This window comes from Canis aureus, chromosome 10 (assembly GCF_053574225.1).
Source record: "Canis aureus isolate CA01 chromosome 10, VMU_Caureus_v.1.0, whole genome shotgun sequence".
Lineage (NCBI taxonomy): Eukaryota > Metazoa > Chordata > Mammalia > Carnivora > Canidae > Canis > Canis aureus.
In genome coordinates, this window is record NC_135620.1 from 61,809,598 (window position 1) to 61,881,686 (window position 72,089).

At 36.5% G+C, this 72,089-nt stretch overlaps 1 long non-coding RNA gene across 1 annotated transcript; it reads left to right on the plus strand.

Moving 5' to 3' along the window:
• Positions 1–21,086: 21,086 nt before the first annotated feature.
• LOC144321767 (uncharacterized) lies at positions 21,087–54,842 on the plus strand. Its single transcript, XR_013387295.1, has 4 exons — positions 21,087–21,154; positions 33,533–33,623; positions 51,128–51,193; positions 54,755–54,842. It is a non-coding gene; the product is annotated as an uncharacterized LOC144321767 (long non-coding RNA).
• The last annotated feature ends 17,247 nt before the right edge of the window (positions 54,843–72,089 follow it).

Below are 72,089 nucleotides of genomic sequence, written 5' to 3' on the forward strand. Positions count from 1 at the left end.
CTATATAATCACCAGAGAGGGTCACTGCAAGCTCCAGTGGTAGGAAGACAGATTAGTTTGAAGAAAAAAAATGTTCAACCTGCATAGTTGGTGTGGAGAAGAAAAAACATTTGTCTGTATCATCTATCAATGCTGCCATTGGTATTTATTTTTGTTTTAAAGATTTGCTTAATTTTTGAGGGAGAAAGGGGGGGTAGGAGCAGAGGGAGAAGGAGAGAGAGAATTCTAAGCAAACCCCCTGCTTAGCATGGGGCCTCATGACCCTATCATGACCTGAGCTGAAATCAAAAGTCAGATGCTGGGGGCACCTGGGTGGCCCAGTGGTTGAGTGTCTGCATTTGGCTCAGGTCATAATCCCAAGGTCCTGGGATCAGGCTCCCTGTAGTGAGCCTGGTTCTCCCTCTGCCTGTGTCTCTGCCTCTCTCTGTGTGTCTCTCATAAATAAATAAATAAAATCTTAAAAAAAAAAAATAGAGTCGGACTCTCAACTGACTAAGCCATCCAGGTGCCCCCCTAAGGCATTTATTTTAATACACTTACTAGTCTTTGTATAAAATTGCTAATGCCAAAACTTTTAACATACGTACATACATGCATACACACACATACATACATGCATATATACACAAACACATAGATAAGCAAGCAAACAATTGAATAATTCATTAAATGCAGTTGTATTTGGAAGATCTTTTTTGGTTGTCACATATAAGAGTTAAGTCCCTATTTTCACTTTTGTTTTAGCAAAAGAATGTTTGAGGCCTTCCCTAGAAAGTACACTGACACTGACATTGTCAATGTTAGTATGTCTATGTTGGAATTGTACCCAACTAAGACTTTCAAAATGAGGAAAGCTAATATAAGAATGCCTTCTAGTCACCGCATCATATCATTCTGATTTCTTAGTATCACTTTTCATTATCTGTTTTCTCATGTTTACGTATTTTGTGCCATTTAGAATAGACACTTCTATTTTTCACTATGATACTGTACTTAAAAGATTGCTGGCACTTGTAAACACATATTACATTTGTGAGAGGGAAGGGTTGATGGTGCTCAATCAGCTCTGGAGAGGAATGTGGGTGAGGAGAAAGAAGGATATCTATAGCCGTGCAATAGAGTCCTTAGCCACTTATAATTTCCTAAATATAACTTATGTGTATTTTTATAAATAACATAACCTGCTTTTCTTCCTCACTAATTATGGGTTGCAGTTGGCCATCTTTGAAGACTTCTCAGTCCAAAAAGATTGTACTGATGGAGACCGTGACTGTCCATTAAAGTTTTTTGGCTGGGTTTACATAGAAGCCTAGTGAGATGCTGTTGTTTAAGTGTGAATTCTTCTTCCTGAATTCTGTCTATACTATTTCACTTCCAAGTCTGAGTTTTCTGGACAGGTAGAACTGAGACTGAGTACCTGAGCATAGTATTTTCTTTAAGTTAATGCCATCCTGTAGAGTAAGTGAGGACAACCACCTAATCTTCCCTGGGAACAACCTCCATGTATGCTAACAATTGTTGTTGCATTTGTTAAGGCACACTTCAGAAAACCAACTGCTTTTAAGTAGGTTGAATATAAACCTTGTAAAAATAATTTAAAATTTTTTTTTCTAAAAACATAATGTAACAGTTAAGGTTCTAGAAAACAGACCAATGTATGTGTATGTACATATAAGCATGCACAAGCCTATGTATGTATGTATATGTGTATATACATAAGTATATATTTTAAGGGGTCTTTGATTATAATTTTAATAGTTTAATTATGGCTTTTGAAGAAAGTAAAAATTTTACAAAATTAAACATGCACACCAATAGTAAGACACAACCTAATACCAGAAACTAGATCGTAAAATCAAGGTAGTTTCTTGTTGGTGCAACATTGAATGTGTTGAGGAGAGGGAGGAGATGTAGCTTGAACAACCATCTCAAGCAGAAACTTGTAAAACTAAAATTATTAAAATTCTTAGGCAGAAGCAAAGGAGCAAATCTTCATGACCCAAAACTAAAACCATACCCATTAGCAATCATTCCTCATTCCTCCCTTCTTCCAGCATCTGGCAATAATGAATCCACTTTTGCCTCTATGGGTTTTTTTTTTTTTTTAATCTTTTCATCAGTTCATGAGCATTTGAATTGTCTCCACTTTTTGGCTATTATGAATACTGCTGCTATGAATGTTTGCTTACAAGTTTTTCTGTGGACATACATTTTCAGTTCTCTTGGGTATATACCACAAGAGTGAAATTGCTGAGTCATATGGTACCAAGTTTAACATTTTGAGGAAATGCTAAACTGTTCTCCAAAGTGATTGGAATGTTTTACAATGCCACAGGCAATGTGAGAGTTCCAGTTGGCCACATATCATCAATGCTTGTTATTGTATCTTTTTTAATTTATAGAAATTTTAGCCATCCTAGTGAGTGTGAGATAACATCTTATTGTGATTTTGATTTGCATTTTTTCCCAGTGAATAATTATGGTCAGAACCTTTTCATGTGCTTAGTTGACATTGTAGATCTTATCTGAAGAAACAATACCTTCATTGACTGGCAGTGGGATCCAAGTATAAGAACGTACCTATTTTGGTTTTCTTAAAAATTCACAAAACATAAGCCATTCACTGTCAGAGGGATAGGGTGGAAAGGCATGGACTTTCACCTAATTTTATATCACATAAAAATTAAGGTTTAATATACTTCTTATCATAGCGCTTCTAGAGTTCAACACAGTGTCTGGCATATAGAAGACTCTCTCAATATGTTTGTTCTAATGAATAGGATTACATATACATTTGTTAGTGTTTACACTGCTAGTGGGATATTTGTAGAGTATCCATGCCTCTTGAAAATATCATTGGGGATATGCTAGGGATGCTATATAATTTTAAAGTTGATCACAAAAATCTAATCAAAGGAAAAATCATGTCCAGCAAGAGGGAATTTTCTTTCTTTTTTTAAAAAAGTATTTATTTATTCATGAGAGACATAGAGAGAGAGAGGCAGAGACACAGGCAGAGGGAGAAGCAGGCTCCATGGAGGAAGCCCGATGCAGGACTCCATCCCCGGACCCCAGGATCACACTCTGAGCTTCAAAGGCAGATGCTCAACCACTGAGCCACCCAGGCATCCCAAGAGGGGATTTTCAAGCAAAGTATAATATAACCCATAACGAAAAGCCACATAAATAAAAATAAATTTTGCAATCAATCCATGTTTATTTTCTTCAAAACTTGTTAATGATATTTTGTGAAATCAATAAGAAAAATATGAGAATACTATATAAACCATAGGAAAATTTTTAAAGTAATCTTATAAGGGAAAGGCTTTTGTAAATATGACATAAAATTCAGAAGCATTAAATCTATTATATAAAAATTCAATGATCTATATAAAATATAAAGTTACATGGAAAAGCCCAACATAAGCATTTCAAAAATGAAACTAGTGAAAATACTTGCAAATTTTTTTAGAGACATGGTATAATTTTTCTATTATGTAAACAATTTTATATCAATAAAATGAACAACCTACAAGAGAAAGAACAAGGATATGCTAAGTAAAGGAAGATAATATACATATGCATTTTAAACATATGAAAATATTTAGTATATTGAGAAAAATACAAGTAAGAACTACACTGAGATGCAGTTTATTTAGTCTGGCAAAAATAGAAAAAGTTTTAAAACACACTAATATATTAGTGACAGTGTAGGGGAATGGAAATTCTCCAAAGATCATTGAACTCATATAAATTGTTAAACATTTGTGGAAAACAATAGTATTTATCACGATGATAAATACTGCCATTTGACCCAGCACTTTTGTTTCTAAAGAATTTACTCTACAGATATTTTCAGCCATGTAAGAAATTACATATGTACAATATTTTATATTGCATTATTGATTGTAATAATAAAAGAATAGAAGCAATATAAATATTTATTAATAGAGGATTACTTAAATAAATTATGGTACATATATCCATATAATGATAATGAATACAGCCATTAAAATGATTGAGGAAGTTCTTCATAAACTGATCTGTAAAATTCTCTAAGATATATTGTTAGGTAAAAAAAAAAAAAAAAAATCAAGGCATAGGACAATACATAATAATATTCTGGTTTCGTATATAATTGTAATTAGGAGCAGGATACATATATGTATGCACAGAATATCACTGGGAATAATATAAGATATTCATAATATTGGTTGTCTCTAAAGGAAATGACATATGCAGCTTAGAAAAGAGATTGGAATTTTAAACCATATGAATTCATTATATTTAATAATATGTAAATAAAACTTAGCTACAGACAAAGTTCACACAAGATTATGTGAAGTATAATCCCAATTTTTTTTTAAGATTTTATTTATTTATTCATGAGAGACACAGAGAGAGAGAGAGAGCACAGACACAGGCAGAGGGAGAAGCAGTCTCCATGCAGGGAGCCTGACGTGGGACTTGATCCAGGGTCTCCAGGATCACACCCCGGGATGAAGACGGCGCTAAACCACTGAGCCACCTAGGCTGCCCATATAATTCCAATTTTTAGCAAACAAATGAATAATATAAATTAGCTAACTGACACTGAGAGGGCCTAGAAGTGATGCCAATAGCAAAGAACATACTCAGTGCTCATATTTTGGTTTCTAAACACAATCATCCAGTAAAAGAAACCAGGGTTGCTTGGAAAAAATGGCTGATTTGGTTGGGTACAGGGCAAGAGAAGATAAAGATGAATGTAAATCATCTAGTAGTATCAGAAGTGCTCAAAAACATCGAAAGACTAGCCATGTTAAATGACCACAAGATCCAACCTAAAAGAGCACCCAGTGACTAAAACTGGAAAAATTTGAGTAATGAAATAGTGTAATATTGGATTATAAGGCAAAATATAAAATAAATATCCATGAATCTGTATTGTTATAAACAATTGAATAAATAAGTAAATAGAGAAGAGATGACTCTTCCTTACAAAATAATTCCAAGAGATGATAGATGATAGATAGATGATAGATAGATAGATAGATAGATAGATAGATAGATAGATAGATAGAATCCCTTCTCTAAGAGTGGAGCTTAATCCCATCCTGGCCCCAAGGGTGATCTAGATTTAAGAGTGGAGCTTAATCCCATCCTGGCCTCAAGTGTGATCTAGACTTAGTGACTCTTGTAAAAGAAAAGACTAGGGAAAAGAGGAAGTAACTTTCTATTGAAGAAACCTAGCAGACACTACCTTAACCAAGTCATCAAGATTGACATAATCAGGGATGTCAAGTACATATGTAATCTCTGGTGTCATGTGATGAGAAGAATACCTTATATCTTTGGTGTTTCTCCACAAATCCTTAACCCAAGACCAATCATGAGAAAGCTATCACACAAATATAGATTAGGGGACATTCAACTGGACAGTACTAACCCACAACACTGTAAAGGTCATTTAAACAAAGAAAGACAAATTTATAGACCAGAGGAGGCTGGGAAACATGCATGAGGTGTGGTACCTAGATTAGATCCTGGAACATAAAGTAGACATTAATGAAATATCTGGTAAAATCCAACTAGTCTGGAGTTCAGTTATTAGTAATGCACCAATTTTGGTCATTTGAACTGGAAAAGAGGGCTCAGAAGCTTCAGTCTATGTATTTCAGTAGATTTCAGTAGATTATTTTCTGGTCACAATTGTGCGTGGATAGAACAAGGAAAAAGACTCCAATAATAGCCTTCTCATTGCCTTCCTTTCTCCACTATTTTTACCAGTTCCTCCATAGTGATCTCCATAACTCATTTCTCCAGATGAAGTGATGTGAGGAATAAGGAGAGCATTGTTCAGAGTGGGCAGTTCAAGCTCTCTGATTGAGAAATGCATGGAGAAAGGAAGTGCCTTAATCAAATGTAGTAAAAATTGGCCAGTTTCTTCACCATTGGTTCCTTCCCTGGAACACCTACTAATGGATGGATAGGCATGCATGTATGTATAAATATAAATATATATGTAAATAGTGAATGAGGAAACTGGAAAATGGCCAAAGCTTACTTTTAAGAAGCGGGTCACATCCATAACTATTTCTGGAGGAACCATTTGGTAAAGGGAACAACTATATACTTTAAAAATAGATAAATAAAAACCTCAAACCAGGAAACCAATGAGAAATTTATATTTTAAGAAATTTAATTCTCTTAAAAGAGAATGAGTAAATCACTGAAAATTCTACATTAGGTTCATGTTATGTGTAGAAAGCAATCTTCAGTACTTCCAATCTGCTATTAAAGATAAACCTAATGCAATTTTCATTTGAGGCTTAGCTTTACTATACTTGAAATATAACACTTTCCTCAACTGTTAATATTCCATCTATGAAAAAGTAAATTAAAATACCTCAATCTACTGGTACCTTTTATATAACCTTTTCCTTGCATTATTTTTTATGTCTTTAAAAGCATAATTGCAGCCAGCTTAACATAACCAAACTATACATGAAACTTTCCTAATGTTTGCTTACCTCAAATAATTTGGTCTTATTAGTGACTATAACCATAACGTAGCTATAGACATTTGTATGAATGGTATTTGTACTTCCAATAAATTGGTCTCATGCACATATGCAGTCAATACATTTCCTTTTTTTTTTTATTTTTTGCATAAAACATATCATAGATTTTTTTTTCTTTTTCTTTCTCTCAGAATTTCTACTGTAACATTCAGTCCTGGTCCGTGATATGGTAACTAACACAGATTGCCTTTTTTCTCCTCTGAAAACAAACTTGCAAGTGATCTCAGGACAACAGAGATGTGAGCTAATGGATATAAGAAACTGAGGGGAAAAAAAAAAAAAAAAAAAAGAGGAAAAAAACAATCTCTGACAGCTGACAACTGTTAGCTGCCTGGCCTCCAATGGCTAGGTTGTAGTGTTGCTTCCTGAACATAAACCATTTCATGGAATATCACTGTCACATAAGGTTATTTTGTGACCTTGATGGAAACAAAAATAAGGAAAGGATATAACCACATTCTCCTCTCAAAGCCAATGTGAGTGCCTAATACTCGTTTACCAGTGACAGCCCTGCTTTGTCCCTCTCCACTTCTGAATTAAAATGATTAATGTACTTAGTAACCAAATAGCCTCCATTCTCTTTCTTTTTCCTAAAGTTGAAATATAGTTGATGTACAATCTTATATTCATTTTAGGTATACAATACAGTGATTCAATAATTCGGTATATTAAACTAGGTTCACAGTGATAAGAGCAGTTAACATCTGTCACCATACTACATTATTACAATTTATGGACTTATATTCCCCATGACTTACTTATTTTATAACTGGAGATTTGTACCACTTAATCCCCTTCATCTATTTTGCCTCAAATCCACCCTCCCCCCAGCTTTGGCAACCACCACTTTGTTCTCTGTATTTATGATTCTGTTTCTGCTTGGTTTTTGTCGTTTGTTCATTTGTTTTGCTTTTTAGATTCTACATACAAGTGAAATCATATGTAATTTGTCTTTTTCTGACATATTTCACTTAGCATAATACTTTCTAGGTCCATCCGTGTTATTGTGAATGTCAAGATCTTATTCTTTTTATAGCTTAGTATTCCATTGCACATCTTTACCTGTTCATCTATCAGTGGACACTTAGGTTGCTTTAATATCCTGGCTATTGTAAATAATGCTACAATAATATACAGGTACATACATTTTTTAAAATTAGCATTTTTATTTCCTTTGGATAAAGAGCGGAATTAGCAGTTTGTATGATATTTCTATTTTTTAACTTTTTAAGGAAACTCCATACTGTTTTTCCACAGTGGCTGCATTTCCACCAACAGTGCAAGAGGGTTCCCTTTGTTCCACATCATCATCAACACTTTTTATTTCTTGTCTGTTTGATATTAGCTATTCTGATAGATGTAAGGTGATATCTCATTGTGGTTTGATTTGCATTTCCCTAATAATTAGTGAGTCATGTGTCTGGTGGACATCTATATGTCTTCTTTAGAAGAATGTCTTTTCAGAACCTCTGCCCATTTTTAAATCAGATTATTTGGTTTTTGGTGTTAAGTTGTATAGGTTATTAATATATTTTGGATATTAACCCCTTATTGGATATAGCACTTGCAAATATCTTCTCCCATTCAGTAGGTTGATTTGTTGTTTTGTTGATGATTTCCCTCACTGTGAAAAAGCTTTTTATTTTGATGTGGTCCAACAGTTTATGTTTGCTTTTGCTTGCCTGAGGAGACTTATCTAGAAAAATGTTGCTAAGGCCGATGCCCATGAGACAGCTGCCTACATTTTCTTTAAAGAATCTGTTTCACGTCTGACATTTAGGTATTTAATCCATTTTTAGTTTATTTTTGTGTATGGTATAAGAAAGAGGCCTCTGCTTTCTGAAAATCCAATCAAAAAACAGACTCCCAAATCACCTAGTATAAACCCAAATCCCATACATTATCATTCTAATTCCATTTCACTAAGATTATTTTCCTCGTAGCATATAGTTTTCCTTGCTGCAGCAAATTAATAAACCTACATTTGTTTGACTACAGGTGTATTCGTGGTAGTCTTTGGGCACCAGACTTTAATGAAACAAACAAAAACTATGGGAAGATTACTGGTGGATAAAAGGTCTTGTTATCACCATGGTTGTTTGGCAGCTGTGGGATGGGTTGGAGGGTGACATGTATGTGTATTTTGGCTACAGTGGGAGGAAGAGCAGAAGAAAGTTATATACTGTGGATGAAGATAGGTTACAGGAAAGCTTGAAAGACTTTAATTTTGCTCTATTTTTCTTTCTCATATATGCTGCCTGATTTTCATATTGTCCTTATTCCCATATTGTCCCTTCATTTTGCCTTCGCTGGGAGCCCAAACAAAGCCCAGCAGCACCATTACTATTGTTCAGGTGCTTTAATAACACCCCTCTTTTTGCCATCTCTTTCTGACAAATGGATATCAAAAGAGGGGTGTTGTTACTGATAAGAGCTGGTTAGAAGTTGAGACTAAAGTTTATGAAAGAGAGCGTTCTGCTAATGCTCTCTGTGACCTTTCCAGCCCAGCTCTTGAGGCACTTGAATTGAAGACAGCTTTGGTTTTCAGGGAAGACATAACTACTGAGGATTTCTTCCTTGTACTAGTGCAAAAAGAATGAATGTTAACGAGAGACCAGGTTCCCAGAGTTAATGAATTTTCTCTACTCAGGAAATATGGACCCTTGGTGTCACTAAGTAATCCAATAGTTTATTCCAGAAGAGCTGTTTCGGTGAAAATTCAAATGCATGGAAAACATGTGTAGTGGATTATAATACCCTCTAATACTCTCCAGTGATTTCTCTTCATCGAATCCATTGAGTTTATTCATGAAACCTGTGGTCATATATGACCGTGGTGATTTTCCTTGGGAGGGAAAAGTACAGCCTCATTTCCATCTTTATGTAGCCACTCCTCCTGTATCAATCACTGTTCTTTTGTGGACCTCCTTTGTACTTCTGATGGTCAGTATAGATTTTGCCCCCCAGAAGGCATTGCAATAGATGAGAACAGTGTGCTCAACTAATTTGTTCCAATGTTCACTGTATTTGAAGCTGAAAATTCACTCTCTAATCATGTCCAGCCACATTGTCTTATAAAGGTTATCAAGGTCTCTGCAGTGATATAAAATGACAATATTAACCTAGTCTAATAACAAAATACAACATCAAGATGTCCCAAGGTTGAATATAAACTCCTCTCATCATTAAATTTCTGGGAAAATTTAAATTCATATATAATGCCTCTGTGATTTAGTACACAGACTCTGAACCAGATTACCTGGCCTCACATGTCAGTTCTTGCACTTGGTTTGTGATCCTGGGAAAGTTCACCAAACTCCCTCTGCCTTCGTTTTTCTTCTCTGACAAGTGGGAATATGACAAGACTTGCAGAGTTGTGAAAATTAAATGAATTGATATCTCTAAAGCTTTTAGAAATATTTCTGGCAGATAAGTGTTTTATGAAAATCATTGTTTACTACTCTACTTGTATCTTAAAAATTGCATTGAAGTCAAACAATCACCCCTATATCCCTCAGTTTCTTATTCTGCTTAGCATCAGTTAACATATTCTCCATCTTCAGATTCTTGAAGAGATCCATTCATTGGTTATCCATTCAGTGGCTGTCCATTCTGGATATTTTCATTGGAAAAACGATTGCTTCTGACTTAAACGGCGGTAGCAGCTCTGAACCTAAGTCATGCCAAGCCAGCTTCTGATGTACTTCAACTTTGTTATCAGCTTCATCGACCTATAATTTACAAACAGTAGAACTCACGAATTCTCAATGTATAATTTGATGAGTTCTGAGAACTGTTTACGGTCTTGTAACCACCACCACAACCATGAAATAGACATTTCCATCACCACAAAAAGTGCCCTTGTGCCCCCTTTTTTTGTCAGTATCTTCTGTCCAACTCCTGGCTCCTTGAAGCTGCCAGCCTTCTATCACTATAGCGTTGCCTACTCCAGAATTTTATATAAATGGAATCACACATTATATAGTTTTTCTCTCCAGCTTCTTTCACTTGGCAAATCTTTTGAGATTCATCCAGCTTTCTTGCATGTCTCAGTAGTTCATTTATTTTTAATAAGTAGTATTTCATCATGTGGCTTTACTAATCTTTTAAACTTCGTTTTTAAAAAAGGGAAAATGAGAGATTTTTTGGGCAATTGGGATAAAAGGACAAAGATACTCAAAGATCCTATCTGGCTGTTCTGAGAGCTGAGGAATTGATATTTGTCATACTTATAACCCTTTTGTAAAGATAAATATCTTGTCCATGGCATCTACATTTTTGCCTACATTAAAATATACCCCGATCTTGTGCTGTATGCCCATCTTCTACTACTTCTTCGAAAGCCTTCTGCACTGACTCCTCACTGAACCAACTACAGGTGTCTCCAAATATCCTTGTTTCTACAGATGCAGTCCTCTCTGTCAGGAACTGCTCTCCCTCCATTGTCAATCTATCAAGTTCCTTCCTGTTCATACTTTATAGCTCAGTTGAGATATCACCTTCCCTGCCTTGTCTTTCCTGATCTGTACAACTAGAATTAATTACTTCTTTCTTGGTGTCCCCAAAGCATCATGTATATAACTCCACTATATCACTCATTTAATTGTGATTTATAAACAAATTCAGATATGTCTCTATTATGGAAAAAGATAGCGTTGTTCAACTTTGTTCCCCAATGTAAGTTTAATGCTCAGCACCAATGTAGATATTCAATAAATGTTTGTTTGATGGAATAAAATGAATAAATGAATGCATTAAAAGTGCCCTCCTGTTGATACACGTCCGTCATAGGTAGTGTAAGTACATGAACTAAACTCTCTGCTTGTCTACTTCTTTGCTCCCCGTAGGGTTTTGAAACAGGGAACAGGGAAATCTGCTAATGGTCGGATAAATCTTGGTGAATTTTAAGGAAACAACTGCTATCCGCTGAAAAGTGCACTTAATTATTCACGGTGCATAGGGGTTTCTGTGACATGACTAGCAACAAGCTCCTGGCCCTTCAGACGGGAAGGATGCATTCGTAATTAAACCGTGACCCATGCTGTCTCCTGCTGCCAGATTTCCTTGAGTAGTCACTGGAGATGAAATTCTAATTATGACATTTGAAGAAATAAAATTCTCCAGGGAAAGCAGCCTCCAAAGACAGACTGTATGTCGACAGCTGTTGTGGAAATTACTTATTTTAACCTTTGCCATAAAAATTGTAAAACTGATCCAGCTCCTTCTCTGTGGCAGACATTTTGGGAGATGGATTTGTAGGTGTGTTTTGGGGATTAGCCTAAAGCCAAGACAGCATCATTTTGCAACAGAAGTTCCATTAAAGTTTCTTAAATTTTAGTGAACTTCTGTTCAGGAAGTCCTTTTAAATTCTGATGAGCTGACATTTGAATGTTTCTGTAGCAGATGGCTATCAGCTAAAAGAAATGCACAATATTTTATTCTCACTAGCTGAAACCAAATTTGAAGGATATGATAGATTTTTTTCTAATTAAAACTCTTAGAAGCTTGGGTCATAGATTTTATTCATTTAAAAAATGAAAATTCAATCTGCCTCGGACAGAAAGTCAAGTTTCCAGATGTAGGTTTTTTTGTAAAAAAAACTGGAAAAATGGAAATGGAAGCATGGTTCTCCAAGACACCTATACTATAGCCATTTAGAACAACACATTTAAAAATCATTGTACTTAATCAAATATTATTTATGAAAGTCTACATAACTAAGATTTTATTCATCCATCAATTATTTTTCTAGAAATTTCTATTCAAGTACCTCTCTCTCTCTTTCTCTCTCTCTCTCTCTCTTTTTTTTTTTTTTTAGCAGATAGCTAGTCTGTGCTCAACAGGAGATTTGGAAGAATTGTTCAGGGTTTCTGACCTGCAGGGATTTCACTACCCTAGTGGGAAGATAAAGTTAACACACACAGAGAATCACATATAGTTAGGAAAAAGCTACTAAAATGAAAAAATTCCTTATCAAATCTCAGTGTTCACAGATGATGACTCAGGACAGAGACTTAAAGTGCTTTACCGAAAGATACACATCTAATTAGTAGCAGAGTTTAAGATGTACTTCTATCGGTTTTTCTCATAGCATCAGAATGATTTATATATTCTAGTGGTTTTGCTTTTCTGATTGAACATTGAAACAGAATCTAAGTTTTTATAACCTCAAAGCCCACACTCTTTTCTAAAAATGTTTTTTCTCTGTTTTATTGGTCTTTTACTATAATAATAAAAGACCTGGCTTGGATATACTAAAGATCTTAAAATTCTCCTTTTCAAGATGACCTTCTCACCAAAATAGAGAGCCAAGATGCCTCATAAGCCTCTGCCTCACTCAACTGTGTCATCATCAACCACTAGTAAATAACTCCAGACAAGTAAAGTGCTAGCTGTTTCAGAGCTTGATGAATAGCTTTATGGGCCCCTTCTCACAGCTGTCATTGTTCTGACAGCTTGATTGAATACAACTCTTGCACTGTACCAAGGGGAGCTGCCCACAAAGTCCATCACATGTTTCTAAGTGTTTCTGGTCACATGCTTCCAGGACAACACCACAGTACAAACCCAGCAACCTGTTACTCTAAGGGGAAAGTAAACTCTGATCTCCTAGAACCTAACTCAAATCTTCTCTAAGGAGATTCATAGATCAAAATTCGTCTCTCCATATGGCATGCACATATATCCCCATAGAATTAGATCATGTTCATCTTCCAAAATCTTATCACACCAAATGGCTGTTGAACAACATCTGAATTCATTTCAGTTAAGCAATGAAACATTTAAGAAGGGGAGTAAGCATGAAACGACAGCTTCCTCTCAGTTCAGAAAGTTACCTGTCCATCTTGTCTTGTTTCTCTTTGCATCTGTATTTGTTCTCCATAGATACATGCTGGTGCCCACCCCCCCGCCTTGCCTGCAAATTCTTTCCTGTTGCAGTTTCTGGGCTAACCCCGACATATGTGGAAGTAGATCAGCATCCTCAATCTCTCATCCTCCTCTTCCTGGTCTGGTCTGTTGTGGCTAAGACCTAATGCCCACCGAGAGTCAGGTTGCTGGCTTACACCACTTCTTTTTAAGATGGCTTCACTAACCATGAGATTTGGGACTAATCTCCCTACAGGCTAATTCTGAGATCTTTGTCGCCCTCCAAGTCAAAACTCCCCCTTTTCCTTTTGTTGCTTTAATTACAAGGCTTAAGTTATACTCCAGCCCTTCTTCCTAATTTCTAGTTAACTTCTTTAAGCTGAGTAGCTTCCAGCCAAGTACTGCCTCGTGCTCTAGGACTCTATGTTCTTCCTTGGCAGACATGTGCCCTTCTGGCATACTGTCTAATCCAGCAGCCCAGGTTGCATCACGGTGAGTATGGACTCATGGACAGCAACTTCTTAAGTCTCAAGGGCTGATTCCACCATCATCCCTTGCTATAGTGTTTCATCCCACCAGCATCAAAGGTGCTAGATCTATGCCTTGAGAATTTTAGGACACTTCAGATACCCATAATCAGCTAACTGCTTCCTCTAGTCACTATTCCTGTACTGTTATGCACTTGTGTTTTGAATTGACCCCATCCATGGCTTTACTCTAAAACTGAATAATTGACCTACTTTTAAGATATGTGCGGCAAATGGCTATGTACGAAATACACGATTTTGAGGTGGAAGTAGCCCACACCACAGTTCAGCAAAACATTCCCTTTATCGAGCATCCACGCACAGTCCTAGGATGCACGCCTGATAGAAGAGACAATCATATAGCCAAAAAATATACAAAATCTGTATTTCCCAGGCCATAGCTGCTTAAAGTATAAATAAGAGCATCTTACCAAACTGTTTCTCTGGCTTCATCACTATCTGCTCTATAGGAATCTAATCCACACTCAGATACACCCCCTGTGGTTCAGGGTGTCCCTTTTAATTTTCTTATTTATTACAATAGCATGTACTGTTTTCCTCCTCCTCTGCTACAGCTCACTGTGATGCTACGCCGGTCAATAATGATTCAAAAAGAATGAGCCCTGTTATCGATGTCTGTTGGCACCCACTGATGCTGATGCCAACATAAGTTTTAGATGTTTGTTCCGAGAAGCCAATGACAGAGGTTAAAAGCATGTGTGTTGATGTTAAAGATGCCACAGCTTGCTATGTGTTTGCTCTAGTAGTTCTTTTATGGCTGCCCATTGATCCTTTATTTTTCTTTTGGAAACACTGTCTCTCTTCTGCACAGAAATGCTGTTCCTCCAGAACTAAACGTGAGTTCTGAAAGGTTACATTACTCTTAAAAGCATGCGCATCTCCCCATGTCCCCATCCCCAACTACGTGATTGGCTTGGTGCTGGGTACCTAACTCAAATTAACCTTATTCTTGGATTTTATAACATGACATTAGATTAAGCAAATGTCAGCTTTTCCCAAGAAACAGGTGATGAGTCCCTGAAGATTTCAACAACATAGTGCTTGCCATGTGGAAGACAAATTTGCAGTAGAGGGGAATGTTGTCATAGAGAAAGAGGAAGACAGAAGAACTCTAGAGAGATTTCTGGCCTCATTGAGACTTCCTTAGGAAGTATTGTACCCAATGACTAGCTTCACTTCTGTCTTTCTTACAGTTACAGGATAACCCTGAGCTTCTTGCTGAGGTATGTAGACACACTAATATCTGAACTATGGGCTTTATCCCCTGAATTTATTATTGGCAATATTATTGAAGAATTGATATCAGTCCTGTTAAATACTGGGCTCTCGTTTTCCAGCTTCTTTTTTTTTTTTCCCTAAATGTTCTCACTCAGGTATTTCATTTTACTTTCTTAATATGTTTTTTAAGTTTTTATTTTAATTCCAGTTAATTACCATAAGATGTTATATTAGTTTCAGGTATACAATATAGTGATTCAACACTTTCATTCATACATCACCTCGTGCTCATCACAACAAGTACACTCCTTAATCCCCTTTCTATTTAACCCATCCCCTCAACTCACTCCCCTCTGGTAACTATCAGTTTATTCTCTGAAATTAAGAGTCTGTTTCTTGGTTTCTCTCTCTCTCTCTCTCTCTCTCTCTCCTTTCCCTTTGCTTGATTGGTTTGTTTCTTAAATTCCATATGTGAATGAAGTCATATGGTATTTGTCTCTCACTCACTTATTTCACTTAGCATAATACTCTCTAGCTCCAGCCACATCATTGCAAATGGCAAGATTTCATTCTTTTTCATGGCTGAATAATATTCCATCACACACACACACACACACACACACACACACGCCACTTCTTTTTTATCCATTCATCAGTTGATAGACATTTGGGCTGCTTCCATATCTTGGCTACTATAAATAATGCTGCTATAAACATAGGAGTGCATATATCCCTTTAAATTAGTATCCTTGTATTCTTTGAGTTAGTACCCAGTGGTGTGATTTCTGGATCATAAGGTAGTTCTCTTTTTAACTTTTTGAGGAACCTTAACTTACACAGTAGCTGCACCAGTTTGCATTCCCACCAAGAGTGCACAAGCATTCCCTTTTCTTCATATCCTTGCCAACCTCTGTTGTTTCTTATGTTGATTTTAGCCATTCTGATAGGTATGAGGTGATATATCATTGAAGTTTTGGTTTGCATTTCCCTGATGATCAGTGATGATGAGTGTCTTTTCATGTGTCTGCTGGCCATCTGCATGTCTTCTTTGGAAAAATGTCTGTTCATGTCTTCTGCCTATGTTTTGATTGGATTATTTGTTTTTTGGTGTTGAGTTTTATAAGTTCTATATATATTTTAGATGCTAACCCTTTATCAGATATGTCATTTGCTAATATCTTCTCCTATTCTATAGGTTGCCTTTTAGTTTGTTGTTTCCTTCACTGTGTTAAAGCTTTTTATTTTGATGTATCTGAAGTTTACTTTTGTTTTGTGTCCCTTGCCTAAGAGACATATCTAGAAAGAAGTTTCTATGGCTGATGTCAAAGAAGTTACTGCCTATGTTCTCCTCTAGGAGTTTTATGCTTTCAGGTCTCACATTTAGGTCTTTAATTAATTTGAATTTATTTTTGTGTATGGTGTAAGAAAGTGACCTAGGTTTTATTTTCTTTTGCATGTTGCTGTCCAGTTTTCCCAACACTATTTCTTGGAAGACTTTTTTTCCATTGGATATTCTTTCCTTCTTTGTCAAAGATTAACAAAGATTGACTGGATAGTTGTGGATTCATTTCTGCATTTTCTATTCTGTTCTATTGATCTGTGTTTCTATTTTTGTGCCAGTACCATACTGTTTGGAACACTACTGTTTTGTAATATAACCGTAAGTCCAGAATTTTGATGCCTCCAGCTTTACTTTTTCTTTTCAAGATTGCTTTGGTTATTTGGGGTCTTTTATACGTCCATACAAATTTAGGATTGTTTATCAATTTTGTTGATTTTTTTTCAAGGAGCAGCTCCTGGTTTCATTGACCTGTTCTATTGTTTTTTAGTTTCTATATCATTATTTCTGCTCTAATCTTTATTTTTCCTTCCTTCTTTTAGGTTTGTTTATTGTTCTCTAACCTCTCCTTCAGGTGCAAGGTTAGATTTTTTAATTTTCACTCAGGTATTTTAATCCTTTCACTTTAAACCTTTAAACCTTTCACTAGGTTTCAGTTATAAATCTATATGAGCTATGACATATTCAAAATCATGTACTCTGTTTTCTATCATCCAAAACAGGTCCAATGACTCAGACAAAATTTCTGTGCCGTCATTCTCTCTTACCTCCCAGGAGGCTTTTCAACTTCTATTAAAAATTCCTAGAATCCCTGTCCTGTCAATAAAAACTAGATTACCTGGTATGTAATATAGAACTACAGGGAGAAGAGCAGAATCAGGTAGGGCATCCTAGAAGAGGTGGTAGTGAAGAAGAGTCATGAAGAATGGATTTAATTCTATGCTTACAGATAAAATCTGTGATTTCCTACTTGAAAAAAATGTTAAGAATGTATACACTCTTTCAGTGCACCCCAAAATCGCTTCCTAGAAGCACAAAAAAGTATATTTCAAACCTGGCTAGCTAGACAAAATTCAACAAAACTTGCATCGTTTCATTCACTTTGAGGTTTGTCCTAGTTTTGCAATAAATAAGTTAAGCATTGCCAGGAAAAATAATAACAAAATAAAAACTCTCAATTGTCTGATTTCTGCTAAACCTGTGGGTTTTATCAGCATTATAGATTTCCTGTAACATTCTCCTCATATACTGTTTCCCTGCGTCTTTATTTCATTTACTAGAGCAGAAAGTGGAATATAGATCTGCCTGTAGCTCCAGGAATGGATGGACAAGTGAAAATAATCTGTCATTGTGTCTTTCTGTGAATGAAACATTGACACCAAACAGGCAAAACCCTGGAAAGAAATATGAAAATTGGGTCAGAGTACAGCATGCATTGCAAAAGATACATCGAGTGCCTTTTCAGGAAACTAAGCAAGAAATGGAAGTAAGGGGAATTATATTTTTCCAGCCGAGTGCAGACAATTGTCATTAGTCATCTCTTCAAAGTCTTTGCCTTCTTACTTGATGTCACCCAATATTCTAAATCTTTTGTTTTGTTTTTTCCTAAGGGAAGTCTTAAAAATATGTTAGTGAAATAAAACGGATAGATATTGATGCATATGTCACTTCCATGGTGAAAACAAAGCAAAACTAGAAACAAAACCCTAATAGGATTCCCTTGCTCATGTAGGGACCAGTTTCTGCCTCCTCAGATTGGTGTGAACAGCGAGTGCTCTCAGGGCAGGACCCTGGCTTCCTTCTCAGTCTTTTCCTGCTTTCAACCCCAATGCACCTTTTAGATTCCCAAGATTTTGTACTCTCTGTTTCTTATCCCCATAATGCTTTTCCCCACTTTCCCTCCTAAGAAATTCTGGAACATCCTCCAAGCCCACTCTTGTGTTGCTGCTTCTCTGCCCTCCTACCATCTCTCCCCAGCAGATAGAGTGTAACACCCGTTCTGTCCATGTTCTCGCTGCAGGTTGATCACACACCTGCTGCAGAATTTATCAAATTGCCTGTGGGCATCTCTCAAACATTAGCCTTTAGGCTCTTTCAAGGCAGAAGGGAGGTCCTCAGTTTGATTAATTCGAAGCATTTCTAACCCCTACTTCAACATGTGGAATATCGTCAAATCCTCCAGTTTGTTGGAATCAACTTGTATGTATGTATGTATGTGCAAAAAGGTGGTTTAATTAAAGCAAGGGCACAGAACCCATGGGCAGAAAGAGTTGCTTGTTCTTGTTAGTTTAAACTGGCTTAAACTGCACCCTACACAAAAAGGGATAGCATCTCCTTCAATGGATTTGGGGGAGAGGGAGAGGACCGTGTCTGTCTTTTTAGCACCTCCTGTTCTGATTTTCTTCTTCCATTGAATTCTCTCTTTTCTTCTTTTCTCCTTCTGTGCATGCTGTCCAGTTGCAACACTATACCCTACTAGACACCGTCCTTAAAAATACACTTTTTCTAGAGTTGCCTGGGTGGCTCAGTCAGTTAAGTGTCTGCTGTTGGCTCAGGTCGTGATCTTGGGTTTCTGGAATTGAGCCGGAGTCAGGCTCCCTACTCAGCAGGAAGCCTGCTTCTCCCTCTGCCACTCTCCCTGCTTGTATACTTTCTCTCTCTGTGTCAAATAAACAAATAAAATCATATATATATATATATATATATATATATATATATACACACACACACACACACACACACACGCACATCTATATATATATGTGTATGTATGTATATATGTGTGTATATACACATATATATTCTAATTCTTAGGAGTCTCTGGACCATTCCTACTATCTGCACACAAATTCCTCTGGTCATCCCTTCCTGTTTGGTCCAGGCTTCTGCCTGAATGTTGGGTGTCCTTTCTTCCTTGATTTCATTATTTCTCCTCCCTAGTTTAAGCACCCTGCACTTCAGAAAAGTTTATTCATATGGCTCTTTGGCTTCCTCCTGGTTATACCCTCAAAACTATCATGCTACTATCACAATTGCCATCCAGGTATTTTACCAAACAAAAGTTTCTGTCTAGTTATTCTAAAATCAGCTTCCATGTAGGTATCTTACTCCAACAACACACGTAATGAGTATTTGGTTATTAGACCCTGTGCTAGATTCAAGGAATGCAATAGTGAATAAAACATGGTACAGCTCTAAATGATTTGATAGCCTAGGAGAGTCCTGTTCATTTTTGATAGCTGAAGTATTTACACACAGCAGGAACATAGTTAAAGGCCCTATAGGATTAGGAAAAGAAATGGAGTCTTCTTTTTAGGTGGTTAAAATTAATATGGATTTTATCTGGCATCATGTGAGATACGATCAAAGGCAGAATAGTGTGGTTAATGAACTTTACAAATCCCTTCCTAACCTCTAATTCACCAATTCCTTTATTTACCACTCTTCCTAGACACAAATTCAACCTCATGAATATACAGTAGCATTGAAATTATAGATATTTTCATTGATACAATGGAACTGTGGAAAAGATAATATTCTTGAAACACACTTTACATATCTTATTAAACAATTAACTGAAATCATTTTAAAAGTTACTTTCTCTTAAGGGATTAAGAAGCATAGATAAAACTGCCTTATAAAAAGGATGTGAAAGATGGCCATATAAAAGCTTAAGCTGATACTTATATTATTTAATAAGAGTATAAATCATTCCTTGAAAGGCTTTATGTTTTTGAAAAGAGACTTTACTGAAAATGAATTAAGTATTAAATGAACTAAATTGATTTAAGAAATTTAATGATTTCTAGGGTAGTTATATTTTTGAGAAAAGATATGGAGCTTTCCATTCTATGTATTTCATTAACAGTTTCATTATCACTGCCATCATACTAATTGGCTTTTTAGTACCTAGCACCCTTTGTAATAGTTTGAGATTCTTTTTGAAAACCGCAGGTATGCCTTTGTCCTTGCCGTATTGTTCATCCAAGGGATATGGCATCAAAGTTTCCTGACTCTTCTTTATCCAAAATGTTATCACAGGACACAAGTACTAAAAAATTAATAAGGCTAATGAAGCTTAAACCTCAGTCAGGTCCCCTTAAATAAAGGTACCCCTGGAGGGGCCCTAATATTGGGTTCATAAAGTCACATATTTTTTGTAAAGTTTGCAAAGCAGGATACTCTAACCTACTTTTACCTACAGATAAGTATTCCAATCTAAGTCCCATTTCTCTCCAGTCCAATCTTTCTGGAATAACCAGAAAATTTTTGTGTTTGACTAAAAGGAATTTGAATCAGAGATATAGTTAGTTTGGGGGTTTTAGTATATATGTAATTCAGAGCCACTGAATTACATGTAACTATATTATATGTAACTATATCATATAGATATTTGGAACTACTTCTGCTTAAAGTTAGGATATTACTAGCTTTATGGTATAAAAATGGATTCCAGTAATATTATCTCTGTCTTCTGTGCCAACTTACCTTGTTTGTGTCATGAAGAATTAGAATGATACCGCAGTACAAATATAACCTATGATAGTCAGTGTCGGAAGTACATGGGAGTGGAGAAGAAAGATGGATTTAAACGTGTGGAGCATCTGTGAAGTTGAGAGGTAATTGCTGTTTTTTTGTTTTTGTTTTTCTCTGTGTGTGTGTGTGTGTGTGTAGGTGTGTGTTCGGCAATTCTTCATAGATGATGTGTGATCTGCCTTAGGCAAACTGAGTGTGTATGATGTACTCATTTCTGTGTTTGGTTTAGGCATGCATCCAGTGGGCAACAAGGGCAGGTGGCATCAAATTGATTGACTTTTCATTCCAGATTACAGTGACTGGTCACTGAAAATTTGTTTTAGGAATAACCTTTTAATTGGAATGAGTCCCTCTCAGTCTTAAAATGAGATCATCTCAGAAGAGATGGTCAAGGACTTCCTAGCACCATAAATAAATTTTAAGTTTGGATCATCAGTTTTGCTGTCTGACTTGGAGTGAGAAGTTGAGATCTGGGAAAGTATATTTGAATTATAATAAAGAAGTTCAGAAGAAAATGCCCTGGATTACAGACTCAGTAACATGGAGCACAGGGGCCTTCTGGCAGCTGTCAAATCACATGTTGCCTGATAGAGAGGCAAATACCTCTTCACACTTAAGGTTATCTCTAGAAAGATATGATTTTCCAGAACCTTCTAGTGAGTCATAATATAAAGTCTATGAATAGGGGACATTCCAATAAGAAAAATATGTGACCAGTAAATCTCATTTTGTTTACTGCATTGCTTTATGTTCTGTTGGCAGTGCAGTATTTTGCTTGGTGCATGTCCTTCTAGGAAGAGAAAAAATCGAGTTCAATCATTAGACTATAAATTCAACATTAATAGAAAAATGAATTATTCATCCATATTTATAGCCTGTGTATAAGTATCTGGCCTTTGCCATCATAGCTGTTTTTCTTATGTGAATTAATAATAGATAAAAGCCTACTTACTTTCAAATGCCAGAACCCTTTTGCTTGGTTTTTTATTTAAACCTAATTTTTTTAAAAAAAGGAATTAATAAGGTTGGTGTATCATATATCACTTCTGATATCCTCAGGCTATAAGATCACAAAAATTTTATCTTTAGTGGCATTAGGCTGCAACATTATTAACTTCTGTAAGGGAGATAACAATTAACTTCAGTGCAATATCTTCCTCCTGACTAGAGGTGGTCACTGAACATAGGATTTATAGGAATATACATATATAGGGATATAAATACTCTGAAAGTTACTGGTAAAAATGAAAATCAACAATTTTAGGATTATTTTAATACTTTATAGCTGAGAGTTTTGTGTAGTGAAATAACTCATGATTGATTCATCCTTAAGAATTCAATTCATAGTTATTTTTAAAGAATAAAATAGTTGCATAATTATTCATCCAGTTAATTGCATCTACCTCCTTATCTACCTAATGGACAAGGTATAGTGGTGTAAAGAATTTGTGCTTTGGATCTATTTAGACCCTCTTTAAATCTTGGCTCTCTCACTATTTAAATATATTGTTATGATCAAGCAATGTTGTCTCTAAAACAATTTTTATCAACTGAAAAATATGGATTTTAATAGATAACCTGGGTAGAATTTATGCAGATTATGTTTAACAATTAAATGTGCTGATTATTTAATTCTCAACTCAGGTTCCCTCTTTTTGCAAGAGCGTATTCTGTTCTTCCCATTTCTACTTTTGCCAAATGGGGATACCCAGCCTCCTCTCAATCCCCTTCTAAAATTGCTCTTACTTTGTGAAAGCAATTTATATTTATAAATATATAAATTTATATTTATATTATAGTTTATATTAAAGGAACTTCATAAAAAGTCTGTTATGGTCATCACAGCATGTACTGATCAGTTGTGAGAACACTTTTCATCAAATTACCCATATGCCGGGATCCCTGGGTGGCGCAGCGGTTTGGCGCCTGCCTTTGGCCCAGGGCGCGATCCTGGAGACCCCGGATCGAATCCCACGTCAGGCTCCCGGTGCATGGAGCCTGCTTCTCCCTCTGCCTATGTCTCTGCCTCTCTCTCTCTCTCTCTCTCTATGTGACTATCATAAATAAATAAAATTAAAAAAAAAATTAAAAAAAAAAAATTACCCATATGCCTTCTATGAGGACCCGTAAGAGAAATTCATTTTTGGTTTTGCTTCTAAAAAAAATACATTCATCCTAAGGGTTGTTATCTTATGTGCACTATGAGTTATAGGATTAATAGTGATTTATTAGTTTAGAGCAAAATTAATGTCCATCTTTAGCAAATGTGTGTAAACTTATGGGATATATCATGGGTACTAATTTCATTTTCAAATCTATTACATTTCTGAGACTTACAGTCTCATCTCTTGCTTAAGTATATTTTTTAAAGATTGTTGTTTATCTTAGAGGGAGTGAGCGCTCACACACAAATAGGGGAGGGGCAGAGAGAGAGAATCCCAAGCAGACCCCATGCTCACATGAGCCCAGTGCAAGGGCTCTGCCCCAGGACCCTAAGATCATGACTTCAACCAAAACCAAGAATCAGATAGTTAACCAACTGAGCCACCCAAGCATCCCAAATATTTTTATTTTGCTTTATTTACTTAATCTTAGCCTTTCTAAATCCTCTTCATAAGAAATTAAAAATTAAAAATAAATTAATAAATATGACCTTGTCTAGTTCAGAGTTGCTGTCAAGATTATGAAACAATGTATCTCACAGCCGTGTGTTTTATTACTTGTCAAGAGTTAAACAAATGCTTAGTAATATATACTCCGGTAGTCTTTTGTATTTTTATGTGCATCCTGACTCATTCTTTAACTTTTTACATGTGCTTTTGCTCAGATTTTTCACTAAGAATTGTCTGATGTAGATTCAGTGACATTTTATCATCTCTCGGAAATTTATATTTGTGCATATTTATAAATAAGATGGAACAATCCAAAATGGCAAACGTTTAGACAATGTGACTGAATTGTAGGCAACTGACTGGCCAACCAGACTAATTCAAAGTATGCCGTGCTAAAACGACAAAAACAAAGAGCAAACTTTAAATGTTGCTATGAAGAAAGTGCATTCCCCCAGCTTCTAGAATCTCCATCTTTTTTTTTTTTTATCTTACATCTAGCTTGATGCACCCTGACCCCAATGGGCTTTTTACCATGGTAATCTATATTTTATCACTAGCCCTGGAATAATGCTAAATATAAAGAAAATCACTTTAAAGGAGGGGGGGAGGTCGTATTTTTTTTCTTTCCTTATGGAAACAAATCTGTTTTCCTTCTGGCCTCTTCTCCCTTTATGGTCTCTATGAAGACAGCAAGGTACATGCCATCTTGGGACAAAGAGGTTATGATATATAGTGTAGAGAAGTAGGAAGACTGCTCTGTTGACATGGGTAAGGGAAGCAAAAAGGAGTAGCACAGCAAGGGGAATAGAGTCACATCCGGGGTTCCTTTCAGGGTACAGAATGGAAATTTCAAGGGTGGGGAGCAATGAGTCTCTAAGAGAAGCTCATATATGAAATGAGATCATAGCACATAATGATGAAGTAAAGTGGCTAGGAAAATTAACTGGAGACAACTTTCAAAGAATTCATCAATGAAGCCATCTGGCCCCTTCTTTGCTAGCTTCTTAAAATAGAACTTTAGGTCATGGTTGAGTAAACTTTTTGGTAAAGAGCCAAAGAATAAATAGTTTAAGCTTTGCAGATTGAGGATATTCTATAGATATTTTTATAGGTATGCATATTGAAGATATTCTACATAAACATATCTGACTATTAAAATATAGCCATTTAAAAATCTAAAGGCATTTCTGTTTGATGGGCTATAAAAAATATCCCTACCAGTATTTGGCCCACTGGCTCTTATTTATCAAACTCTGCCTTATATCACTTGTTTTATCTCTTCCTTCTTTTCTAAAACAAGCTATTAAAGCTAAAATTTTCTTCAAAGCATTGCTTCAGCTGAATCTTACAAATAGTTATATTTTCATTGTCATTCAAAAAATTACCTTTTCAATTTCTCCTTTTACCGTAGCTTTACTTGAAGTTTTTCAATTTCCAAACGTTTAGAAAAGGGTTGTTCTGGATATAACATTGTCCCTGATTTTAAGTCCACTATGGTCACAGTTAAACTCTCCCACATTTCAGTCTTTTATAACTTATTGAGATTGTTTTGATGGCTTAGCATATGTCCCATCTTATTGGATGTATACTGTGCCCTTCTAAAAAATGTACATTTGGCAAATTGTTAGATGTAGTTTTCTATGAATGTCAATTTGGTCAAGGTGGTTAAAGATATTCTATGTCTTTACTAATATTTTGTCTGGATATTCTATCAGTTACTGAACAAGTGGTATTAATATCACAAAATATGCTTATGCATTTATCTGTTTTTCTCTTTATATCTGTCAGATTTTACTTTATGTGTTTTGAGCCTCTATTTTTAGAGGCAGACTTGTTTTTTGAAATATTTTTCTGCAGAATTAATCCATTTATTATTTTGAAATTCCTCTCAATCTCTGGTAATAGGTTTTGTCTTCATCATCTGATATTATCCTTACTATTTATTTGGTATTCTTTTAGCATCCTTTGAATTCAACCTCTGTGAGTCTTTATATTTAGTGTATCACTTCTAAACAGCATATATTTAGGTCTTGCTGAGATTTTTTTTTCCTTTTCACTCATATATGCATATTATACTACTTGGTCAATTTACATTTATATAATTATATAGGAGTAGATTTATGTAATTGTAAATAAGATATGTTTATCCCACTTTACTAATTATTTTCTATTTATAATTTCTGTTCCTTGTTCCTCTGTTACTCCTTCTGAACTTCTTTTATGTTAATTGAATTTTTTTTAAAGATTTTATTTATTTATTCACGAGAACAGAGAAAGAGGCAGAGACATAGGTAGAGAGAAAAACAGGCTCCCTGCTGGGAGCCTGATGTGGGACTCGATCTCAGGACTCCAGGATCACGCCCTGGGCCAAAGGCAGATGCTCAACCACTGAGTCACCCAGGCATCCCTGAATTTTTTTTTATAATTCTCTTTTAGATTATCTTTAGATTCTTTGCTATACCTCTTGGTATTAATTTTTAGAGGTTCCTTTCTATAATGTCTCCCAAATTAGAGTAATTTGAGTTAGAATAATTAGAGTTCACATATCTCTTCATGTAAAATGTGAGAACCTTGAAATTACCCACCTTGTGCTGTGGTTTCCATGTGTATTACATCTACATATGTTACTAATCACACAATATGTTACAATGTTGTTTTAACTAATCATTTATATTTTAAATAAATAAATAGAAAAACTATTTCTGATACTATTCCTTCCTAAAGAGCAAATTTCTATGTGGTAACATTTCCATATGGTCTGAAAAAACTTTTTTTTTTAAAGATTTTATTTATTTATTCATGAGAGACATAGAGAGAGGCAGAGACACAGGCAGAGGGAGAAGCAGGCTCCACGCAGGGAGCCGGAAGCGGGACTTGATCCCAGGGCTCCAGGATCATACCCCTGGCTGAAGGCAGCGCTAAATCGCTGAGCCACCCAGGGATTCCTGAAAAAAACTTTTTTTTAAAGATTTTTTTTTCATTTATTTGAAAGAGACAGAGAGAGAGAGAGCTCTTGAGCAGGGGAAGGGGCAGAGAGAGAAAGGGAGAGAGAATCTCAAGCAGACTCCTCTTTAAGGACAGAGCCTGAAATGGGGCCTAATCTCATAACCCTGAGATCATGACCTGAACCGAAATCAGGAGTCAGATGCTTAACTGACTGAGCCACCCAGATACCTTCTTAATATTTCTTGTAATGTAGGTCTGCTGGTGACATATTCTATTAGTTTTAATTTATCTAAAAATATCTTTTTTTAATGTAAAAATATCTTTATTTTACCTTCATTCTTTTCTTTTTATTTTACCTTCATTCTTGAAAGGATATAAAATTCTGTCTTCTGAACACTATTGTTTCTAGCAAGAAATTAGAAATCCTATTTACTGTACCTCCCAATATAGAAAATCTGCTCTCTAAATTTTGTGATTATATTTGCTTTTCTGTGGTTTGTCTTTGATTTTCTTAGGTGTCATTTTCTTTGTTTTTATACTACTTATGGATTAATGACTATATTCAGGTGGTTGAACAGGTCAGCCCAGTACTGGCTATACAATCATCTGGGGTGTTTTAAAAATATCTGATATTTGGGAATAATTGATTATGGCCCACTCTTGTATTGAATCTGAATCTATCTTCAAATCTTCTCAATACAGAGTTCCAGGAAGCAGTTATCATTCTCTCAGACTTAAAACTTTAGATGAAAACGTTTGTCATGTATGCTGCAAACCATGGCCTTTCAGAGTTGCTTTCTATAAAGAAAACCAATGGCTTCATAATGTGCTCCATAACACATTTGCTCAGAGTCACTCGGTTAATGGGCAGCAGAGATGATTATAGCTTTGATCAGGGATCATCTGATTTGAAAGCCTGACCATTCCCTCTTGACTTCAGTGACTCCTATAGAGAAAAGTAACAATTGTTAATCTAAAGTCTGAAGACAGATTTGAACTCAGCCCTAGAGAAGAAAATTTAGAAACCACAATATATGGTCTTAGATAATCTCTAACAATTGGTTTTAAAATATTTGAGATCTAGTTCCTTTGTTTAACATCACATGAAAATACTTCACTCATTTGATCACTGGAGCTAATTTTCAAAACATTTTAAAGATTTATTTTCAGCTTTAACCTCAATTCTTTGTTTCATACTTGAATATTTTCTATTCATCTCCAAAATGGTATTTTTCTCCTAAGTACATTTATTGCTTCTAACACAATGCAGAGTTCAGGAGAGGGAGAAAGAAATCTCTATAGTGTGTTTTATTACACCCAAGTGCCTCCCCAAGCTGCAAAATTATCCACTTACCAGAGCACAGGGGTGGCTGATGACAAAAAGTTCAAGACCATGAACGTGGGTATGTTTCATATGGGAGATAAATCCCTATGCTAGAGGTTGAACCTTTTTAAATCATTAAAATCAATAACTCACTCTACTTGTAGTGAATCTGGGCTTAACAAGCACATTTCTAAATGTCGGTATTTCTTCTCTGCTAATAATTGGGAAGAGTAAAAAAGCATGACTTTCTTACCAAATACCTATCACAAAATAATTACCATTCTTACTTAAATATTTAAAAATTGTGTGTATATTTGTGTGTGTGTGCACATGTGTGTATAAGTGGGTTTGACCAAAATATTCTATTCAGTGCTTCCATGAAAAATCACTATAGAGGCCCCACAGTAATTTGGCAAGAAAAATATAAAATAACTGGAGTTTTTTATAAAACATAAATATATGATATATACTTAATGAACATTTTAAACAGTGTTGCCCTAGTATTTAAGCCAAATTAAAATGAATTGTCCAATTGTATTATCAAAGACTTAAAAGACTAAAGGAAATTTCTTCCACAAAAGGATATTACTTATCTTTTTGGCATAATCTATTTGTCTCCAAAATGGTTTCCAATTTGCAATACCATATGGTATTGTGTTTTTCTATGTGATTTTGTACATGAAATTGAAATTTAAAAAACTCATTTCAGTTTTAATAATTTTATCTTTAATTCTAGACTTGCTGCCCATCAAATATATGCTAATAAAATATACTTATTACTTGGGACACAGTGGTCTATCTCCCTGATGATTTATCTGAATAAGTTTTCTGAATCATAAGTATTAATTATCTAAGCAAAGAGCTGATATCTCTGGGTAAATATGTCCATCAATTTCACATATTTATACTTTCTTACAAAAATATTCACTGTAGACATTGGTTAGCCTAAGAAAAATAAAATAGTTGAATTTTCCTATTTGTGTATGCCACAAGGTCAGTTTCATCTACCAACATCTCTTCAGAAATTTAATACTGCTTAGTTCAGAAGAAAAAAATCTAAAACAACTTTTAATTGCTGTTGCCTTAAGGCAACCACCAAGTTAATCTTGGAGAGTGAAAAGAAATTCCAATTTAATTTATTACGAGATCTATACATTTGTTAGAAAAGTACAGGCTAGACCAGTGTTTCTGACTGTTTACTTGGAAATGCATTTAGAAATTGCCTAATAGATAGAAATATATTAACTTTGACTAAATGAGTTTTATCAACTCAGTATTAACAAGTATGGTCAAAAATGGATGTTGGATTCGTCTAATCTGCAAAACCACTGTGAAGGGGAGTGCTATCCATGAAAACATCAAGGAATTATGTGGGTAAGATGGTGAGGTACTCTATTCTCTTCTGCTTTTCTAACTAATGGGATTTGCTATTTTAGTGCAGAAGAAAACCTCTGGGCCTTTTGGTATTTGACTGAACTTTAAATACTAAATCTATCCTGGCATTGCTGAGCCAGTCTGTTCAATCTGCATTCTCAAAGCCATGTATACATTGGAACAATGAAAAAGTAGAATCCGTGATTAAGAAATGCAGAGGGTTTGCTACTGCCCTTATCCATCACTCTTAGCAATGTTAAATTTAAACTTCTGGATTTGTAATGTACCTAATTACACAGAGACTATCTTTTAGTTTGTGATATTTATAAAAAGCTCTTCAATTATTTTAACCCAATTACCAAAGTAAGCGATTAAATTATTTTAGATACAGAGCTACTTCCAAATTTTCAAAACCATACACTTACACACCTAAGTATTGGCAATCATTAATCAACTTGTCTCAAATATTTATTTCTCCTGCTTTGACTGAGGTTCAAACATAGTTGAGTATAGGATTGCTTTCAGGAAATACAGTAATACTGATATTCCTATGTAGCATTATTATTATAGCCAAATTTTTAATAAAATGATTAAATCGGTTTAAAACATTTCCACAGTAACTAACAAATCATCATTAGAGGTGATGGTATCTAATGCAAAAAAAAAAAAAAGTTATAGCCAAATCAGTGCATTTGTACTCTACTCATTTCAGTATAGATTACTTCTGAAAAGAATATGCTAATATGTAGCAAAACCAAAGGTTTTCATGGCTTTTGCTATGGTAATTCCACATTTGGAAATTTGTCCTATGGGAATAATTCAACAGAAGAAAGAAGGTATATGCTTAAAGAATATTCAGTGCAGCATTTTCTGTAATAGAATAAATGCTGAACAATAGGGAAAGGCTTGTTAAATGATGGTACATTCATATAATGGGATATTACACAGCTATGAAAAATGATGATTATGAAGATAAAGGGGAGACAAGTATTTGTAATACAATTTCAAGTGGCAAAAAAAAAACCCATAGATTGTAATTTATACTCAACTTCAACTGTGTAAAATAAGCTATTTGCAAATAACACACGAAAGTAATACACAAAGAATGAAAAATACCTGCTATATTAGGATAGAAAGAGTCATGGGTAATTGCTTTTCATTTTTTTCCATTGCATTTTATTAGTAGTAACAATGGTGAGCATGACAATGAAAATAAAAACACCTATAATATATCCAAGGTGAAAAGCCACATCACAGTCAGAAAAGCTGAACACTTTTAAAAGGTTTTGGAAATAGACTATTTTTTAAAGCAGTTATAGGTCACAGCAAAATTGAACAGAAAGTAGAGAGTTCTCATATACCCTCTGCCCAAACACATGCACAGCCTCCCCTATTGTCACCACCCCCCACCAACATGGTACATTGGTTATAATCTGTGACCTTGCTTTGACATCATTATCACCCAAAGTCCATAGTTTATGTTAGAGTGTAATCTTGTACATTTTATGAGGGTTTTTTTTTTATTGCCTCATGGGGAGTTCTGTATAATTTATAAGTTTTGGCAAATATTTAATGAAATGTTTCCACCATTATAATATTATACAGAATAGGTTCACTGTCCCCAAATCCTTACTGCTCTGCTTCTTCAGCCCTCTGTGCTCCCGAGCTCTGGCAGCCTTTAATATTTTTTTCTTTCTTTTCTTTTCCATTTTTAGGTTTACCAGTTTATTAAAAAGATGAAAATTCATGAATAGGCAAATGGAAGAGATGCTTAAGACAACTAAAAAAAAAAAAAAAAAAAAAAAAAAAAAACCATAGGGACGCCTGGGGGCTCAGCGGCTGAGCGCCTGCCTTTGGCCCAGGGCATGATCCAGGAGTCCTGGGATCGAATCTCACATCTGGCTCCCTGCATGGAGCCTGCTTCTCCCTCTGCCTATGTTTCTGCCTCTCTCTCTGTATCTCTCATGAATAAATAAATGAAATCTTTTAAAATTTTTTTAAAAATTAAAAAACATAATTTTTAAAAAATGTCTCCATGGTTTTGTGTTTTTTTTCCAGAATCTCATATAGTTTAAATCATACTGTACATACCTGTTCCAGATTTTCAATCAGTAATATACATTTAAGATTCCTCCATCCTTTTTCAAGGCTTGAGAGCTCATTTCTTTTCAGCACTGAGTAATACTCCATTTCCTGGATGTAGCAGTTTATTTATCCATTTACCTACTGAAGGGCATCTTGGTTGCTTCTAAATTTCAGCAGTTATGAATAAAGCTGCTGTAAACAACCATGTGCAAGTATTTGTGTGGGCATAAGTTTTCAACTCCTCTAAATACCAAGGAATGTGATTACTGAATCACATAGTAAATTTCTTTTTCACCAAAAAAAAAAAAAAAGTATGTTTCTTTTTGCAAGAAACAACCCAAATGTCTTCTAAAATGGCTGTATCGGGGTGCATGGGTGGCTCAGTCAGATAAGTGTCTGCTTTTAGCTCAGGTCATGATCCCAGGGTGCTAGGATCGAGCCCCATGTCAAGCTACCTGCTCAGTGGGGAGGCTGCGTCTCCCTTTCCCTTTGACCGCTCCCCCACTTATGTTCTCTCTCTCTCTCACTCTCTCTCATAAGTAAACAAAATATTTAATAGTTAAATAATGTAATGGCTGTATAATTTTGCATTACAACTAGCAATTAAGAGTTCCTGCTGCTCCATATCATATCAGCATTTGATGTTGTTAGTGTTCTGGACTTTGGTCATTCTAAGAGGTGTGTAGTATCTCATTATTTTCATTGGTATTTCCCTGAAGGCGTACTATATGGAATATTTGTTTATATACTTATTTACCATCTGTATATCTTCTTTGGGGAAGTGATTGTTAATGTCTTCAGCTCATATTTTTAATCGTGTTGTTCATATTCTTGTTGATTTTAAGAGTTTTTGTGTATTTGGGATAGCAGTCCTTTATCAGGTGCCCCTTTTGTAAATATTTTCTCTTATTCTCTAGCACTTCTCTTGATAGTCTCTCACCAGAAATGTTTAATTTTAATGAGGTTCAGTTTATCAATTTTTTCTTTCATGGCTCATGCCTTTGTTGTATCTAAATATTTACTGCTAAGCACAAGGTCGCCTACATTTTTTCCTATTTTGTTTTATAGGTGTTTTAAGTCTACTACACATTCTGAATTAACTTTTGTGAAGAAGGTACGGTCTGTTTCTGGATTCATTATTTGCAATTAGTGTCCAGTTTTCCCAGCACCATTTGTTGTTGAAAAGATTACCTTTGCTCCGTTGCTTTTTCTCCTTTATCAGAGATCAGTTTACTATATTTGTATGAGTTTCTCTTTTTTTAAGATTTCATTTATTTATTCATGAGAGATGGTGAGAGGCAGAATAGGCAGAGGGATAAGCAGGCTCCCTCCAAAGAGCCTGATGCAGGACTCAATCCCAGGACCCCAGGACCCTGGGACAACAACCTCAGCCAAAGTCAGATGCTCAGCCACTGAGCCACCTAGGTGCCCCATGTGGGTTTACTTCTGAGCTCTCTCTCTTTTTTTTTTCCATTGATCTGTCTGTTCTTTCACTAATACCACACTCTTTTGATTACTGTACCTTTTTGGTATATCTTAAGTGGGTAATGTCAGTCTTCCAACCTTCTTCTTCCACTTCAATATTGCGTTGGCTATTCTGGTTTTTTGCCTCTCCATATAAACTTTAGAATCAGTTTGTCAGTGTCCACAAAATAACTTGCAAGGATTTTGATTGGGATTGCATTGAATCTATAGGTTAATTTAGGAAAAACTGACATCTTGACAATATTGAGTCTTCCTATTCATAAACATTAAATATCTATCCATTTTTTTAGTTTTTTATTTATTTTATCAGTGCTTTATAGTTTTTCTCATATAGATCTTGGACATATTTATTAGATTTATACTTAAATTGTTTAATTTTTTGGAGTGCTAATGTCAGTGGTAATGTCAATTGTAGTGGTTTGTAATTTCAAATTCCATTGGTTCATTGCTAATATATAGCTAAAGCAAATGACTTTCATATGTTAACCTTATAAAAATCTTGCTATCATTGCATATTATTCCAGGAGGATTTTGTCCTTTTGCTGATTTTTTGGAATTTTCTATATTGACAATGATGACATCCTTACTGATCTTTTACCTTTTATTTCCTTCTCTTGTCTTATTGGATTTTCTAGGACTTCCAGTACAATGTTGAAGAGCAGTGGTGAGAGAGGATATCCTTGTCTTGTTCCTGATTCGATCGTGAAATATTCAAGTTTCTCATCAGTAAGTACAGTGTTAGTTACAGGTTTTTTGAAGATATTCTTTATCAAGCTGAGGAAGCCCCCTGTACTCCTGGTTTACTGAGAGTTTTAAATCATGACTTGGTGTTGGAACTTATCAATTTCTTTATCTGCATCTATTGATATGATGATGTGATTTTTCTTCTTGATTGATGGATCACATAAATTGATTTCTGAATATTGAAATTGCTCTCAATACCCTGGATAAATCCTACTGAGTAGTGGTATATGATTCTTTTTATACTTTGCTGGATTTGGTTTGCTAAAACTTCACTGAGAATTTTTGCATCTATTTCTCATGATAGATTGGTCTGTAGTTTTCCTTTCTCATAATGTATTTGTTTGGTTTCAAAACATTATTAGGGTAATGCTGGCCTCCTGGAATGAGTTAGGAAATATTCCTTCTGCGTTTGCCTTGTGAAAGAGTTTATAGAAAATTGGCCTAATTTCTTTCTTAAATGTTTATTAGAATTCACCAGTGAACCCATTTGGGCCTGATGCCTTCTGTTTTATAAGGATAATAATTATTGATTCAATTTCTTTTATAGACATAGGCCTATTCAGATTATTTCTTCTTATGTGAATTCTGGTAGATTGTGTCTTTCAAGGAACTGGTTGATTTAATCTAGATTATCGAATATGTAGGCCTAGAGTTATTTATAGTTTTCCCATTTTTAAAATGGGTTGTTCATTTTCTTATTGTGGAGTTTAAGAGCTCTTTGTATATTTTGGATAACAGTCCTATACTTTAAAGATTTTGAGCCAGACGGGAACATACCTTTGCTAAAACTTTGCTCTGCAGATTAACCTCTGAAAGAATACATTCACTGTGATTATCTGGTAATATAGTCACATGCAGAAAAGGGACAGTTAGAAGACCTGGGTTACATTATCAGTTCTAATCTAAATTAGTTGGTGAGTGTCATAAGTCATTTAACATCTAAATCAATCCCACACATATGTAAGTTTAATAATTGATAATAATAAGCACTTTACCCCACAGATTTTATACAAGTTATAGTCTAGTAGAGAAGTTAATGGGATTCATTTTTCAGCAAATATGTGAGCACTGCTTTCCAAGTCTTTCCCAGTTTGCCATGTTGAGATGACACATTCAAGTGGTAGCAATGGTTGCATGCCTATCAAGGATAACATTCTGACAGATGTTAGAAGCTTGACTTTTCTCAATCTTAGATTGACTTTGGACTGGTTAACATATCCAAATCTCAGTTTCTGACTTTGAAAAATAATGCTAGGCAAGTGGGAAGCACAATATTGCTTTTTAGTCAATGATAGATACTACTACCAATAATAATAATACAAGAATAGTCATTCCAGGCAGCAATAACAGCGGTTTCTTTCATTTTTATTTTAAGATTTTATGTGTTTATTTGAGAGAGTGAGAGAGAGGGACCAACAAGAGAGTACGTGAGTGGTGGGGAGGAGTGGAGGAGAGGGAGAAACAGATTCCCTGCTAAGCAGAGAGCCTTATGTGGGACTTGATCCCAGGACCCTGGGATCATGACCTGAGCCAAAGGCAGACACTTTAACTGGGTCACCTAGGCACCCCAATAACGGGTGCTAATAATATGTTTAATATGTATAATGCACTGTAATAAGCAATTTGCATCCATTACCTCTCTAAGTCTTGCCAAAAAACCCCACAATGTTAAGAGGGCTATATTTATTATTCCTATTATACAGAGAAGCAAAATTAGTCTTTGAGAACACACTGTTAAATAAAAAATTTGATTAAACTAGTTTCATCTCCCAAATATAATTGATAGCATTTCAAAGTGGTTTCTTTAAAACTTCTGCGTTTTCACATAAATATCATTTTTCAGTGTTAATGAAGACTCTTCTAAACATTACCATTAATTATTTAATGTCCTTAATGCTAGATATTTAAGGTTTCTGAAAGTTTTCGACTATGGAAGTAATGTTGCAATGGCCATCTCTAAGCATAAAGTTTTATTTTTTACTCTACTTCAAATGATGCCCTTAGGATAATTTGAGAAAAGGTATATTTTTCATTTTTTAAGATTCTTGATTAAAATGGGCAGTTTGTTGTCCCAAAAGTTTGTGCCAAAATACAACATTTAATATACATATACATATGAGAATAATACATATCAATGTGTATAAATATAGATACATAATTTTAAATCAGTTCAATATATTTATAATATTTATTTTTTGAAAAGAGATTTGAAGAAGCAAGCCAATCTGGTATATATGAATGAGAATTTCAGAAATCACTGCTAACATCACCCTACAGAAAATAAGCTTTCAATTCTACCAGGATAAAAATCACTGAAGCAAATAAAATTTCTCCATTCATAGATTACGGCAGTAAATTGGTCCAAAAGGGTAAACAAAAAAACATCAAAGCTAATGGAAGAGACAGATGCTAGATAAGAAGATGAGTGTGCTGAACTGAAGACTAGCGTTTGTTAGGCTTTAAGGAACAGATGACTGGAAAATATAAGATCCTTCTGCAGGGTTGTCAGAGTGAAACGACTTATAAATGATCAATTTTCTCTTTTGTAAAGTTAGAAACAATGGATTACTTTAACTGACAGCCAAAGAAAAGAAAGGTTACTGAGAAGAAAGAGAGCAGATTGCTAATGGAAAATGACTCTCAAAAAAACTCGTGAATTTTTAGGGAAAAGTTGAAACTTCAAGAAAATTAGAAAAAGGAATAGTTAATTCAGAGAATAAAGATTAAGAACCAGAAAAGGTCTTGGCAGCCCATAAAGCAATGCATCCTTTTTATTCATTCAATTCTAAATATTTTCTGATTACCTAATAGATGCTGGGCAGTGAGTTAGACCACACCAAATAAAATTACTTTAGACAGTGTCTCTGGTTATGGAGTTTGAGAGTCTATTTTAAGAGTAAACAAATAAAGGTAATTATAACTTCTTCAGTAACAATTAAAATGTACATAGCCAAACAAAGAGATGCCTTCTTTAACGTCAATTAACAAAGTTGAGAAAGTTCCCTCTATTTTATAATAGCCTATGTTGTCAAAAGTGAGTATAGAGGCAGTCTATCCACTATTAATGACATTGTTAATTGTTAATTGATGCTATGAGGTACCAGTGAAGGGAAATTTAACCCAGAAAAGGATTGTGAAGAGTTAAGAGATTTTTACCTTCCTTGCAAGCTAAAAATTTAGCCTGCAACACTTATATGAAGGTTGGCGGAGGATGGGAGACTCTGTAGCCGCAGTATCATTTTCTTATATTTTCTTGTGCCAGTGCCCCAAGCCCATCATCCACAGAGGAAAGTGAAGAGGTCCAGGTGACATACCCATGTGTGATCGACTGCAACAGAAGAGAGGAACTTGACCCTTAATGACACCAGACAGTAAGCTGCTTTCCCATTGTTCTGGAGGGAGATAACACCTCTATTTTCCAAGACTGTTCAATATATAAACATCTATGAAAATTATTTGGAACAAAGGTAGTGAATGATTGTGCTTACAAAATGTAGATAATTGTCTCCCAATATACCCTATACATCAAAAATGTTAAAAAAAATAACTGATATTATCTAAAGGATAGGATTGCTAAAATAAGATTTAAATGAATAAAAAATTTTACTCCATATGGAGATAGCAGTTTCAAGTTTATAAATAATTACCAGCCTCAAGGATGTCAGGGAGAGGTTTGAGACCATCAGGACAGTTCCCCAGGTCCTTTCTTGTCACATTATGAATACTCTAAGAATAGTGTATAGTCCTGTCACTTGCAAAGAAGGGGACTGTTTCGATATTTCCTACTCATTCAGTTGTTCAATTTCATTGTCATTACATAGCATATATGACATATTCCAAGAACTATTCCCTATAAATATGTTTGTTTACCACAAACAATTCTACACAGATTGGATAGATCCTGCTAAAAGAATTCCATAATAAAGTCTCCTCTACTAGCAAATATCATCAATGGATCTGCTAGCAGATATGTCAATGTATTTATTAAGAGGTAGGTGAGGTGGGTGCTATAAGTATTAACTTCTGGACAACTCAGTTCCCTTAGACATAAAACAAGAAAAATAATACCTACCTCATGTTTATTTTGAGAATTAAACATGTTAATACATGTAAAGCATTGAATAGTATACATCTTATAATATCTTATATAGAGTAAAAATCTATGTTGGTTAACACTATTATGATAAACAAAATCTCTTTTAGGGAAATGTTTAAAAAGTTTGATGTATTCATCTGATAAAAATCTAATCTTTTTAGTTTTATGAAATATTTAGTGCAATAGGAAAATACTCATAACATATGGTTAAGTAAAACTACCTTGATTCAAAACTATATTCCCATAATATACTATTTTGCAAAATACGTATGTGCATCTACATAATAGAAGAAAATAATAGAAGAAAAATTCCCAAATAATATTCACTGAGGTTGAGATTTGACCAATAAGACTTTAATCATAGGAAAATTGGACACTCCTAAATAAAGTGGGGCTTTATATTTAAATTTTTTTAATATTTTATTTATTTGAGAGATAGAAAGCATGAGCAGAGGAAGGGGCAGAGGGATAAACAGACGCCCCCCTGAGGGTGGAGCCCAACATGAATGTACAAGGTTCAGTCTCAGGCCCCTGAGATCATGACCTGAACCAAAATCAAGAGGCTGATGCTTACCAGCTGAGCCACCCAGGTGCCAAAGTAAGGCTTTTTAAATACCTTCTTATGAATTCCATTTATATAAGCATGTGAACCTTTGTTAGTAGCATGATGAACTCTAGACTGATTCAACTTCTGTGCAAAATCCTTTTGTATTAGCTTTTAAAAATTGTAGGAAGATCCTGTTTAAGATGAAAAATATTTGCGTTAATCTTATTATGAACTTCTGCTTTTAAAATTTGTTTGTTCCCAGAAAACCAGTGCTTTGTTTATCCCTCTATTTATAATGCTTCCAATATCTGAGACTCTAACTAATGTTCCCTACCTAACAGAGAGGCTTTCTTTAGTCATTCAATAGGGGGAGATACTTAGTTGTAGTTTGTCTTTGCTCTTCCGAAGGAATTTTGAATGCTCTAATAGAACTTTGAAGCTAGAATTGCGTAAAAACAACAAAAAACACCTTTGATGCTTCACATTAATGATTGCATTAATTTTATGAAAACCAGTTTGACTATAAAACCGGTCAGTTACTAATTTATAAACTACATCAATTGATTATTTGACTATCTTTTCCTAACAAATGCCAAGTGAATTATTGACTTACTTGGAACTGAAGGACACCTAGAGTCATCTAATTAACATAGAATTCAGGGCAGTCCACCTCCCTACCTTGTGATTAAATTTAGCTGATCTGGCCAGGCTGTTTTCTTTCTCTTTCATTGTATGATGCATTTCCTTTGTGAATTTCAGTGCAGGAATTAAGGGGGACAGTGATGAGATCTGAGTAGATAAATTTCTCTGCCTCTTCCAAACAGGCTCTGAAAATCCCCCTTCCTCATTTGACAGATGTGGAAACTAAGATCCAGGGTTAGCTAGGTGGTTGCATAAAACAAAACTGTTAGAGATGGAACTGAATCAAAGGCTTTTGACATCCAATTCCATATTATTCTTCATAAGCTGCACCAACTCTTTTTAAAGCACTATCTGTCAAAAAATAACTACTTGAGTTAATTATAGTAGATATGCACACAGGGCTTTTGCTGGGGCGGGGGTGGGGCGGCGTCATCTGGAATGAGATGGTCAGGTGTAAATATCATAAACAAATAGATTGATGGGTAATCTTACACAGAAGTCCATCTGTGAAATGAGTCAGCCTGGTGTGTGGGACCAGGAATGGGAGATAGTACAATGCTGAAAGCTCAAATGGACTAGAATTTCATCCACAGCACACTGTACACTGAGTCTGCAAGAAGAAACAAATTCCAGGGCTGGGTCAATGGTGAAAAAGAAGGAGTTGACTTGACCAGCTTGACGTCAGATTTTGGTTGAGTCTGGCAATGCAGGGTAAGCAGAGATACCTAAACTGTAAGACTGGGAAGAGCAGAAGATGTCTGCGTATTATTAACAAGGAGGAAAATAAAAAGATTAATTTGTTAACCAAACATACATTTTTGCATTTGAAGGTTTTTCCCCCCATGGATTCTGTTAATGAGTGAAGAATATTCAAATATATTCTTATAATTTTTCTCTACTTTATCAATAATACTGATTATGGGACTTCATCAGAAGATGTTGATAAGCTATTCACTTAGCCTGAGTAGCAAAATGCATGAAATGGCATTGCCTAAGGGCTTTATACAGAGAAAAAATTGAAAACATAGCCAGCTGCCAGATGGAAGATATGTTTGCAGAGCTCTGAAAACTGCTGCAGAGCAAACACTGCTGAACAATAGCAACTGGGGCCTGCCTTGGCACTTGTTATCTATTTGCAGTCATTCATAAAATTTTAATGTTTGGACATTAAACAGAGCACAGAAGAGATATTGCTCTGGTCTGCTAAGTGTTAGTGCTGGATTAAGACCTAAAGTCAGAATTATGAAAAACACCACACCACAAGCAGCTATAATGATTGAGGGGAATGTGACTGCTGCTGTTTGTTCATCTAGGATGATGGCACTTACTGATAAAAATACAAATTACTTCCTATAACTTATTTATGATCAGCATGGAATCATACAACAGCACCCTGCTATCCTGTTCTGCAATGATATATATAATCATTGGCCAGGTTTATGGAAGAAGACTCAGAAATGATCTTTCCTCGGGGTATCAATATGTACGAACGAAGGACCGTTATTTGAGCTTAATTTGCCTAATTACAGCGGATTACTCTATGTTAGCAAGGGTAATTTCTCAAGTCAGTCTCTGCAGATGCTTTGTGTGATATGGGAGAGATAAAAAGAATGTCTCCAAAAGAAGACGTGTAGAAGAAGAGCGCAGAGCTTGGAGTCGGTCAAAGGAAAGGCATTTACCTCTCCAGACCTCATTATTTTGTTTCATCTATAAAAGCTGATAATACCTAGTTTACATGGTGTTGGAATAATTTAACAAAACACCATAAAGGAATGCTCTGATCACAGTCTGGTTTATAACAAGAGAATAATCACAACAAGGAATATTTGACTGTTGCTACCAGATTCCTCTTTTGACCTAAAATTTTAAACACTGAGGAGGGAGTGAAGGTCTCTCCACCAGAAATTCCCTAAGAGGAGGTTGGCCTCTCTTTATCACTCGCCACCCTCGACTCCACATCCCCCCCACATACCTCAATATTAGTTATGACTCCTTTAACCCCATTCCAGGAATGATCTATGCTCATTTGCAAGCTAAATCCCAACCAGTATGAAAACTAACCAAAATATATTAATAGTTTTCTTCTTAGCAAGTGAAATTCAAAAATAGTTCACAGCTGCCATCCATGCCTGATGAATGAGTTTCTGGAGGTGTTCAAAACCCCAGGTGCCTGTGAGAGCATCATGCTGAAACTTCTTGACCTACACTAATGCTGTGCAATATCTCTGCTTGACTAACTACAGACTAAACTTTCTCTGCTGGGCTGGGAATACTAAGTCTCTGGCCTCAGCTTGTGGTCATTACTCATACTTCTTACCAGTGTCCCCTCTGTTGCTCTCAAATCTGTAATGTCACACAAAATATCTGCCCCATTTAAAATAGAATTTTTTGGAACAGATGTCTGCCTGGCTTGGATTTGAGTTTGGCCTGTGTCCCTGGGGTTTATGATCCTGGATTTACACCACCATTTACTTCTTCCTCATCTTGTGCTTGCACCCTATCTTGGTTGCCCTCTGAAATCCATATAAACTACTTCCAGTTCACATTCATTTAGTTATTGACTTTCTATTCTTGGAAGAGTTCCTAATATCAACAACGCAGCCCGGACCTAAAGTTTAAGACACTCTTGGTTGTCTCATTTTATAAAGGCTCATTTAGTTTAAAATTCATGCAATGGGAGAAGTTTAATTTGTGGCTTTTTGGTCTTATGAAGTTGTTAAACCAAGTTTGCTTAGATTAACAAACTGGTTTTCTACTGAAACTCATTTCTTCACCTCCATTCTATGCTCCATATTCAACAAATGAAACATTTTAAATAAAAAAAGAACCAGTTTTAAGAAGTTATTAGAATTCACTCCGGATTCTGTAAGGGGGAGTATTATACTCTACAATACAATGGCTTAGCAAGAATGAGAGAACATATTCTCAGCCAATGGAGAATGAATGTTTGACTGTCCTGTATCCAGAAAAATAAAAGACCCAGAAGTGGAATATTATGCTGTGTTGTAGAAAATTACAGAAAAGTCTAAACTGCTCATTAGAAAAATTTTATTTTCAAGGTTGTTTATATCTATTCATGCTATTTCTACTTCCTAACAAAACATGTTGGGCCATACACTATTGTATAAATTTAATTATTAGAAGCATCCAATTTATACATAATTAGGCAGTTTACACTTTCAGAGTTTAAGACATTTGAAAATGTTTTTTAAATATAACAAGCAGGGATGCCTGGATGGCTCAGTGGTTGGGTGTCTGCCTTTGGCTCAGAATGTGATCCCAGAGTTCCAGGATTGAGTCCCACATCAGGCTCCCTGCATGGAGCCTGCTTCTGCCTCCGCCTATGTCTCTGCCTCTTTCTGTGTGTATCTCTCATGAATAAATAAATAAGATCTTTAAATAAATAAATAAATAAAACAAGCAATAATTTTTAAAATATTTCTATTATAGGGAAATGTATAAAAGATCTAGAAAGAGGTAAATACCTCTATTTACTAAAAAGATCATGAATAAATTTCAGTAGTGTGGATCTAAATACAAAATGTTTAATAAACAAAAACTAAAAAACCCACAGAAGTTGGCTAGGAAAAATCATAAAGAATGAATCTCAATTAATTGTAGGATAAATCAATAAATATTATGTAAAATTCATTATGTGTCAGATTTTAGGAGTCCCAACCTACTCAAGTCCTGAGCATTAGTCACCCATTTTGGGTGGGAGGAGCCATCTCTGGAAAGAAGGAGAGTTCCTTGTCTGCAGAATGAATGAAGTGTTCATTCATGTCCTGGCATCATCCCCTATGCCTGATTATACTCATTGTCTTTCTTCTCCTTGTCCATGTTTGTAGCTTAAATCATGCTGACAGAAAACAACAAAGAGACACAACCTATTTTCCATGATGAAAACAAGGAGGGAAAAGATAGTCATATCTTTTTTTTGTTTTTCTTCATTATTCTTTGCTGTCAGATACTTCCCATGGTGTCCCCTCCCCATTATTTCCTTTTGTCTTCTTCATTTTCCTCTCCATCCCCCTACTCTTCCTTTTCTTGATCCTTTCTTTTCTGTGATCTTCATCATTACCCCTTTTCTCTTTTTCCATGTCTTTTCTTCTTTTCCTGAAAGACTTCAAAAGTACATATCAATCATTAAACAAGGTTGAAGTCGGTACTCAGCTTCTGAGGACTTGCAAATCAAGATATCAAAAGCTCACCACTAGAAATATTTTAAAGCCTTTATGAATAAACAGTGCAGCACCCTAACAAAGACCACCAGAGAAGCCTGTTAACCCAACAAAACTGAGTCTACTAAACTTACCAAAGCAGAGGACATCATCATCTTGATAATTTTAAATATGTCTCAAAAGGGAAAAGTTTTGGAAAGTCTTGAATTTTGTAGTCTGGGGTAAAGTGGCTTAAGGCAGGTCTTTTAAGATAGTAAATGAACTGTGAAAACATTTATGATGTATCCTTTAGTATTTAGATGGTAAATGAACTAGGAAACATTTATGATGTATCCTTTAATATTCCTGTACCATCGGGCCAAGAATCTTAAAGCAAGCCTTGATAATCAACCTGTTGTTCTGATTAGCAAACTGTGTCTAGGTGATGAACTTTTGTCCACATCATTCACCTAGATAGTTTGGTTTATAAAAATTTCTTCAAGCAAAAAAAAAAAAAAAAAAAAAGAATTATTTACTGGGTGTCAGGTTTATCTCCTTCGTTAAAAAATTCTTGAGAAAAGAATTGAATCATATTGACATGAGTGGTCTCAGTTCTTAGTCCCTTATAATTTAATTATGGTTAAATTCTCTGGGAGCAGTGGTCTTAGTTTTTACAGAAGGAATGGTCTCAGTTCAACATAGAGAAAAGTATCAAATAAAGTCTCTCACAATATACTCTGGAAAGAAGGTAAAATACATGCTGGACAATTCTCCATCAGGGAAAGTACCGTACCCTGTGGGTATTTGGAGATATGTCCAGGGAGTATTATTTGCATTTAGAGGCTAGTGTCAAGGAATGCTAAATGAATAATGATATGTAAAGCATCTCATACAACAGAATTGTCATAGCTGAAATGCCAATAGAGCCCCTCTTAGAAAACAATGACTGGCTGATAGTAACTTTAGGTAGAGTTCCTCTTGTTTAAAAGCCACACTAGAAGTATACAGATTAGCAGCTCATCAGTTTATAGTAGTCCTCTCCATTAACATGTCAGAAAATTCTCTTGTTTTCAACATTCCAAAAAACCCATGAAGAACTAGGAAGTAGATTAAATAAAGTTGGAAGGGATATCTACTATCCTAGGAAACAATCAAGATTCAATTTTTTTCTCAAAAAGAATAAAAGAAATGGGAAATTCAACAGTAACAAAATTTAGTATTCATCCATCAAAGTAAAATCAAGTTGGCTTCCAGAAGACCATACGTAGCAGTAGTTTAAGCAAGGAAATTAAAGATTCAGCAGATCACAAAATTAATATGAACCTACAAATTTAGTGAAAATTGGATTAAATTATTGGAAGAACACTAGAGTGCCAATTTCAAAGCACAGTAGGAGAAGCATATTAGATTATATACATCGCATTTTATGAGAGACATTAGCAAAACAAAATGGAGCCAGGAGAAAATAACCAAGATGATGAAGAGAGTAGAGAGACCTTGGCATATCCATACTGTATGAGAAATTAAGTAATAGGGGCTTATAGCCTGGAGATAGGAGTCTCGATATTCAACATGTGGTTCGCTGACCAACAGGATTGGCTCACCTGAGAACTCATTAGAAATGCAGAAACTCAGATCTCATCCCAGATTCATTAAGTGAGAATCTGCATTTTTACAAGGTGCCAGGTAATTCTTACACGTACATTCATGTCTAATAAGTGGTTGGAGGACTGTTTCTTGATCTTACCTGAAAGTAATAATCATCTGATGTGTGTGATGGAAATGCTGATTCCCTAGACCCAAACTCAGACTTTTGGGTTCAGAATTTCCTGGGGAAAAGACTAGGTGATCTGTAGGTTTAGCAAGTGCCATGTGATCTTAATCAGGCAAATTTGGGAAACTGTTCCAATTCCCAGAACTAGATGTAGAAAGACTGTTAAGATCAGCTAGATTTTGACTATAATTTCCAAAACTTTGTTCTATCAGAAGAATATGCTGCTTTGGGAGGTAATGAGCCCTGGTCACAGAGCTATTATAAGTAGAGGCTCACCATCTCTCAGAAATGACAAGGAAGGGAAGTTTGTTCTCTGTAGGAGGTAGAACTAGATGATTCTATGTTTCCTTCCAAATATAAAATGTAGAGTCTTCTAAATCCAGCTGTGATTTCTCAAACCAATTTGTAGAGATACTTGATAATAAAAGCCAGAGGCAAATCCAAGAATAAAAAATTTTGACCCCTGTTTCAGTGGGCCCATTCCCACTGCTGCCTTTCATTAGAATTTGCTGGTAATTCATCTAAACTGTGATCCCAGTGGCACCAGGAACTGAAAATAGATCCACAGGTTCCAGGAAGTAATTAACGGTTTTTCTACTGAGCTCAGCTTGAATTAACTTCGAGGAGTCTTGCAGCTGCCTAGATTTTTCACACCAAGTCATGTCATGGTGCATAATTTGATGCTGTAATTTATTCACAGTTAATTCTTATTAAATGAAGCCCAGTGGCAGTTTTACCGTAATAAGGAAAGAAAGTACTCCTTGTTTTATTGCCAGAAAACTGTTCACTGAGGTGAAAAATCAAGACTCACCTATGATCTGTTAATATACAGGTAATTGTTATGTGGTGCTCTCCAATTGAGCAGCTACACGAGTTCTCAAATGGAACTGCGATGAAGTTCCACCTCTATTTCTCTTTTATGACTCTGGTTATTTGAAGATTACATTCAATTAGAGTTTTGCCCTTCTGTTTCAAACTCTAGCACCAAGTTACACCACTCACTCAGGATTTTGCAGCAGTTATTGTAACAAAATCAGACAGCCATCATTTCATTCAGGCATGCTCACTCGCTCTCTCTTATGTATTAAAGTGTTGTGGAGGGAAAAAAAAATAGTTGCTCTGAGCAAGAAGGGAGAGCGGAGCAAAGGGGAGAGGCTCTGACAGGTGTGAAAATTGGCTTTGTCAGTCTAAGGTGTGGACCTTAAATGCATAATCCGTACCCCATGCCAGTATGCATCACTTGTGTGAGTAAGATTGGTGTTAGGGGTGTTGCCATGACTGGATAGAAGTAGAAAGAGGGGAAAGGAAATGTATGAGATTTTGTGATGTTCAAATAAAGTCATTTGCTGGTAACTTTGTTTTTTTTTTTTTTAAAGAAACAATATTTTCCTCAAGTTTGAATCTAAAAAATAACACTTGATCCTGCTCAGTGAGTGGCATTATTGCCCATCAACCATTTCATGCTAGAAATAATAATGCTCCCCAGTCATGCTCAGTTCTCCCTCCCAGCCCCACATTCAATTTGTTCACCAAGTCCTGTTCATTTTATCTATTAAAATGCTCTTGAAAATAACACATGTTCACCAAACTCATAAGTTAATAATTCATCCATGCATTTACCATGTATTGGTAACATGGTAACAATTATGTGTTGGACAGTCTCACAGAAAAGATTTAAAAAGTGCACTAACCAAGGTCCCTACTAATAAGCTAGGCCCTAAATGATAGAATGAGCCTCTATCTTCTCTCCCTCACATAAATCTCTTTCTCCAACCAGTACATTTGTATGAAGGTATCTCTGTGGCAGGTCTGACTCCACTAAAATCTAAATGACTCCTAACTGGGTGTAATCATGAAAGTCACCTGAATTCTTTGGAAAGAAAGAAAAACAGACAAGGAAGGAAGGAAAGAAGGAAGGAAGGAAGGAAGGAAGGAAGGAAGGAAGGAAGGAAGGAAGGAAGGAAGGACAGAAGACAGGAGGGAATGGGGGAAGGAGAAAAAGGAAGGGAGGGTAGGGGACAAGGACATCTCCTTTGTTGGTTATCACTGGAGCCAAGTCAGCAAAAGTTGACTAGTAAAAAACTAGGCTGCCTGGAATTCTTATCTAGGGGAATTTAGAAAACACTAGACTAAAGGCTTCAGCCAAAATACATAGCTTGATGCTCAAAATTCTCCATAATCTGCTCAGACCCGCCATATACATAATACTTCACATTCTCTAAGGTACTCTAGCCTCCAGTCCATTGATTCACAATCATGTTTTCAAACCAAAATAACTGTGAAGCTTTGTAAATAACTCACACAAGTAGGTCTCATCCCTATAACTCTGGTACACAGGATCCTCCAGACCTAGAGTGTGGCCCATAAACAGCACGACAAGGGATTCTGATTCACAGCCAAGTTTGAAACCTGTTGCCTTTTCACAAACAGCCACTCCTTTTTCTCTCACCACCATCCTGTCTCCCTCTGGCTGGGATCATCTACTTTTTTTCCCTTTGTGAACCCAAGAAGCCAATTTTCAGAACTCCCTTTAATTGTCACCTCCTGTCTAAAGACTTATTTGCCTCACCTCCACCAACGAGTTTCCCTTTTTTGAGTTTTCATAATACTTTGCTCACAGTGCTAGCCTCTTAGTACATTGTCTCATATCTGTTTGAATAAAATCGCCTCTTTTGTTGAATTGAGTCTTCTTACCTGAGACAGTGATATTTTTGTCCCTATATGCCTTATATCCTAGGAATGCATCTAAAAAAAAGTAGGAAAATAGGATGGAAGAAAGGGGAGGTTATTGAGAAGGTGCACAATGGGAGGCATTTGGGTGCTATTACTCTTATTCTTCAATTTCTTCACCAGAGTAGTGATTACACTGATGTGTTCATTTTATAGTAATTCATTGAACCATACACTTTTGTGTTTATCTGTTTATATATGTTTTGCCTCAGTATTTAGTTTAAAAGAGAGAAAAAGAGACGGAATGAAAGTGTCCACATTAGTGAAGATGAACCCAAAGTCCAAACTCAGAAAGGAGACTACCTGGCTACTTGTTTCTCTTCCACATTATCTTTGCCCTGAGCCATTTTCTTTAAAGAAGTCTCTGCCAATTGGGTGTAATCATGTATGCCTACTGGTTGTGTCTTTTATCAAATGGGAATCATGGAATTTATGGTATTGTTCTTGACAATCTGGTGTATCTTTTAAAATAGGGAGAATCAGGGGATCCCTGGATGGCTCAGTGGTTTTGCGCCTGCCTTTGGCCCAAGAGTCCCGGGATTGAGTCCCATATCAGGCCACCGGCATGGAGCCTGCTTCTCCCTCTGCCTGTGTCTCTGCCTCTCTCTCTCTCTAGGTCTATCATAAATAAATAAATAAATCTTAAAAAAAAATAAAATAGGGAGAATCAGATTACCATTAAATGATTTGAAAATCAAAAATTCTGATTCTAATCAAATTCTGAGTCAAAAATTCTGATTCCCAGCCTTTTATGCCTTGACAATTTAGTAGTTGTGATCCTCAAACACATTAGTCTTTGTTTTTTTTTTTTTAAGATTTTATTTATTTGAGAGAGAGAGAGCAACATTTCAGCAGGGTGAGGGGCAGAGGGAGAAGGAGAAGCAGCTCCCCGCTGAGCATGGAGACCAATGTGGGACTCAATCCCAGGACCCCAAGATCATGACCTGAGCCAAAGGCAGCCACTTAACTATAAGCCACCCAGGTGCCTCATTATTCTCTGTTTTTGAGACACAGCTTCCCATTTAATAAAATTGATTTTTCATTTTTCGTTCTAGTACATTTTATTAAATGTACTAGATACTAGACTCTACTACTATATATGCTAGAGTTGGGGCTCAACACTAGAAACTAGACAAGTTTACTGCCCTTAAAATGCTGACAGACTATTGGGGAGAGGTATGATTATAATATAGGGTAAGAAGTACCATAAAAGCCCTTTGTGGAATGTGCATGTGTATCAGGAAAGATGAATACCTCCTGTCCAATCTACCACATATCGGTGTCCTGTTGTGAGCTTCTAATGATACGGACATTTTCATCCCACTTGGATGGGAGAAGAGAAAGAGGGACAGATTATAGAATGAAAAGCAGACTATTAAAGATAAAGCCTTGGGTGAGATTGACAGTTCCACTTCTAAAGTTGACTCTTAGGACACCTGGGTGGCTCAGGGATTGAGCTTCTGCCTTTGGCTTAGGGCATGATGCTGGAGTCCCAGGATCAAGTACCACACAGGGCTCCCTGCGTGAAGCCTATTTCTCCTCTCTCTGCCTGCGTCTTTGTCTCTCTCTCTCTCTCTGTGCCTCTCATGAATAAAATATTTTAAATAAAATATTTAAAAAAAAATTAAAGTTGACTCTTGGCTAATTCTTGACTGGTGGTTGCCTATTATAGTTACTTCAACTAATACTTACTGAATCCCAATCATGTGCAGGGTATTTGGTTAAAGCCTAAAAATAAAGCAGAAAAAAAAAATAGATAGAGTTCATCTCTCTGCCTTTGGAAGTTCACAGGAGGAACAGACAACCAGAAAATGAAAACGACGCCATAAGTAGTATAACAAGGAAGTAGAGTTTATGTTCGTACATTCATGTCTGAGAGAAGCTGACCTGAATTTGGGAAGTTGGGTAAACCTTTCCAGGAATGAAGGGTAAAGAATTAACCAAGAAAGGAGAAGAATGTGAAGTTATGGATTTAGTGATTCATCCGGTGGGAACAACTCAGACAAGGATCCAAAGGAAAGAATTTGACAAGTTCAGGCAACTGAGAGAAGTGCAGAACGTCCATGAGGAAATAAATGGTAACTTCTGAGGCTGCAGAGGCAGGTGCAAACCAATTCATATAGGCCCTCCCAAATTTGGGAAACCAGGTTCCAGAGTTTTGACTTACATTCTGGAGGTCAACAGAGGTATCAGAACCCCTTGTAAGCATTTGAAGTAGCAGAGTGATCTTCTATGAGTTATATCTAAGGAAAAAAAATCCCTTAAATTTCAGTTTGAGAAATTCCCTGTGGTGAGGGCCAGATTGGGGTAGGAAAGTAAACCAGCTTCTATTCCCACTTAGTATGTGGTGTGCTGGACCATAAGTGAAGGTGCAGGATAAGCATGGTACACTTTCAAGAAGTTTATATTTTACTTAGAATTGGGGCTAAAGTTTGTATTCCATATTTTTAGGATGTTCCACGATATACCTGTCACATATACAGAGTCAGCAGCACCTTACTGCTGTCAGGGGCCAGCCTCATGTTTTCATCATGAAAACTCACAGAGTAGAACATTTTATTTGCAGCAACAGATTAGGAAACTTGGAACTTTTGTCTAGTCCCTGTGGCTTCCCAAAGAAACAAAGTAACTAAGATGACAGCACTTCTCTGCCACAGTTTGTGACTCAGTACTAAGCAGCAGTCATCAATATAAAAGCCATGAGATGTACTTAGATGTTTATTTAAAGTATGGGCTTTATTATTGGGGAGATGCAAATTAGTCTAAATTTCAGTATCTGTTGTGTGAAAAAAGAAACTGAACAATTACCACATGAAACTCTCTTTCAGCAACATTTAAAAGCCAATCATGCAAATTTTGAAGGCAAATCATCAGAAGTTTTGGAGCTAAAAAGAGAAATGTCTTGACTAGGAGCAAAACAATAAAAAGAACAATCAAACAAGCAAATGAAAAATTGTCTGACACTGTCTTCAAGATCACTTTCAAAAATCATCTTGGAAAGAAATCTCATATTTGGAAGTACATTTAGAAAACTGCTATACTGCAAATAAGGCCAAATCTGTTTGAATCAAAAAGGGGTAACCAAATACTTCCCATAGAGATCTCACCAACCAACATATTTTAATGTATTCTAGACATAAGAACAACTCGTTAGGAGACCGATGTTAACCTGCTATTCTTTTTAACAACTGCTTGAAAACAATATTATAATTTGGAAAATATTTGTAATTATTATTATTTCCCATAATTGGAGTACGTTTTCTAGTAAAAATGAGTTTTGAATTATGTGTAGAGATTTCCTGGGTGAATATATTTTTTGTGACTTTTCTGTGAGCTGGGAGTTGTCCCAGGATACTTGATGTCATCAACATGGTCTGAAAACTAGCCTTGTAGTCGTCCACTTCTTATCATAAGCATCTTAAAGACATCTGGACATTAAGTGAATAAAACACAAAACCCCCACAGATTTAAATAATTTAACAATCGTAACATAAGCCTAACTAATTCTGTTTCTTTCTCATGCACCTGTTCCCTCAGGAACCATACCAACAATTAGTGCTTCGATAGCAGCAAGCAACACAGAGCAGACACTGCACTGGAGAGGTAAGCTACACCCAGCATGGGGAGTCCGTTATTACAGGAAGACTTAATTCTGAAGGGAGCTAATGAGGGAAGGCTTAAAAGTGACAATAATTTATGTGCATGCCTTAAAAGGTATTAAGTGATTTGGATTCTAAACGTGTCCAGATCCCAATTCCAGTGCATGGGTGGGAAGTTCTCCCCACCTCCCAAACAATTCTCTGGACACCCATGGGGTGTCCTACAATTCTACTCAATTCTGATCCCATCTACCCAGAGGTCATGTCAGATTCCACAGTTTAAGGGGTCACTCCTATAAGACTCACCTACCTCTCTACTTCAGATGACAGTTGCCAGTCCAAATTGTTACCTATACTTCAGACCAACTGGCTAAAAATCAGAGGTTCCCAAGACCTCTTCCTTTGGCTCAATTGATTTGGCAGAATGGCTGACAGAGCTCAGAAAATCTGTTTACTGGAAGCAGGAAATCTGTTTACTGGAAGCCAGAAACTTCCATGCTATCTCTGAGGGAGCCCCTGTACCCACACCTCCACCTGTCCACCAACCTGGAAGCTCTCTAAAACCCTGTCATTTGGGGGTTCTATGAAGGATTCGTTATAAAGGCATGATTGAGTAAATCATTACTCAATCACTTCTCTCTCTTCCCTGGAGGAGACTGGGAATGGATGTGGGGGTCAGGTACCTGAAGGGTCAGATTCTCTAATCTTGTAGTTGGTTCCCCTGACAACGAGCATCCTTATGCAGAAGTCACGGAAGGGCTTTCCAAAATTCATTTTTTTAACATAATAAAAGACACTTTTATTACTCTTATCACAGGAAATCCCAATGGCTATATGAGCCAGGACTTAGGACAGAACACATATTATGAGAAATATATGTGGTCATCTGGGTGTTTTGTTTTGTTTAGGTGCTGTGCTTTAACCTATATAATGTTTAGAAATATTTAAGGAGTTTTAAAGTAAGAAAGTGAAGAAGCTCAGCTTTGACAGGTCTCAGAGGACTTGCACATGTTATGGAGTTAGGTAGGCACCTATTTTGGAACACTAGGGATGTGGTATTTCTATCAGTTTCTTTTATTTTCAGTATAAGCCTATTTTCCTCTTTTAAGCTGCTGTGCCAGGGGACTCTCAAGCAATTGAACTTTGCAGGCCCCAGTGACTTTTTGGCCATCTGCCACATAGCCCCTTTCTTAACTATAAAGCTATACCACAAAATTGAAACTAGAAGAACATGGTACCTCAGGGTTTGGGCAATTCCATTTCAAGAAATAATTTATGTAATTAACAACCCAGAAAGAAACAAGACTGTGAGATATTGTACAGATATATATATATTTTTTTTTAAACACACAAAAAAACCTTATTTCTAGATTTCTGTTACAAGCTAGGAAAGCCTGAGTATCAGTGCCTCAACAGAGAAAAGAAAAGTTGTAAGTTAACTTCCCTTCTGACAATTTTTTTAATCCTCCATTTCCTAAAGCAGAAGTTAAGTCTTTCCTGCTCATATGTAATACCTGATTATCATATACTGAGTGTAGTTTTTGACAAATTCATTTGACTAATATTTATTTGTGGAGTTCTGAATCTTCTCTCATTACCTTATTACTATTTTTTTTAACGAGCCATTTAGTTCATTTAGCACTCGGCAAAGGTAAAGTTTCCTCTCCTAGTTTAAGCCAAAAATTCTCAAAAATAGTTGGATGAGGAGTTATTTTTTAAAAATATCTGTAAGTAAGGGTGTCAGGGCCAACAGTAACAATCTATAAATGCTATTTTTAGTGAATATGTCTGTTTATGCCACAAGACTATAAATTACTTGAAGACGTATATATATATGTATGTATATTTTATTTTCCTAGCAGAAGTCTCACACAGAGTGGCTATGCCAATAAACTTTGATGAATGAATAAATGAAATGGAAAAATTAATAAAGGAAATATCTAAAATATTACTGATTTAATGGTATATTTAAAAAAGTTCTTAGATATACAAATTAGTTATTATAAGGCACTTTACGAGGAATACCAAGGACACTGTTTTGTCCCGGTGGTTACATCAAATTTTGTCTTCTATGAAATCATCCCAAAAAGTAAATTGTGAATGTTATTTCTAAATGACTCAGAAAATGAAAACCCCAAAGATATTACTGGGGAAGGGTGGGGGTGGGAAGAGACATTTCATGGAAATAAGGAATAAACAAACGAAGCCCCTAATTATGACTCAAGAAAATATATTGGTAGTACAGTGTTGAAACAAATTGTCAATTCTGTCTTGACTTCTTTTTTTTTTTTGTCTTGACTTCTTTTTTTTTTTTTAATTTTTTTTTTTAATTTATTTATGATAGTCACAGAGAGAGAGAGAGAGAGAGAGAGAGAGAGAGAGCAGAGACACAGGCAGAGGGAGAAGCAGGCTCCATGCACCGGGAGCCTGACGTGGGATTTGATCCCGGGTCTCCAGGATCGCGCCCTGGGCCAAAGGCAGGCGCCAAACCGCTGCGCCACCCAGGGATCCCTTTGTCTTGACTTCTGATGTTAAGGACTTTTATATTTCTGTATACATAGTTCCTTGTATATATAAGGCATTTCTTTCTCTATCAGGCACATTTTGGAGTTTTTTTGAGAAATTTTCAAATGCAAATTGTCACAGTTTTGCTGTCAAAATAATAATAATAATAATAATGAGAGTGAGAAACTCTGCTCTCAGATTGCCCTGAGCTTCCATTTCTGATATCGTTCTGCATCACAACTTCCTTCTTCCTTGTCGAGATCTCTTCTGCTGGAACCTGGGCTCTTTGTGTCCAGAAACCATGTGTAGTTTTTGTATTACCAGCAACCAGCTCAGTGCCTCACTCATAAGTGGTAAAGTTAGTAGATTCCTAAGGGGTAAAGTTAGTAGATTCCTATATAATGAGTAAGTGAAAGAATGAATGAGCAAAAACCTGCCTCTGGAATATCTGTAGAAACCAATTTCAGGTTTATGCACTGGCAGATGAAGAAGACGGTCAGAATTAATCAGAAATAAAAACTATATTTTCTACAGCCAGAATTTTAAAAATTTGTCATGTTTCACATGGACCTGAGCTTTACTGCCTCACTTCCCCTGCTGTTTGGATTTCAACATGGTGAAGGAAAATCGAACATTTGCAGGATGCATTATAAGGAGACCAGATCTGTGCAATAATAAAACCACAAAATCAAAAATGAAAATTTAGGCTCCCTTATCTGGAATTATGATACAAGTAAACATTGGGTGGATTCTACAGTTTTTTTAAATAGGAAAAAAAATAACCAAAACAAGTTTTATCTTATAATGTTATTATTGCACTTTTCAGTTAATGAATCGTCTTTAAAAATTAAAATTGGCAAGCATATGTTTGGTGTATATATAGTTTCTACATACATGTGCTAGATTCTTATAACATCATACATTCAATAAAAATTATTAGTAGATAGATATTATTTGAACTTCATAAAACCTTTAGAGGCAGCTACGTTTTAGATATTGTTGTATTTACTGGTCGGGAAAATGAGTGTCAGATAAGTGAAATTACTTGCTCACCCAACAGAGCCAAGATTCAAGCATGGATCCCGACTGTAGTCATGTGTAATGTGCCAGCCTGCGTGGCCTTCGTTTCCCAGAGACCTTATGAAAGGTATGTGGGAGGGGAACAGCATTCCAGTCTGGCTTTCACCTGGACCACTTTCCCGTGTGCTTGCTTGGCCTGCCCGTGACCATGGCTTCCCAGTCGTGTGCATCATTAGGGCCCCGGTTCTTCCATTCTTCACCTACCCATTTACCTGCTCTTGTCACCCCCTCCCCCAGCCTCAAACCCAGTTCTGAACTGATATTAATCCTCTTGCTTCCAACTCCGAAAAGTCATCAGACTTTCTCTGGAGATGCTGGCATCCCAGACTGTCATTAGGACCAGGTTTAGCATATTCAAGATCAGTCTGGGGTCTAAGATGCATGCTAAGTGCCATATAACCCTGGCACTGAACCTAGCTGTCAGCCCTCTCAGCTTCGGCACCAAAGAGGGAAACAAGGATCCCAGTGGCATCTGTGCTTAGACCTCCTGAGAGTCCCAGGAGGGGGTGCGACCTACTCAGGCTTTCCTCTGCAGAAACAGAAGCATGGGCTTCCGGATGTGGGTCAATATCCATGAGAGAAACAACCCATGTAGGTGCTCTTCTCCTATAACCTGGAAACCACGACAGTCCCATCTGCTACAATACTAAAAAGCAAGGAGTTGCAGTGTTTCTCAAGGGGGTAGAACCATCGCATAATACAACAGCTGCATTTGACCCAGGGCTGGTCCCCCAGGGTTTTACCCCTGCTACTTAATCAGCACCTTAAGTTGTCTTACTTCCCTCCCTGCCAACCTCCCAACCTCCTCCCAATACTCTGGACATCAGCCCAGAAAGGCTCTTTCTATCCTTGTACTAAGAACCAGAGGCACCTGCTTCGTAGCCAGACCGCAGGAGCTTCAGGCAGCGGTGCACTTACAAGTCATAAAACTTTTTTATTTTTTATTTTTTAATTGTCTCGCTTTGTCTTTAAAGAACGGGTAGTGAATTTTCAATTCACAAATTAAAATTCTCGAGATTTCACAGATGAGGAAAACGAGCTTAAGGAAATTGGAAGAAATGTAAAACTAGTTTAAGTCAGAGCCCACATGTAAATGTAGGCAGTCTGATTTCAGCTCTGGGGTAGGGGAAGGGGGCAGTAGGAGGTGGTGGGTAGGAGAAAGGAGACTTCACCTCCACCTGTGATACTCTGATAGCTGCTGCCCAAGGCAGTGCCGTACACCGAGGAGGTCTTGGCACAGGAATTAAATTTCAGTGATGCTCAATTAGAGGTGACCTACTGGTAATGGCAAAAAGCACCAAGATAGCATTTGGACCAATTTTAATCCCAGTTGCTTCAGTCCTGGTGAACTGGTAATGGAACCACCCAGTGAGCAAGCATAGATCAGAGGACTTCAGATCATGGGCAGATTGGAGAAATTTTGGTTTTTCCTCCAATAGCCTCCTTTCTTAGGAAACATTCTCGAATAATTTGTGGCAGGATTTTTGCAGAAAGCAGAGTACATTCAGTTCTTTCCAATTACCCAAAAGCCTTGACTCTCTGTTGCAGGATTTTTATTCCTTTAGTGCCCAAGGCTCTTGGTCACACCACTTCAAAGAATAAAGAGATAGACCAGACAAAGAGTGGTGGGCAGCAAGGCAGCAAAGTTGATTGAGCCTAGTACAAATCTCCCAGAGAGGGAGGGGATCCGAGAGAGTTGCCTTCAGAGTTTCTAAGTTTAGAGGGTTTTATGGGGTCTTTTGCAGAACTATCTTAAGTAATCAGGGCTTTGGTCATGTATCTGTCTACTTATTAGGTTAATGTCAATATGCGGATGGTCTTTTGGGGCTGACATCTGGGGGCTTATGTCTTAACTTCTCCTTGCCCATGATAGGGACAAATGCTTTGTGGTTAATTGTCTTATTTTAGGACGTTTTGCAGAAGCCATTTCTGCAAAGGCTGCAAAACAGAATGCCAGTGCAGTCCTGTCTAAGCTGCAAAATAGTATATTAGTGCTGTTTTATCTTACCTGTCCTGACTCCATATTTTCTTGCTGGGGACCCTGACCCTGACTACCTAACTGTCCAGCTAACTCCGAACGTCTCCAGCATGTCTTCCAGGGCTTCGTGCTCTGCCTCTGCTTACCTCGCACACAGTGCCTGTCCCTTGAGCACATTACTAGTATGCACTGTCTGCAGTTCCACAAAATGGAACTGCTCTTATGTCCAGGTCCTTGCTCACACCGTCATTTCTGTCTGGATCATACTTTTCCAGTCTCTTTTCTCTTTTGTCATCTTCCACAAATAAACTTAGCCATTATTATATTTGGGAAACCTCTCTGAATCCCCCTAATTACATGTTACTTACCCCTAATGTGTCTTTCTCTGATCACACACTGTACTGTACCCTCTTTGTGATGATGTCACTCAAATATAAACTCCTGAAGGGTAGAAGCCACCTCTAGCTGCTAGAAATATGTCTGGTACATAATATGCACTCCAAAAATATTTATTAATTTAGTGCTGAATTCTTTCTATTAAAAGGAATTTTATTTCCAAAATTATCTCTTATCTATAGGGATTGGGATAGTAGCAGATAGAAATGTCAGGATAGAACCATAATAAATGGCAAGTTAATTTGGGTTAGATTGGGAGGGGCCTTCATGCTGGATATTCTTGATGCGTTTTCCTCCTGAATCCACCCTGTTCTGGGTTCCAGGAGTCTGAACTTTGGGGTCCACATGTACCATGTTCTCTAAGCATCTGACTGAATTCTACTAGTGGATGCCCGAGAGGGAGATTATAAGGCATATATTGGGACATTTGTTTTCTTAGCTCCCCACTTTGCAGCTGAATCCCAGTCATTTAACTACCAAAGTGCTCATCCTCTATGGGGGTGACCCTCTCCTGAGGCTGCTGCTCTTTCCCAGTTCAGGGACAGAAGCTAAGCTAAGTTTTGCCATCAATTTTGAATTTCTCTTTAGCCTTCCCCCACACACATTCGTTCCTTGTAAATTTGTAAGTGGTTGCACCCTCTTCCTACAAGGCACCTAAGCTATACAGCTTTACATTGTGTGAGATTGGGACTTAATTCTGTATGAAATGAGAACCAAAAGGTTTTAGAATATAAAGATATCCATGCAACTTGAATATTAGCAGGAAAAAAATGACCTATCACACTGTAGTTTCCTTAGGAGCAGAACCCTTGCCTTATTCGGTGCCATAACCAGCACCTACAAGACTATATGATATACCTGGCCACAACACATACTTATTAAACAACATAAGTAACCTTGAAAACAATTGATTAAATCTGCATAACCTAAAGCTTGAATTTCAATCAAGTACAGACAAAAAGAATGCATTAAAAAAAAAAAGAGCCCCTAGTTATTGGAAAGAAAGAGCAACAAAGCAGGTAGATTCCAGAGAAATCCTATAAGCTAACAGCAGGCAATCTAAATGAGTAATTCCCCGAGAGAGCAGGACCTGCAAAGCACCTCTTCCCATGTAGGTGATGTTGTACTGGCTCTGACACAGCCATCTTACTGTGACCATAGATAATTCCTCTCAGTGATTAACTGCACTAGGACAGTGCTGCAGTGAGCACTTATTGCTTTACAATCCATAATGACAGACCAGGAATCGAAGGCATCATTGCCAGCAAGGCACCATTTACCTCGTCCTGCAAACATCACTCTGATATCAAAAGGTGGTTGACTTTGATAAACTTTCCAAGTATAGGGCCTCTGAAGATATTTTTAGAATCAGGAAGCCTGTAAGATAAGTACAAGATGCCAAACAGAACTGAGGAAATAAGGGGAGAAAGGGAGGAGAAATTAAACAAAGAAAAACTCTGCTGGATTTCCTGAACAAATTCTTCTACTTCCCCCTTGTGGCCGAATTTCCCAAGAAGTGGGATTTCTTTTTCCCTCCAAGCAACATTTATTATTATTTGGGTCAGATTATAAAAATAAAACTTGTTTATTACAAATGATACAGAAAGTGCATTGGAGCAGATAGATAGAACGCCTTATGGGGAGGCATAAATTCTGCAAGCAAGATTTTATAAATGAATTAATGTTTCCACGAAGGCTTAACCAAGAACAAAGAGATCCATCCAGGAGCTTGACTGGTACAGAAAGGTAAGCTCCATCTGTGGAGAGACTCATCTAATTCTCGTGATCACCCTGTGTGGTAAATAGCGTTATCCCCAAATTAGTAATCTAAGAGTGCTATAAAAACTATTATATATTTGCTGCCTACTGTGTTCTAGCATGTGCTAGCCTTCTGCACAAACTCATTTAATCTTTAAAACATCCCTGTGGGATTAGGTGAGAAAACCAACTTTATTTAATTTCCCAAGGTCCTACAGCTTATACACGACAGAGGTGGACCTTTAACCTGTCCTTTGAACTACAAATTCTCCAGTATTTCCACCATTCCATGTTGCTCATCATTTTCCCTCTGAATTCCTCTTTTTATCTTTCTACCCAGTTATTTCTTCTTCTTAAAAAGACTTATTTATTTATTTGAGATGGGGGCAGAGAGAGAGAGGGAGAGAGAGAATCTTCAAGCAGTCTCTGCGCTGAGCAACAGAGCCAGAGGTGGGGCTCAATCTCAGGACCCTGAAATCATGACCTGAGTGGAAATCAAGAGTTAGATGTGTAAGCGACTGAGCCACGCAGGCGCACCACCACTAGTTTCTTTAAATTGGTCTTGTACTTCCAGTAGGGACACCGATGACTTCTAGGAGATTCTTCTACCTTTGTACTATTCTGTACATTTTCTACCTACTTACCAAAGACAGGGTAAAGGTTCTCCTCCTGACTCTGTGCCTTAGTTACATACTCATATTAATAATTAGTGGGATAACCATAATTATAAAATGTGCTTTGTTCTCTTCAACCTACCCTACTCCTGGAGTAGGGAACACTTTCAAAATAGTTCAGCATTATTTTCTTTAAAATTGTAGTAGACACATTTGGATTCAAGAGACAATATGGAGTGGGAATTATCAAATTTTCTGAGTTGGAAGTGGAAGACTAGAGGGGAGAGAACTTGTGAACCATTGTATTTGGGGACATAATTGAAAAAACTGCAAAATCACATATGGCTATTCAAAATGCTGTATAACAGAGAGGAGACAAAAGAATGTATTATTTGCTAGTCTATCTCTTTTATCCATTCCAGAGAATCTTAATTCTAATTTTTCTGGACTGCTGGATGTGTTTAATTCTGTCAAGTTACCTCATAATATTTAAGTAACTAGAAAACATATATTAATTGGCATTTTAAAAATGTGTTATAAAGGTTATTGGAGGAGTTGTTTTAGGGTAAGTGAGCAGAAGTAGATGCAGAAAACATGGGGCAAGTAGTTATCAAATTCTCAATATTTAATATTCTAGTTCTTCAATGCAATAGATCATCCATTAATAAGTAAGGACCCAGTTGCTTCTTGGGTTTAATTCCTGGCTTTATAGCTCGCAGAAGTGTGACCCTGAACAAATTACTGACCCCACATTTTTAAAAATATTTTATTTATTTATTCATAGACATGCACACAGAGAGAGAGAGAGAGAGAGAGAGAGAGAAAGGCAGAGACACAGGCAGAGGGAGAAGCAGGCTCCACGCAGGGAGCTCAACATGGGACTTGATCTGGGGTCTCCAGGACCCTGGGCTGAAGGCGGCACCAAACCGCTGCACCACCGGGGCTGCCCTGATCCCACATTTGTAGTGATGACAAAAATTTGTTGTGAGGCTCAAATGAGTACTGCTTTAAAGTACTTGGTATAAAGGACATTTGGCCAATGATTGCTCTTTGTATTAGAGCTTGAAAATTACTTCATCTAAAATTTACCTTCAAGAGAACATCTACTAATGACTGGCTGACCATGTTTATACTGTGACTAGGATCAACACCAGGAACACTCTGGATAGCATCATTTCTTTGGTGATTTTTCTGCTAATAAGTCTCCTTTTCATACTTTAAAACCTTGAAAATGCATCTTGTATTTATATAACAGTTACATGTTTTCAAATGCAATTGTATGCATTTTTTCATTTGGTCTGGCAACCAATACTTTAGCTTCATGACTACCGTGCTGTTTCTGTGGCCAGTCCCAACACTGGACTCAAGTGGTCTTTTGGTTTTGGGCTTTTTTTTTTTTTTTTTTTTTTTAAGATTCATTTATTTACTTGAGGGGGGAGAGAGAGAGTGAGAGAGAGAGAGCATGCACATGTGGTGGGGAAGGATAGAAGGAGAAGGAGAGAGAAACTCAAGCAGATTCCTCATTGAGCATGCATCCCAACACTGGGCTCGATCCCACCACCAGGAGATCATGACCTGAGCCTAAACCAAGATTCAGACACTTAAGTGACTGCCCCAACCAGGTGCCCCTAGACTCTTAAGTTTTAAGTCCTCCCAGGAAGGCCAGTATGAGAGCACCCACATTTACCCAATGCATAAGGTTAGAAGCTAGGCTGGAATTTAGAAAATCACTGAAAGCTCATATGAGCTGTCCTCTGCTTCTGAACAACAATAGAAAATATCTGCTGTATTATATGTATAACCCCCAGGAGTTGTGAATTAAGTATTCAACACTGATACTCATATCATATCATTCATTTCATATATAAATTAAAAACCTAGGTGTGGTGGAAGGGGAGGAGGGCGCGGGGTGGGGGTGAATGGGTGACGGGCACTGAGGGGGGCACTGAGTGTTATTCTGTATGTTGGTAAATTGAACACCAATAAAAAATAAATGTATTAAAAAATAAAAAAATAAAAACCTATATGTATAGCATTTGTCTGATTATAAAAGCAAAGAAACTATAGAGAGATATGAAAAAGAAAATAAAACAATCCTTTTGTTAGTGAGAGTGGTGATAGACCGTTAACGTTTTAATACATTTAATTCCACAATTTTTCTATGAGTTTTCATGATTTTACTTTCTTTTCTATAGGATTGAAAACACATGTAGAATTTTTAATCAATCAATAAGTAAAAATATTTATCTCGTGTTACAAAGCCTTCTCAGTGGATATGCAAGATGCAAATATAAATATAAATTGATCTTCAAATGACAATTAATATTGAGGACCCACCTACACACCACCATCAGCACCATGAGGACCAAAGCATAGTTATGTTAGTCTCCTCTTCTGTCCGCATAGTATTTTTGTCATGTGTTCTGAACCATAACAAATCTGTCTTCCTGCACCTACACTCTGAGTTCTTTGAGGACAGGATCTGTGGGTGGTGGTGTCTATCTTGGGGAGAGAGATCAATGTAATAGTGAAGAGAGAGAGAACCCGGGATAATACTGCTTGGGCTGGTTTGTCAGCTCTGCTATTTGATACTTTAGGGAGTTTACTCAGCTTCCTCACTAAAAAAACAGGACACCAAAGGTTTATTCCAAGAATAAGAGGAGGTGATCCACATATGAAAAACTTAGTGCTTAGTAAATTCTTGATAGATATTATGTTGTACATCCAGAACCAAACATTGAATGCAGCCTGGAAAAAGTACCCCCAAAATTGAACTAAATATTTTTAGCCTGAACAATAATTATGAAGTTAAGATTGAACAGATCTGATCCAGGCTGTCACTGACTTATTGTGGGAGTTCGGGTGTAATCCTCTCTGAGTTTTGGCCTTCCCACTTGGAATATGGGAATAATGAGTGACATAAAACCAAACTATAATAAGGGTTATACAAAGACATGATGCTCAAGCACCATGAGTCGATTTTCCAGAGAATCAATTCCCAGAATTGATGATGCTAATGACTCAGAGATGATAAATGCTTTTCAAGTTTTTGGGGGTACATTTTACCTCTCTCCTTCCCAGAAAGGCTGTGCCAGTTTTCAATTCACTAACACAGTACCTGAATTAATGATTTCTCTTACCAGAAAGGTTATCGTTATTTCTAAAATGATTCGCCAGTTTCATGCTTTCTTTAATTCTTGTTTTTTTTTTTCTTTTATAGATGTTTTGTTGTTGTTTCTACTGCTGAGGGTTGAGCTTCTCTATGTTTACAATGATTTGTACTATATCTCTGTGTATTTCCCCTACATTTCTTGTATCCATTTTTCTGTAAGACCACTTCACATTTCCTTGCCAATGGGTAAGGGTTACATATTAGGGATATTAACATGATGATAGATTTTCTAATCATTTCATGATGATAGATTTTCTAATCATTTCTTTGTTGGAGATCCTAACCAAAGAATGATTATAAAACAGAAGAGGGGCACGTGGGAGGCTCAGTCAATTGAGTATCTGACTCTTGATTTCTGCTCAGGTCACGATCTCATGGTCATGAGATTGAGCCCCACATTGAGCTCCACATCGTGTTAGTAGGCTTGGGGCTGAGCCTATTTGAGATTCTTTCTCCTCCTCTCTTTCTGCCCTCCCCTGCCCTCAACTCTTTCTCTTTCTCTCTCTAAAATAAATAAATAAATCTTAAAAAAAAAAAAAAAAAAAAAAACAGAAAAAAAGAAAACACTAAGCCATAAAGGTCTTAACAAATAGTAGCTTTTTTGGTAACATTTTAAATAACCTCTGAAATCCCAACTATAAACCAGATTTAGACTTAGAAAACTCATTTGTATTAGTCTCCTTATGTCCTATAGAGTTTGTAGCCTTCTATTTATAAGCATTATCACATTAACAAAACCTGAAACTTCTGGGGCACCTATGTCAAATTCTGCAAAAAGAGCTTTAAAATTGTAAAATTTTAAAGTTGTCCCATGACTAAAAAAGAGCCTGCTTTTGCAGTTAGAAGCTTGAGTGAGTTCTCACTGATTAAAGTTTAGAACCTCTTAAAAAATTTAATGAACCAAAACAATTGTTCTAATATTAAACACCCTCTTAGTAAATCTTAAAGAGGTTTAGTATTGAACCAGAATAACCTCTTTTTTTTTGAAACTCAGAAACCATTCACCTTAATACATAATAAAAGATTTTGAAACATTTTGGCAAAATAGCATTCATTTTCCTTTTCCTCAGGGTTACCCAAAATACCAAAACCCTTATAAAGAGAATACATGGCCTTTATTTTTAAAAACAAACCACTTAGTAATTGAACTACTACTCCTGGAAGGCTTCTTTCTGTTAATGGATTTTTTTTTTTTTTTGTAGCCTTTAGTTCAGTGCTATTAGTGAGAGTTAGATACACCTTCCTTTCTGTCACCAGAACACCTATGTCTATGTGTTTATTATCCCAGAGTCCTCTTTGAGTGGGAAGAAATATTTGTCTCTATATCTGCAGATCCACACAGGGCTCAGTCCTTTATAGTTGTAAAGTAATATTCTACTGAACTGGGTAGTGGTGAAGACATATACAAGATCCAAGGCATGAATTTGCTCTCCTCTTGCTGATTATGGGCAGAAAAGAACAATTTCAAAAAATTTAGCCAACATTTTAAGAATTGAGATTCTATAGAATAATGTTACCAGAGATTTTTTGAGATCACTGCATAATGGGTGAAAAAAGTTAAATATTTGGGAACCATTTCCTCCTCTTGGATATGCATAATACACCAATGCACCCACAAAGCCTCTGAAGAGCTATTGCAGCATAAGGAAAAGGATTATTTCATACACACCTCTTTCAGCTTCTAAAATAAAGAGACAATAAGTTGTCTGACTTATTTTAAAAGTTGCCTCATGAAAGAGGGATGGAGAGCTAGAAGGTAAGAGTCAATAGAGAGAAGTATAGAATAACAAGCAAGTTGAACTCATTAAATTAATTAAAATTAACAATACAAGCAACTCCAAAATCAAGAAGAAGATTTAATTCTGCAATGGGGTATGATAAGTAATACACTCAACTTAGAGAAAATAAAATCAATAATATGGCAGATAAACTTGAGAAATTCTAAGAATAAAGGGTAAAAAGAGAGATCAATACAAGACAATATAATAAACATTTTGAGCAGAATTACAGATCCGACCTATGAATTAAATGTGTTCCTTGTGAAAACACAGTAAGATCAATAGCAAGAGCAAAACCAAGACACAATTTAAGAACTTCTGGAGAAAAAGTGAATAAAAATACCTGGAAACTACACATGAAATAACCTACTCAGTTATGTGGAAAATGCATAAACACATTAAAAGTCATACCCAGATTTATCCTGGGCTCTGGAATTTTAAACTCTACTTTGGAGCTGCACATACACAAAAATAAAGGGAACAATATAATGAATTTCCGTGTATTCATCACTCAGCTTCAGCAGATACTATGTTACTTTTTCTTTTATTGTATCCTCTTTTTTAACTTTCAGGAGGAATTTTGTGTCCTTTTACCTACAAATAGTATACAACTTTAATAAAAATAAATTTTTCATATAATCACCATAATATTAGCACATCTAATAATGTTAATAGTGAACTTAATTTCCCTTTGGCCAGATCATAAAAATAGAGAGAAGTCAGACAGCCATCTAACTGTTTGCAGTTAAGGTATCTCTACTTTGAAAAACCAAACAAACCAAAGAAAACAGAAACCACCTTGTATAAACATTCTTAATTTCAAATACTGGCTCCTCCATTTGTTGATGCATGACCTAAGGGAAGATTCATAGCTGCTGTAATTATCAGTTTCCTGGTCTGCAAAATGTGAATATTGCTACTATCTGTATCATTGGCTTATTACCATAAAGACGAAATAAGATAGCACGTAGTAAATTTCAGTATGTTAGCTAAGGTTATCGTAAGTGTATATATGTATACATATGTATAATATATACACAGAGAGACAGAGAAAGATAGAAAAGTAGAAAAAAGTGATAAAATAACTTATCAAGGATATAGAGGCAGTAAATATACAGAAATATACAGAAAAAAAGTAAACATAGTTTTTTGATCATATATAATTCCCTTTCCAAAACCATTAAAAAATAACTCCTTCTGCCATCTGAAGACATCTAAACACTGCCAGTATTTGATATTTCTAATTCTGAACTTTTTAAAGGTACTATTATTTTATAAGTTTTCCAAATATAACACTCAGGTAAATTTTAGTACAGACCAAATTTCCAAAGTCCTACCTCTTTCTTACTTTCTTCGTCTAAATGTTGAAAATTTTGTCTTGCTGGTTTCTCTCTCTAATTGCTTTAAGAGATAAAATAAACTCATTACAAATAGATTTTCTGGAAATCAAGACTGGTCAATGAAGCTGTTCAACAATGTTTTTCATGGTCAGTATCTACTGTCATACTTCATTTTTCTACGAAATGATCACTACGTTGGCTCTGGCTCACCTTGGCCTACCCAAATCAAATTTCAGAAAAGATTAAACTGAAATGATCTCTTCTGAACATCTCCTTTCATCACCTAACTAGCTTGGCATTTCTTAATAGTTCAGGTACAAGTTTTAATGTATCCTCGTAAAAGAGATATCGTCACGTTAACTATACTCTCAGAAATACTCGCCTTGGCCTTTTAGCAATCCTAAGTTTATCTGGTGAAACAGCTGGCTGGGGGGTAGCAAAACCATTTGGTAAGAAAATAATCAGATCCACTGAAGTATTTAACAGCAAGTATTTATTCCTATAAACCACGTTCAAGCATTCTTGAGGGTTCTCAATAATTTAAAGCACCTTAAAATGTGCACACTTATCTGAACCAGCTTGATCCCCCTTATGAGTCTTTTTTCAGTATGCAAAGGAGTCCACTTGGGATCCTATCTGGCAATATAGAATCAGAGGTCCCATCCAAATGTAACATATCAGCATTTAGATAAATGGAGCCCTTGCTCCTAGTAATATTTTTGCATATAAATTATTAAATCCTCCTCTAACCTCCTCTAAGCCACAGGGAATTTTTCAAATGTTAAATATATATATATGTAGGTATGTAGATATAGATATAGATATATAGATCTCCTTTTGGATTCTATATGCCCAGTTATACTGTCTAAGGTTTCTCTTCCAATCCTTACAATATAATCTTTCTGTATCCTCTGTATCCCTCTATTCTCTTTTAAGTTTCTGCATGCATCTTGGGTCTATCTGATCTGTGCATGTGTGTGGGACAGATAGATAGATCTGTCCTGACTCCTCCTCCTCCATCTAATATTAAGCCTCATGAAAAAGCAGGAAATCTGTTTTGTTATTGCTTTCTGGCTCCATGCCTAAGACAGTGCTTGATAGTTAGAGGGTACTTAATAAATCATAAATGAATAAGCAAGTAAGGTCCTCTGACTCTAAATCTCTGTGCCTAAAATTAGATGTTGTAATAGATCACTAATAGAGATCCTGCCTATTTTGGTAACAATTGATTTCCAAAATAAGTTGTTCCAGTAGAAATAAAGCTATTGTTAAAAGATAAACTGAGGCGTCTTAAAAATTTTTAAGAGTTCATTTGAGAATTTATCAGTTCTGATCAGACAGTGCTAAACTGAAGTGGTTAGGGGCTTGCTGCCCCACCCCACCCCAGCCAGGAGCCTTGGGGAAACACCTACACAAAATAAGTGCAGAAGGAAAGTATTTGATTGGCTATAATTTTTTAAAAAAAAAAAGATTGTATTTATTTTTTCATGAAAGACACAGAGAGAGAGAAAGAGAGAGAGAGAGAGGCAGAGACACAGGCAGAGGGAGAAGTAGGCTCCATGCAGGGAGCCCGACATGGGACTTGACCCTGGGTCTCCAGGATCACGCCCTGGGCGGTCAGAAAGCAGACTCTCAACCACTGAGCCACCCAGGGACCCCGACTGGCTATAACTTAAAGCCTACTTGGCTGTTGGTGACTGGTTGGCCTTGGCGGGTTGCTTTCATAACCATGAGGCATTTACATGCTTAGATTTTGATTTGCTTACATAGGCAGCCACGGCATTAGAGCCACATCAGTCTCATGGCTTCCTTGTTTAATGCAATGCTACATTATTAAAAATAAGTTATAAAAACAAACCTCTATGAGGAAAAGAGGAATATGAGGTATATAGTTTCAAAGTAACAATAAAAATTCTGAGGGGCGCCTGGGTGGCAGCAGGAAGGGTAAATCAGACTCTTGGTTTTGGCTCAGGTTGTGATCTCAGGGTTGTGAGATGGAGGCCAGCATTGGGCTCTGCACTCAGTGTGGGTCTGCTTGAGATTCTCTCTCCCTTTCCCTCCACTCTTCCCATTTGTGCTCTCTTTGTTTCTCTCAAATAAATAAATCTTTCAAAAAAATTTTTTTTCTGACAGGAATTTTAGTAATCGTGTGCGTGTGTGTGTGTGTGTGTGTGTGTGTGTATTTATAGAGAAAGAGTGTGCAGTGGTGAAGGGGGAAGGAAAAGGGAAAGAGAATATTAAGTGGTTCCATGCCCAACAGGGAGCCCATCATGGAAGTGGATCTCAATACTCTAAGATCATGACCTGAGCCAAATTGACGAGTCAGGCGCTTAACCAACCAAGCGACCTGGGCACCCCTTAGTAATTGTGTTTTGAAATCTGAAAATATTGCTCTAAAACTTAAGCATCTCTGATTAAATTCTGAGGGTAAACTGGGGTCATGATATACGGAGACTTTCAGGCAGTACAAAGAGTTTAGGGTTTCTGCCTGTGATGGCCAGCAGTTGAAGAGTTTTAGAGACAAAACCATACTGTGTTGCATTTTAAAAATCAAGTCCACTATAGCTTCTCCCTGATAGAGGAAGGAAGAGTATCCATGAACCCAGATCAGATCCGAAGTTCCCTGAAGCAGCGAGTGTGAGGGATGATGGTGGGCTTGTTCTGCTTCTGTACTCAGCAAGCATTCTTCAGACCTTTACTTGCCTGCTGACCTAGTAAACACATTCTAGAGATGCCAGTAGGAGAGTGCTACTTTATGTAGAAGTTTAACTCTTCTTTTTTAAATTAATATATTAACATTCTGTTTTTATACATCAGCTTGATGAACTTAATTACTGTGATTCTACTTGTGTTGGGAAAAAAAAAAACAACTTACAAATGTCTAAGACTGCAAAGCTGTTGATCATAGCCTGGACCTTGACAAATGCACTAGGATAATGGCACTTAGTAGAGCCTGATGAAGGACATGTAAGTCATCTTTTTCTGGTGACACCGTGAACCCCACCCTGGCTAGGCTTCAATTTGAATTTCGAATGTGCTGTTGATCCCTCAACATCTGAGCTTAGAGTTGTCACTGCACCTCAGGGACCGCTTTATTTCACAGCTGCAGAGAGACTCCCCCTTTCTCTATTTTATTTATCTGTTATTACTACAATGTCACTTTAGCAAAGAGCAGTCATAGACCTAACTGTAAGGAAATAGTCTTTATTGTCCCTGCAGACCACAAATTCCTTTCATAGCTGAGCAGACATGAAGGAGGCAAGCAGTCTGGAAGGAGGATGAGGCAATGAGGAAGATACATATGGAAACAAATAGATCTTACACTTTTCTTTGTTTTTTTTTTTTTTTCTTAATCCTCCTCTGTCACTTTGATTCCTGACACCGACAGTACTCTTAATAGCAAGCAGTAACAGCTACCAATTCGTAGAGCACTTACAAATATTGCTGTTAATAATATTTTTATTATAAACAATAATTATTTTATTGAGCTGTTAGAGTCTTCATTGTACCGTACATGCTCTTTGTCCTAGCCTAAGCTTGGAGAACAGACACGATATGCCTCTTGTGAAATTGAAGACATCTGTGTTCTAATCTTATTTTGTTTCATGCGGCAAAGGCATATCAAGAGGGAGACATTTATTAGTTTATACATTAGCTTATGTTTATGCGGCTTTGTTGCATGTTTTTTTGTGTGTTATCATTCCTTACTCCCAGATTATTTGCCCACATGTACATCCTTGAGTTAGCTTTGCGTTTGCTTGGCATCGTTGCCATGAAATCTTGAGGGCCTGCTTCCAAAATGTGCCCATTTAACTGTATGTTGATCATGAAAGCTCTATTTTAGTACTGATCTGGAAAGCAGGAAGGAAGATAAAATTAACTTTTAAACCTCTAGGTCACAGGGAGTGCCCTAATGCCATTCACAGTGCTAGTGCAGGGCAAGTTAGGAGCTCAACAGAGTCCTCACCAAAATGAGCGGCCAGTGGCTATGTTACCCAAGACTGTAGAAGGGGGACAGGGAGCGAAATAAGGATTTTTTTCCCCACTTAGGTTTTGAATCAATCAAAAGTAAGGCCAGAAGTCAGCAGATGGCTATTGATTTACTTACGTTTGCTATTTACAAGGCAGAATTTGAGAATGTGGCTTCTTTTGTGAGCAAGTAAGCTTCCTCATATTTAACTCCCAAATGGGTTTATCCACTCATTTTTTTTTTTTAAATTTGCTCATCCATGTTTTTAAATTTTTTTTTATTTATTTATGATAGGCACACAGTGAGAGAGAGAGAGAGAGAGAGGTAGAGACACAGGCAGAGGGAGAAGCAGGCTCCATGCACCGGGAGCCTGACGTGGGATTCGATCCCGGGTCTCCAGGATCACGCCCTGGGCCAAAGGCAGGCGCTAAACCGCTGCGCCACCCAGGGATCCCTCCACTCATTTATGGTTAGATTCACTCACCTATATTTAGAGGAGCAGAAATGCACATGCATTCTCTGCAATTAGCTCACTCACAAAAGAAAAGAGAGAGAGAGAGGAAAAGCGCCAGAGCTCTTAAAGGTCTAGTTTTTCTCCAAAACTCATCAATTAGGTATGTCATTGCCTACTCCATCCCTCCAACTGCCCCCTCAGGGGAAGGATAATGGAGAGTAAATACTTGCCAGCTAATGAAAGTCCCTCCGCATAGAAGGAAACATCAGGAGAATGGAATAAATATTCTCGTTTAAAAGTACCAAACAAGTCCATTGCATCATTTTTTTTTCCCTCCTCCTTTCTTTTTTTGAAGAGAACTCTATCCTTTACACCTTTTTCCATGTCTCTTTTGCATGTCACTGACCTCCAGTGGCCTACTGTGAACACGCAATCTTTTTTTTCCCTTTGTAAAACATAAAGTACATAAGGTAAGTGACAAACATGTAGAGCATAATAAAAATTGTTAAGCATACACCTGTCTGATCATCATCTAGATTGTTATAAAACTACTGGCCTTCCCAAATAGAGATGTGCTCATTCTTGATTACAATTCTCAATCTCTGACTGGTAGTCTCTGATTATCCAGGTGATCATCATCCTGATTTTGGGGTTAGTCATAACCTTGATTTTTCTTTAAAGTTTTATCATCCATGAATGCAGCCCTAAAAATATAGATTGTTTGCCTGTTTTTGAACTAAATATAAATCAATCCTGTATGTATTTTTACATTTTTGCTTCTTTCAACCCAAGTGTGAGACTCATCTATGTTGCTGTACATAGCTATAGTTGGCTCGTTTTTCACTTCTTTAAAGAATCCTATTTATGAATATGCCATAATTTACTTATCCACTTGTGATGGCTAATTTTATGTCAACTTGATTGGTCTAAGGGATGCTCAGATAGCAAGTAAAAGATTATTTCTGGGTATATCTGTAAGGATGCTTTTGGAAGTGATTAGCATTTGAACAGGTAGACTGAGTAAAGATTGCTCTCACCAATGCAGGAGATTGGATGATATCATCCAATCCATTGAGGGGCAGACTAGAACAAAAAGGCAGATGAAGGGAGAATTTTTTCTTAAACTTTTTTTAATTTTTATTTATTTATGATAGTCACAGAGAGAGAGAGAGAGAAAGAGGCAGAGACATAGGCAGAGGGAGAAGCAGGCTCCATGCACCAGGAGCCCGATGTGGGATTTGATCCCAGGTCTCCAGGATCACGCCCTGGGCCAAAGGCAGGCGCCAAACCGCTGTGCCACCCAGGGATCTGAGAATTTGTTCTTTATTTGAGCTAGGACATCCATCTTCTGCCCTCAACATCAGTGTCCCTAATTCTGGGGCCTCTGGACTTGGACTTGAAACATGCTACCAGCTTTCCTGGTTCTCCAGCTTGCCAATGGCAGATGGTGGGACTTCTTAGGCTCCATTATTGCATAAGCCAATTCCTATAATAAATCTTCTCATACATATACATATAACACATATGCATATCATATCCCTGAAGAACCCTGACTAATACGCCATTTTACTGTGATGAACAGTTGGATATTATGAAGAATGTTGTTCTGGACATTCTTGTGTATGTATTATGATTTGGAAGTTCCCAGTTTCTTGGAGTAGGATATCTAGGAGTAGAATCTCCTGTCAGTAGCCACATGAATAAACCATCTTGGAAGCAGATCCTCTAGTCCTTTGAAACAAGTCTTTGGATGACTACAGGCCTGATAAATATCTCCACTGAAATCTCATAGATGACCCTAAGCCAGAACTGCCCAGCTAAACAATGCCTGTACTCTTGAATTTCAGAAAATGGG